Genomic DNA, 72,089 nt, shown 5'->3' on the forward strand with positions numbered 1-72,089 from the left:
AACTAAGGCAGCTTGTCATGTTAAAGAAATGGTAATATAATCATCGAGACAAGATCGAGGGATATTTAATGGTATCAACCAATTGCAACTTGTCTTATATTAGCTACATCGACTTTTCAATTTATTCGAAGTGGAAATCTTTCTGGAGTATCACCTGATCAAGAGACAAACTTCACTATTGAGTTACTACCAGGTACTACATATATTTATATTCATCATTATCAAATGTCTTGATTAGAGTTTCAAGAGTTGAATCAATAGTTACAAGAGTTGTCAGACAAGAGATATGTATGACTCAATATTTTACTTTGGAGAGCACCAATATTATTTTTGAAGAAGAAAAACGACACACTGCGACCATATATACAATATTGGAAGTCGAATCAAGTGACTGTGAAGAATAAATATCTATTACCGAGAATAGAAGACTTATTGATCAATTTCAAGGTATGCAACTGTTTTCGAGTACTGATTTTCGATCAAGATACCATCAGTTAAAGATAGCTAAAGAGAATATTGCAGAGACACCATTTTAAACTCTATACGACCATTATGAGTTTTGGTTATGCCTTTCAAATTAACTATTGCACCTACAATTATTTATGGCATTGATGAACAAAGTCTCTCAACCATTCCTATATCACTTAGTGATTATTTTTATTGACTTACTATTATATTTCACGAAGTACAGATGAGCATGTTAATCACTTGCAGTCAGTATTACAAGTTTTGCGAGATAAATATCTTATTGCAAGGTTGGGTAAGTGTGAGTCTAGCTAGATCATATGGTATTATTGGGACGCATGGTATCAGGTTGAAGAATAGAAATGGTTATACAAAATATTGAAGTATTTGTCAACTGAGAATGATTCTCGATTATGGTTGAATTGATGAAGAAGTTATTACGGAAGAGTTCTCCTCTTATATGGAGTGAAGCAAGTCAAAACAGTTTTAATGAGTTAAAGCATTGATTGACTATGTCATCTATATTGGTTATTTCCATATGTACATGATATTATGTTATTTACAGTAATGCACTACAACATGGATTTGGTTTTCTTCTATTAAAAAAATGGAAAGTTTATTACTTATGCGTCAAGGACAATCACGAGTACATGAAGCTTCTTATTCTATTTCTGATCTGGATTTAACAGTGTGGTTTTCCTTCGAAGATTTGGCATCATTATTTGTATGGAGAACTAAGTCGAATTCTGCTTGATCACGAGAGTTTGAAATATTTGAAGAATAAGAAGGAGTTGAATATAAGGCTAAGACATTGGATGGAGTTTCTTACAGAATATGATTGCACCATCAAATACCAACTTAAGAAGGTGAATTTGCTACAGATACTTTGAGTTACAAGTCAAGCAGAGTGATTACAAATATGCAAATAACATCATTATTAAAGTATTATTGTTGGTCGAAGAGGAAGAAGAAAGTCGTAGAGTTTGTTTCAAGGTGTTTGACATGTCAACAGGTTAAAGCAGAACAATGTGTACCTACAAGGTCACCGATAGCACATTTCTTACCTATAAGATGGCGTTCTTCGTTATATCACTTAGCTGAAAAGCACGCCAGAGATGCAGCACGATTATATGGTATTCTATCTTTTATGTCTAGCAGAGGTCCGCAAATTACTATCTATGGAGACATGATTATATTTTAGTAATATTTTTCACCAACAGAAAGATGCAAAGTCAGAGAGAATTATATAGATGTTAGAAAGAAATGAATTTTGCGGACAAAATTCTTAAAGAGGGGAAGAATTGTGACATCCATGACCCAAAATATGCTTTATTGTACATATTAGCATTTATATTTATTGGAAGTATAGATATATAAATGGATTGCTATAAAATATGGTATTATATTAAAACTATGTTCAGGATAATTAAACTAATTATGTGTACTATAAATGTATATACCGATTAAATAGTTAACTAATAAAACTATATTTTATATATATACGTGAATGTGTTTGTATTAGAACTTTTATTCAATATTTTAATTGTTAATGTATTTAGATATATGTAGCTTGTTTACTTTGATATAGTTATATGTACTTGGCTATAAAGTGGGACACGTGTAGAGAAAATAAGAGGAGGAGCTGGCCATGTCGTCTCATGCATTTGACGTGTGTAGTATATAGGTGATGAATTTATAGGAAGGAGGGGGAGTTTTATCCGAAAAAAAAAGAAGAAGAGGTTTTTCGAAAAAAAAAGAGAAGAAGGAGAGAATGAAAAATTAAAGCATAAACTTAAATTTCATTTTAGATTTAAGCGGTGCAAAAGAAATATTTGTGGATAAGAAAAATGGGAGCATGTGAATTCGACAGATACAAGATTGTAGAATGAGAAGAGGAATTTGGAATTCGGTTAGATTACCTTTAATCAGGTGTGTATAAATCACACTTTTAATTTTACATGTTTTATTTGTTTCCTTGCTAGGTGTTAAACAAAATGAATGATTTGATTATGTGATATGATTCTATTTGATTATGTGTTATTTGATATACATAGTGGAATATGATATGGATATGTGATTGGTGCAATGAATATGATGTTGTAAATGAATTATATGATAGAAATATGTAATTGATGTTTTACATATGGTATTGAAAGTACATGAATCATGTGATTAAAGAGGATCTGTGACAGCCTTGTACTGGATCTGAAAATACAGAGGGACCTATGAGCCCAAATACAGAGGGACCTATGTGTCCAAATATAGAGGGACCTATGAGTCAAAATACAGAGGGACCTATGAGTCCAAATCATAATGGGACCTACGGGTCAATCATAGAGGAATCCCGGGCAGATACCAGGCTTGACTGTTACAGAATAATAAACTGAATAGAGTGGCATATGCATATGCATATGAAATGGTTTGTTTTTAAATTATGTTATATATTGTTTCTGATTATATGTATTGATAAAAGAATATGCTTGATGTTTGTATCATGTGAGATTAAATGTGGAAATTTATATATACTGAGTTGTGGCTCATATAAACCACTAAATTTTTCAGGAATAAGATAACAGTAAAGTTTTGACTGACATGGGTCATAGGAACTCCACGTGTTATCAGGTTCGGCGGCTGACGCATATTGGCAACCTTCTCCTCCTCATCATTTTGCATGTAGATAAATGTATAGTATATAGAGTGGTGAGAGGGTTCCACTACTTTACATGATATTTTGAAATATGTATCAGAAAAGTGTTGGTTTGAACTTATATAATATGGGTGTTCTATGAATTAGACACGTGTATTGATTACTTTTATGATAAGGGATTTATTTATTATAAGAGTATACGTCAGAGGGGTTGAGGTGTCACAGCGACTACCTGACCGTTGACCGTCCCCGACGCTCAGAGACGTGCTGGGACCGACCTCGCCCTCGGGAGAAGGTGAGAGCGCGAGTCCAGCCCGCCTCCCACCAGCCCCGCTACTCCACCGAAAAGCCAACGCGGGACCTGTACAGTCAGCCCGCACGTGTGACCAGTCAAACTCTGGAGCAGCCACGCCTGCCGCTAATACGAGTCTCCCAGGCGGAAAAGTCAGAACGGTCCAGGTTGGGTCTCTGCTGGCACTGTCCCGAGAAATGGGTGATGGGACATGTGTGTAAACAACGCATTCTCTGTTATGCGGATGATGTGGAGGAGTTTGAGGAGAACATTCAAGATGAGAATTTAGCCGAAGAGAAAACTGATAATACTCCCACGATAGTATTCGGTGATGATGTTCCCAATGACATTACCGATGTTCACAATGATGGCGCTCCTCTTGATGTTCCAAACAACGAGTCCCCTGGAGAGTTCGTCAAGAACAAAGGGATTGTCAAGAACGACAATAAGTCACCGCAAGTGCTCGTTGGGGTATATGATGAGAAGATTGGTGAAAAGGAGGAGACATTGCTAGAAGATAAAGAGGAGAATGGTTCTATTGGTGAAGTGAAGGTCATAGTATCATTTAATGTTGCTCGAGAGTCGCCTCATGATGTTCAACATTGTTGGGGTAAGGAAGGAGGTGGTGATTACACTGTTTTCCACGAAAGTGCTTGTGTCTATAAGGATTTGAATGTTGGTGATGTTACAAGTTTGAATCAACGTTCAACATCGCTCGACGTCGATCCAAGGTTGATTCCTCTGCGAAATAACACGCCGTATTTGAGCATTCATGACTGTGTGGCAGAACTTTCCATTTTAGCGTTGAATTTGGACGACCACATTAGTCTAGCTTTGTTGATTTTTTATGGAGGTGAAGAAGGGAGACGTTCAGCTATTCGGTGTGTGTTTGATCCAGGAGGAGTTGCCACGCCGAAGCTTCTGATTTCAACTCTCCTTTTTGCTTCGTGGTTCCCACCTTGAGGACAAGGTGAATTTTAACCGTGGGGGAGTTGATACGAGTATTTCTACTATTATTATTTTGTTAGATATTATAGGGATTTAGCATATCTTCTTTGTTTAGATATTATAAGGATTTAGCATATCTTTTTGTATCCACACATATTATAAATATGTGTGGAGTCTTCCATAATATTCATTCAATCAATATATGAAACTATCGTTATTTTGGCTCAATTGAGTAGCAAACAAGAAACATCTCCTAAGGTTGCCGACGAGGCTAATCTCGCGCTCAACCGCCCCTTTTTGCCGTCCAAGTCACGACCCAACGTTGGGCGCTCGACAACGACGACATCTCGTTTCTTTATTTTGTGTGGAAATCGACGTTAAGGATTTAGGTCCTTAACATAGTGTATACTAATTGGGCTCTAATTTTGAGCTTTTAATGTAGCATAGATTCTTATAGTAGTAGTATATAATTAATGTTCTTTTTAATAGAATTTATGTTAAATTATATAATTATTATTATACTTTAAAGCTAGGTTAATCAAATCCCCCGGTCAATCAAATATGTTTAATTTTGGATTAGGATAATATATTATTGATTTTCATAATCCTAGCAATTATTATTATTTCTTATTATTATTATTATTATTTGATTTAATTTTATTTAAGATACCGTTCTTATTGTCTTTCTTTCGATTCTTCAAAAAGAATAAATTACAAAATCCATTTGCTTTATTAGTTTATTACAATGAATATTGTGATAGATGCAACAACATTCTAACAATTTTAGAAATTTGACTGTTAGGATAAATAATAAAATGAATTATATTTCATGTTTATTTGGATAGAGATAATACTTTCAATTATTCAAATTATAAAATACAGTATAAATAGATGTAATGCATTTAAATTTTGTATGCTAGCTATATATTTAATTCTTAAATGTACTTATATAAATATTTTAACATTAATTTTTTTGAAGATCGGACGTTGCTAAAATATCTTCTTGTAATAATTTGTATTGTGTTCTAACTAACTCACCATCTTTTAACCCTAAACCCTTATATTCATATAATAACTTAATTCTTTATCTTCGATCTCAGCTCACACATATTTTCTTTCTTTGTATTGTATTCTAACTAACTCACACTCTTTGATCATTAGTCACACATCTCTTCTTTGTCATTTATTTTACTTCACTTATATCATAAATTAAAAAGGTATAAAATTGTTTACTGAATTTGAAATGTTTTCATTTATTAGGAAGGAATAAATTATTGATTTATAGTAGGATATGATTTACATTTTTGTTAACCTTTCTATTTGTTCGAATTCTTATATTCTATAGTTTCATTGATATTAGTATTCATTATATGAAAATCTTATGTCTCGTGCATAATACGGGTGTTAATACTAAGTATATCAAATTTCAAGGTTAGTTAGTTGAATGCGGAGGAATTAAATAACAAAATTTTGAAAAAGTTGCAAGTCTCTTTGTAGGCAAATAAAAATATAAAATGTCCACTTCATAAATCATTGGGAGCTCTGAAAAAATAAAGTTTGAGGTTTCCCTAAATTGAAAACAAAACACAGTGTAGTTTCTTGTATTTAAGCATAAAAATAATAGTATCTAAAAAGTAAAAGATTACTTTTTCTAACAATTAATAATTTCAAACAAAAAATTAACAAATTGGACTCTAATTTCACCAAATGGGGAATTAGTTTAGAGCTAAGAGAAATAATTCATAATATATTTGGGTGTGTTTTTGATGAACACTCACCGTCGCTATTAAATAAGCTATGTTTAGTGGAAATTTTAGACCTTCATTATAAGTTTATATAATTAAAATGCCAGTGGCGATTAAGCTATAGAGCTGTCTGTTTCTCATAAATCACGTGGGTCTTATCTTTTTCAGCCAATTTGCAAGCGAAATCACTAACGTCAAAGTATTAAGTACGGAGTACTACTATTCTACTCTGAGACACTTTTCTTTTACGTCCATAAAAATAATTTATTTTTATTTTATGAAAAAGTTTATATTAATTTATTTTTAACATATATTATTACTACCCATCATTAAATACTGACAATAACGTGAATCTGACTATTAATAACACCATTTTAACTATATTTCTCTTATTTTATCTATTATGTATTATTTTTCGTGTTGTCTTAGATATTCTATGGTTATGGAATGGATGTAATAATAGTAATATCATTATTCACTGCCAACTCATATCCCCATGTTGAACCTTTTAAGTTAATTCCGGATAGATCTTATTTAAGTTAATTAACATTCCATATAAGGTGTATGCGAGTAGGCCTACAAATTCGGGTACCCGCGGGTACTCGAATCCGAAATCTCAAAAATATCATACTCAATACCTGATCCGTATGTGAATTCGGGTACCCTGATACCTGATGCGGGTACCCGGGTACCCAACTAATCGAGTGCCCATAAACTCGAAATTATTATATTTCAAATTTATTCTTTTATATAAATTATATTGTGATGAGAATAGAAATTATTAAAAATAACACAATACTACTATTTATTGACTATTATTAAAAGTCTAAACTTCAATTCTAAATTTATAATGCTATAGCTTTCTCTATATAAAATAGACATTAGACAAATAGACTACTTTTAAAATAAAGAAATTTTTGGCATAAATTGAAATATAAAAGAGATTAAAATATTTTTTAAGACATTAAATGACCATGTAAATAAAATGGAGAAAGCATAACTATATATTTTCAAAAGATAACAAATAAGAACATAACTAACGCAGCATGAACATAACCAATGCAACACGAACATAACACGAATGTAAAGAAGTATTAAAGTCGAGATAATAGAATAATAAAATGTCAAAGCAACCTATACTAAATAAAAATATTTATCACAAATACATAATTAATCGGGTATTAGTCATGTACCCTAAATCTGAAAAATTCTAACATTAACTACCCAAACCCTTACCCGATCCCATAGTTTCGGGTTTTGGGTCGGGTATACCCGAAACCCGCTGATTAAATTTACAGGCCTATATGCGAGGTTAATAAATTCGAGATGGAGGCAATTTATCGTCGCATCATGCACCATATCTTATTTAGGAAGCTAATTATAACTATGCTATAAATTGAGATATGAGGTTAACTGGGCTACGTTACTTTAATTAATATTTAAACTATTCAGAATCGTTTTATATCACGCATTAGTGCTCTCCAATCCTTTAATCACAATGTGAACTCGGAATCACTACTATTTTCCGAGAATAGGAGTCATTACAAACTGAAATTAGAAAAATAACATGTTGTTAGTTAGTAGTGCTTTAAATAAGAGCCCTGCAAATAATTTCGTGTCTGTGGCGAATATGAGCAACTGATTTGTTTCCAACCCAAATTCAATAAAGTGTATAAAGCGACAAATAATATAAATCGAAATACTATATCGATCAATAGAATATACACCTGCACCCCATAACCAACATTTTTTTTTATATACATAAGCAAGTATTCTTAAAATCTCAATATACATGTAAATAACGCGAATTTATATAAAAAAACAGAATTGCATTTAAATATGAAAACTATAGAAGGTAAAAAATCCATAATTGACCACCGACAGTAAGAAGGAATCCGCAACGGTGGGTATATGTTGTGTGTCGGAGGAACAAAACCATTGTGGAATTAATGCATTGCAAATCTCCTGTCGGAAGGAACAAATCTCCCCTTGTGACTGTCAATCAATGCTCAACATGGTCGTGCGAGTGAGAATCATAGTACAAAATATTTTAAATTTTATTATTATTATTATTATTATTATTATTATTATTATTATTATTATTATTATTATTATTATTATTATTATGTAGTAATAAAAAAGAATTGATATAGAAAAAAGGGGAGACGACCTCAGCAGCGGAAAGAGGGTATCGCGTTGTGGAGGCCGATGGGTTGCGTGTTCTCTTTCTTTGATGAGAGAGAGATGATCAATGATATCTACATATGGAAAGAGAAGGTGACGCAAACTGGAAAGACGAATTCGGCTTGTGTGGCGGGGGCGGCAGTCAACACGGAGAAAGGTTGAGGCCACCCGCGTAACGCGTTGCGGCCCGTATCTCGTTACTCCGTGACGGAACGGTGACGGGACGCGTTGCAGCGTCTCGTCCCGTCACCGTCTCGCCGGATCGCCACGCGCTCCCGCGACGTGGCGCGCTCCCAGGCCATGCGTGACGCCCACTCGCCGACCCCCCGAGTGGGATTCGTCATGCTGACGCAATAAATCATTTTTTTAAAAATTTCAAAAAAAAATTAAAAAGTGGAAAACGGTAATTTTCTAGCCGTTTTCCAATTTTTATTTTTTATTTTTTATTTTTTTACTCTATAACTACTCCTAATTCATCATCATTTCACACACAACTACATATCTATTCTTCTCAAATCATCTTCATTTCCTCTCCAATTTTCATCTCAAATCATCTCTCTTTTATTCTTCCCCCAAATTTAATCGATCTCATGGATCCATATGAGCAAATGCGTCAAATAATGGAAGAATCACTTGAAGAAGATCGACGCCGGGAGGCGGAGGAAGCCGCCCCACCCCACAGACGCTCCCGGACTTACATCCATCGTAACCGGGAGGAAGCCGCCGCAAGGTTAGTCCGCGACTACTTCTGCGATAACCCGGTGTAGGGAGATACCTACTTCCGTAGCCGTTTCCGCTTGCGGCGACCGCTATTTCTCCACATCGCAAATACATTGGCGGCCCGGGAAGAGTTCTTCCAAGAAAGGTTCGACGCCGTCGACCGTCCCAGCCACACGACGCTGCAGAAATGTGCTGCAGCAATTCGTCAGCTTGCGACTGGACAAACGGCGGATGTGTTCGACGAATACCTCCACATTGGAGACAGCACTGGGAGAATGTGCTTGCTCCAATTTTGCAAAGGCGTCCGGGCAGCCTTCACCGACGAATTGCCCGATGGCATGGAGGGGTCATACACGAGCGGCCACAAAGACACCCACCTCACCGTTATACTCGAGGCCGTCGCCGACTACCGGCTATGGATCTGGCATGCGTACTTCGGGGTCCCCGGCTCGAACAACGACATAAACGTGCTCCACCAATCCGACCTCTTCGCCGAAGTTTTGGATGGTAAAGCGTCGGCCATCAACTTCACCGCTAACAACCGGCGCTATAAAATGAGGTACTATCTTGCCGAAGGCATCTACCTGAAGTGGCCAACCTTCGTGAAGACGTGCACTAGGCCTGTGAACGCAAAGCAGGCGCTTTTTGCGCAGAAGCAGGGGGCTGCTCGGAAGGATGTGGAGCGGGCGTTCGGGGTTCTCCAAGCGTGCTTCAACATGATCAAAGCCCCGGCTCGTACGTGGTTCATGGAGAGCATGGTCGACATCATGTATACGTGCATAATCTTGCACAACATGATTGTCCAAGACAAAGGACCCGAGGTGGAAAATTGGTTCAACCCTGAAGCCCCCGGAAGCTCAACCGCCAGTAGTCCGCCTCGAAGTGGAGTGCATCCGTCTATACAAGAACGGTTGTCTATTCGGGCAAGGACACGTGACTCTTCTCTCACGCCCAACTCCAAGATGATTTAATGAAGCACATTTGGACAAACTTTGGTGGAGGAAATTAAATTATGTATTTTTATTTTTTTTAGGATTTTTAAGTATGTTTTTTTAATTTTTTTCAAATTTTATGTTGTAATGTTATTTTATTTTTTAATGAAGTGTGTTTTTTATTAATTGAATTTGTTGGAAAAAAATAAAAAATGAAATTGAATGAATAATAATTTAAGGGACGGAGAGGGATGGAGTAAAAAAGTACAGTGGAACCCGTGAATAGTAATTTAAGGGACGGTTTAGTGGCAGCGTTATGGATGGCAAGAGAGATACAAAAATGGAGCCGTGACTGACGTACATATCTTATCAATTCTTTATTTGTAATGGCGTTTTTACTTAATTCTACTCTGTTAGTCCCTTTCTATTGAATAGTTTAGAAAATTAATTTTATTAATAAATAATTTTGATAAGATTAAATTATGTGTTTAATTTATTGAATTGTGTTATTTAAATAAATTATCTTACTTATTTCGTGGACCAAATTATGTAATTGGCTTAACTTAAATAAATTATATAATATATTATGAATTTGATAAAAATACTAATTGAAATAATATAAAACGATACACATAATACATAAATCCTAAAAATAAATATTCATATGCCAAATGCTATCTTTAATGTGTTTTAATTTACAAAAGTAATGTAATTTAATGAAATAACTATATATTTAATATTTAAATTTATTAATAAGAAAGTTTCATTATATTTGCATACCTTAACTTTTTAAATATATAAACTTAATTATTAGTTGCATTATCACACCTCTGCCATACTCTAACTTATATAACAACTACTTTATTTGACTATTTCTTAAAATTAAGTATTTCACATTCTAAAATGGACCGTGTATCGCATAGATGTAATACTAATTTTTATTAAAAGAGAAGGAAAAAATGGCATAAAAAAAGTCAAAATAGTGAACAAAAACTTGAAATGATATTATACCTATATGTTGATGCTTGAGAGTATGTTTTTTATACATAAGTACCTATGGACGTAGGTACCAAATTTGTAGTTCATTATTCCATAAAAAAGCATAATTTTGACACAAGGTTTTGATTAATTATGGAACCCCTAATTGCAATAGAAAAATAGAAATTCGACAACATTCACTAATATGGAAAAAAATAAAAGAAAATCTGAATTAACACACTAAGGACTAAGTAATTGGTTAATTTGATTCATACTAAACCTACATTGTTGGTTAACCGATTGAGCACACACCTAAACTAAGGCACCATGACCCCGACTAAATTAGCATTTCACTCGGTGGAGTGACCTCGATCGAGGGTAATGTACTGCTTCAGATTTGACCTATTTTTTAAGATTGGATTTGAACTTCATCTTTCTTCCAAACCTACTAAAGTAAACATCATAATGAGTTATATTAGTAGTTACAAAATGCATCAAAATCCAGGTAAAAACATACAAAATTCTGATTAACATCACACGCTTGTAGTTTAATACTATAGATAAAGTATAGGTTCCACTTGTATTAAAGAAAAGAAATGAAAAGAGAACTATACCATAAAAGGATACATGCAATATGTATAAGTTATATAGAAATGACAAAAATGTAATGACACTTGATACGATTATTATTATTATTATTATTATTATTATTATTATTATTATTATTATTATTATTATTATTATTATTATTATTATTATTATTATTATTATTATTATTATTATTTAGTTAGTTAATTATGGATTTGCATATCTTTTTCATATCTTTTGTCTTGCTCATTAAGTTAATATCCACTATTATAAATAGTGAACATTGTTCTTTAGTTCGATCATTCAAGAAATATCTATTATCCTTCTATTTATTTTCGCTTACTCTCTTTCCTTTCAAACGTGCAAAACGCACAAAACCCTAATTTTGACGCCGGATTGATTGACGGGCAAAAGCTCCCGCGACGTTCGACGCAAAATCTACGAGTTAAGGAACTTCATCCTTAACAATGGGTGCTTTCATCGTGAGCTCTTCCTCCGAATCGTTGTCTACATGTCGTACAGTTACACCGGATATCAACTCCGGCAGGCGGATTACCACCCATGGAAGCAGCCCATATCTCAACCCCTGCTCCATCCAATCAGAGCGTTAGATCAACAACCATCATATCCATATCCACAGGATGGGCGACTCCACCCACAACACTAGCCCTACCAAGCCCGTCAGCCCACTTCCTGGGACCCGCCATGGCTGCGCTTGACCACCGTATATTCGACTTCAGCACATCCAGAGCTGCCGTCGGGCAGAGCACACCAGTTTCCGGTCTATACACAGATGACTAGCGTATCGCACTCGGCGATGTCTCGTCCTCTGATTGGGGATTCAACGACGGGTATCAGTCAGGGTTTCACACAACCGCCTCAGCAAACGTGGGGAGATTCTTATTATGATCCTTCTAGGGCGTTGCAACAAAACCCCATCATGGATGGGCCCAGCGGTCGGACGTTCCTCGACGTAGGACTTGCCTAGGGCGAGAGCTGATGGGAATTTTGCTCGCCAACCAACGAGTTGGGATAATCCTGCGTCACGACAAGGCTATGGTCAGCAGTTTGAACATCCGAGGCAGTTTAAAATGCAACCGGAAGAGAATAGAATAAACGAGAAGTTAGACGTTATGGACGTACAACAACGCTTTTTCACCTACACGGCTTCATCTGCGCCGCTGAAATATTCGGCGCCAGCCTACGTCACGCCGGTGCAAACAACGGCTGAGCACTACTTCCACAATCTGTCGACGCCATCAAAAGACTACCACCAGCAGCTTCCTCCTCCAAAAACCTATCAGCCGCCCCCACCGTCGGCGTTGATTACTGGTCGTGATCGAGTTGAAGAAGGCTTTGCTGATTCTGCCAAGAAGATTCCTGTTTCTTCTGTTGTTTTTGGTGGAGTTGAAAAGGTTGAGAAGATAGAGAAGTACAGTCCGGATTCCGCATGTAAAGAGAAACCGGTTCTCGGTTGCGTCGAGATTCAGTGCGCGCGACAATTGAATGCTTCTCGATTCAAGATTCCCTAAGTTCAGATTGGTTTGGGTAGTTTCATTGTGGACAACGCATCGCTGAAATTATTGAGTAATTCATCTCATGTCAGGGTTGTCGCAAGTATGAATCATCGATCAACATCACTCGACGCCGATGCCCGGTTGATTCCTCCGCAAAATGACACTCTATGCTTGAGCATTCATGGACGCATTGATATAGGGAGACGCTCAACTATTCGGTGTATGTTTGACCCAGGAGGATTCCTCGACACTCATCGTTGCTTCATGGTGCCCATCTTGAGGACAAGGTGGATTTCAACCGTGGGGAAGTTGATACGATTATTATTATTATTATTATTATTATTATTATTATTATTATTATTATTTAGTTAGTTAATTATGGATTTGCATATCTTTTTCATATCTTTTGTCTTGCTCATTAAGTTAGTATTCACTATTATAAATATTGGACATTGTTCTTTAGTTCGATCATTCAAGAAATATCAATTATCATTCTATTTTATTTTCTCTTACTCTCTTTCCTTTCAAACGTGCAAAATGCACAAAACCCTAATTTTGACGCCGGATTGATCGACGGGCAAAAGCTCCCACGACGTTCGACGCAAAATCTACGAGTTAAGGAACTTCATCCTTAACAACACTTAATTCAATTATTTAATAATCAAGTAATGAGCGGTCCATACTTTAGCATCAAAGCTTAAATTTAGTTTCCTAGAACTCAGTTCAGAATCGATACTTACTCTCCCCCTCTGTCCATTATTAGAGTTTCTACAGTGGGGCGCTCTAAAGCCCGCCCTATGCACCGCCACGTCAGCATTTTATCCTCATGCCCTTCCACCTGCAGTGGGGCGCCCTAAGAATTTTCTTCTATTTGAATATTTAAATAACTACAAAAATTGGGAAAAACCTTCATTTCATTTATAAAATTAATACATTTCATTAAAATTGGGAAAAACATTCATTTCGTTTATAAATTAATAATTATATTTTGGTTTGTGAGAGATGGAGAAATGTGCGAGATGAGAGAAATGAGAGATGCGAGAAATGTTCGTATGAAAAATAGAATGACAATCGAGGTTTAAATAGACAAATTTTGAAAAAAAAAACAAAAACGCGTTGCATCGTCCGCACCATCGTCTGCGTCGCGCACAGTGGGCGGACGATGTCGCTGACGATGCCCTATCGTCTGCACTTCGTCCGCGGACTAAGCTTAGGGCGCGGACGACGCATCGTCCGTCGTCCGCGCACCCACAGTGGCGGACGATGGCACGCCCGAGGCATTGGGCGGCCTATCGTCCGCCCCACTGTGGATGCCCTTAGGAGTTCTATTTTTTGGTGGCACGGATTTTAAGAAATGTTAAGAAAAGTGAGTGAAAAAAAGTTAGTGAAATATGAGTCTCACTTTTATATTAGTTTTAAATGAAATGTGAGTAAAATGAATTAGTGGAATGTGAGACCTTATTACCATTTATGATAAAAGTGAACTGAAACTCTCATTTATGGACGAACTAAAATTGAAAAACAGAACACATATTCGTTGACGGAGCAAGCATATAGAAACCTGAAATCCGCATGTAACTAGTACTCCCTCCGTTCCTCTATAGTTGAGTCGTTTTTCCATTTCGGGAAGTTCCTCCATAGTTGAGTCGTTTCTAAAAATGGAAAAAATCAGCATATTTAATGGTGATTTAGCTGGTTTAATTAACACCCCTTATCACAATTAATTAAGTTAATTACACAATTAAAAAAATACTCCCCAACCCTAATTCTCCCTATCACACGCCGCATTCCCCTATCTCTCTTGAACAAAAAACGCTCCCCCTTCTCTCTTCTTCATCTCTTTCATCTGGAAACCATAGATATAAAATCCGGCGCTCCCTCTGAAATTCGAACACCAAATCAAGGTTCCACCCTCCTATTCTCACTCACAACGTCGATTGTACTCTTCTCTCTCATCTCACGCGTCGTCGATTCACAAATTTCACCGACCCCAAACAATGCATCGGTCGCACATCGCCAACGCAGACGATCGGAGACAGCCACGCAGCCCCCTCGCCGATGGAGACGGCTGGATTAACCCTCACATCATTCGTATTCCCGCACCGTCGCGTGGTAGAGGTCGTATTTCGGCCGCTTCTCGGGGAAGAGGTCGTATTCCCGCAGCGTCGCGTGTTAGAGGTCGTATTTTGGCCGGTTCTCGCCGTAGATCTCAAGATGATGAAGGGTTAATTCACCATCTATGGTGGAACGTGTGTCGTTCCTCCATAGGCGAGCCCGCCGGCAGCGTTGGCGACTCTCCCCCGACTGGAGGCGTAATTGGCGGTGAAGGGGGCGCCACCCCGACCAGATACATTGCTGGCGGTGAAGGCGGCGCCTCCTCGAGTGGAGTCCTATCGGGGGGTGAATGCGATGCCACCTCTATGTCGGATGAAGAATTTAAACGGAGATATTGCGTCACCGAGGCTGGCAAGGCGTTGTGGGAGAAATGCAAGGCTGGCGATGAAGGCGATGCCACCTCTATGTCGGATGAAGAGTTTGTAAGGAGATATTGCGTCATTGAGGCTGGAAAGGCGTTGTGGGAGAAATGCATTAATTCCTGATATGGGTGAGATCTTTCTAATGCTTCATTTAACAGAATTGATTTCCAATTGTGATCTATGATCTGTGATTATTGTATTATGGGCTGTTAGTGTATGTCATTATTGATGGTGGTGATTGTGATTGGGGTTGCTGATGATTATGAATTTGTTGGTGATGTTGTGACTTTGGTGGCTGATTGTGATTGGGGTTACTGATGTAGTGAATTTGTTGGTGATATGTGCATTCATGATATGTGCATTCATCCTTTTACTAAACACAAAATGCATCATTGTTGCAGCATTTACATCCTTTTACAAAACACAAAATGCATCATTGTAGCAGCATTTACATCATTTTACAAAACACAGATTGCATCAATTGTTGCATAGTGACAGTCATTTCAAAACACAAAAAATGGCATGATATGTGCATTCATGTTCCTTCAATAAATGCATCATTCATGCACATTGACAGTCTATCCAAAAAAACACCATGTGCTTCTTCTATACATTCATAATCCTAAGGCTTGGGATATTGACTCCAATCCATGGTTGCTCCCCTGGTCTCTCAGATAAGCTACTGCTTCCATAACCAGTTCCACTGTAACTTCTAGATTCAGTGGAAGTTGATTTATCCTCCTTAAAAGTGCTTTCCCCATGTGGGGCAGCTTGTATCTGTTCTGACCCTGGACTGTCATAATTTCCATGTAACAGCCTTGAAGACTTAGGAAAACATTATCCAAAGTCTCTGGTTGTAATTCATGGAATGATTTCTCAACTGCATTCACTAAGTCATCCACATTATTGCATGCAGTCTGAGTTTGTAGTGACTGTATTGCTCTGAACCAACCCAAGTCATTCACATTGGTGTCAGGTGAGTTAGGTGGTTGTTGCACAATTAAGATTGAGAAACCACTTTGTTGTGCAGCTTCTCTGAAAGCTGGGTCATTGTCTTTGATGTGTGGTCTCGCGTTATCTTGTTGTATCTTGAGAACTTTAGTTGCCCCATCTGGCCACTTGGCTATGATGGCAGGTAATATCTGTTCTCAATAATGTGACATGCATAAAATCACCATTTGCACAACATTACACCATTTATTAACAGTGTGGCATGAGAATGTAGGCTCACTGGTATGTAATGGCTTATGTGCATAAATTAAATGCATTAAAGAGATGCAAACATTACCTTATTGATCAAGCATTCCCTCACCACATCTGTTGTGATACTCTCTATGGGTTTTGTCTCCATAGTGTCTGCCTGCTTGTTTTTACTTGACCTCTTGGCTGCAACTTGTTTGGTAAAGGGAAAAATTCCAATTTTTCCATCAAACAACACTTCACCATGAACACCAAACAATGGTCTACAAACTGCACACATGAACATTATTTTGGATATGAACTTCTTATTTTTACATGTTCTATGAGGTTCTTGCTCTCCTGGAGCAAGATAGAATCTCTGAGTTCCTTTAGTCATGTAGAACCACTTTTCATCAATATGTATAGTGTTGTGCATATTCCTGAATCTGATTTTGTTGAGGATTCTGTCAAATTCTAATGATTCAACTGTGAATCTCAGCCGTAACAGCTTGTTTGCAGCTGTTAAGTTGGGTTTAATGGCTGATGTGTGTGGTATAATCAGGCCATCCTTAACCCACCTCCATACTGTTATTTTTGAACAACCTAAACCCACTGCCACACTCAAGAGGTTGCACCTTCTGGAGAAATGCAAACTCTTTAACAGATCAACATCCAGATGCAGCCTTTTGGGGTAATGCCTCACTTTTTTTACACTTACCAGTTGAACTGATGTTCCTCGTTGTTGCTGTTTCTTTGCAGCATTCCACCACCTTGTACAGGTTTGCCGGGAGATTGTAAACTTCAGTTGTGCTTCCTTAAGTGTGCCACGAGGAGGTACACCGCCCACACACCTTCCGATGATGAATTGGACCACTTGGTTCTTGAATTCTGAGGAATACTCTTGGTGCCCCATTTATGAGCATTTAAAAGACTTCAACAGCCAATGAAAGCATTTACTCCATTTGTTGGTTGAGATTTTTAATGTTTGAAGTTGGTGGAAGAGTATTTATAGCAGTGAATGTGAAGTGGCGCCAGTTTCAAATTAATTCCCCCTTAGTAAATTCAATGTACTGTTACAGCTCCTTTTGTTTTCTCTGCTTTGTAAATTGAGTGCAATTAATGTGAAGTGCACTTCCTGTGTAAGTGGCGCCACATTCAATTTAATTCCCCCCCCCTTGTAAATTTAATGTATTGTTACAATACCAATGGATGAATAAAAAAGAATTTGCTTTCTTCTCTACTCTCTGGCATATGTGTTCTCTGCTCTCTCTCTCTCTCTCGAAAATTCATCATTTAATGTTGGGCAGATTTGGTTAATTAACAAAAGAATAAACAATTTATAAATTTGAATTTGTTGTGCAAATAGTGTTTACTTTAAATAAAAAGTTCAAATGAATAATGAAATTCAAATTCAAAAAGTCCAATTACTTTTTCTACTTTATTCTACTTAATCCACTAAACATCATTTTCTTAGACTCCATGCCCAAAAGTTCCGCTTCAACTGTAGAGGAACGGATGGAGTACTAGAACTAGAGAAATATATTCATAACTCAATTGTTCCAATCGAAATACGTCTACCCTACTACAGTCGGGACAAGGGTCCACATATTACGAAGATTTGACTAGACGCGTAGAAATACTAATAAAATCCAAATTGAAAATTCAAATTAGAGATGAGAAATAAATTACAATTACGAAATTTAAAAATCAGTAATAAACACAAAAATAAAAGTCGTCTCCCTCCACTGTGCGACGGCTTTCCCAGTTTCTCTCTCTAGATCGCAGTCTCCATTTCTTCCTCGACGGCGGAATTTCACCGGAAAGCTGCGAATTCTGATAATTCACCCTTGGCAATTTGATTGAGATCTGCGAATTTGAAATACGTCGGATCTGGAGAATTGCTGGATCTGAGAGATGGCGCTTTCCGGCATGAGAGGGTTGTCGGTTTTCATCAGCGACATCCGGAATTGTCAGAATAAAGAGCAGGAGCGCGGAGCTCGGGAACATCCGAACTCGCTTTAAGCACGAAAAGGCAAGTTTTTACGTGTCTGTGAGCTGTTGTGGTGTGTGTAATTGCTGTTTCAGTTTCAAGTCTTTCGGCATTTCACCAATTTCTTCATATGATATCAAATTGTGGCGTTCTGACTAGCTGGAATTCAGGGTTTCTTTTGTCGTGAATGTAGCTTGAACTAATGGGAGTCTCGTTATTGTGCTCTCGGGTGAGGAGGTGTGTTTAGGGGCTTATAGGCTGGATTTAGGGGTCTACGAGCTGTGCACTCAGTGAAGGATAGTTACGCCTGAGTTCATGGAGGTGAAATGTATCTTTTTGGTGATTAAATTATAGTATCTTCAAGGAATTAGCTATAAGACATTGAAAATGTTTGCTGTTTTTCTTACTCCCGAGAGGGGCAGCGTGGCATCCAAAGCCTAGCTTGTATTGCTTCACTAAAGCAGACATGTCGTGAAGATAGTTTTGCAATCCTACTTCATGGAAATGCCTCAAAATGTGTCTGATTGTCTTCTGCAGAGTTAGAAAATCCAATCAAGCTGAATAAGATTCATTGATACAATTTTCAGTAGATGTACGCTTGCATACAGTAGAAACATATGAATTGATTTTCAGTCTCATTTATTTTTCCTACCGAGGAAGTTGTTAATGTGAATTCATATCTCTATACGGCGATGTCCATCATTTTCATGCTACCTTAGTAAGTTGGTGCTCAGAAGTGACTCAAACCTTATATATTTGTTAGTTCATGGAGAGCTGTAATAGCTTTGCTTATCATTTTATTTTGTATTTGTGACCGAACAGGGATTATCACATTATGAGAAGAAGAAATATGTCTGGAAAATGCTTTACATATATATGCTAGGGTATGAGACCATCCACTACGCTGTCTTTATACCGTCCCTTAACTACTATTTGACCACTATTTGAGGGCCCCACTGTCCTTTTTTCTTCCATCCCTTAACTAAGGGACGGAACCTGCAACGCTCCGTCCCTTAATTACTATTCATTCAATTTCATTTTTTATTTTTTTTACAACCCAATTAAATTTAAACAAACACATTTCATTAAAATTAAAACAACATTACAACTTAAACTTAAAAAAAAAAAGAAAAAAAGACATAATTAAAATTCTAAAAAAATAAAAAATGACATAATTTAATCTTCTCCGCCAAAGTTTTCCCAAATGTGCTCAATTAGATCCTTTTGGAGTTGTGTGTCCTTGCCCGAATAGCCAACCGTTCTTGTATAGACGGATGCGCTCCACTTCGCGGCGGACTACTTGCGGTTGAGCTTCCGGGAGATTCGGGGTCGAACCAATTTCCCGCATCGGGTCCTTCGTCTCGGACAATCATGTTGTGCAAGATTATGCACGTATACATGATGTCGACCATGCTCTCCATGAACCAGGAACGAGCCGGGGCTTTGATGATGTTGAAGCGCGCTTGGAGAACCCCGAAGCCCTCTCCACATCCTTGCGCGCAGCCTTCTGCTTCTGCGCAAAAAGAGCCTGCTTTGGGTTCGCAGGCCTGCCGCACGTCTTCACGAAGGTCGGCCACTTCGGATAGATGCCGTCGGCGAGATAGTACCCCATTTTATACAGCCGGTTGTTGGCGACGAAGTTGATGGCCGGCGCTTTACCATCCAAAACTTCGGTAAAGAGATCGGACTGGTGGAGCACGTTTACGTCGTTGTTCGAGCCAGGGACCCCGAAGTACGCGTGCCAGATCCAAAGCGGTAGTCGGCAACGGCCTCGAGTACATCGGTTGGGTGGGTGCCTTTGTGGCCCTAGGACCCCCTCCAAGCCACCGGGCAATTCTTCCATTGCCAGTGCATGCAATCGACACTGCCAAGCATCCCGGGGAATCCGTGCACTTGTTCGTGCAGGTTGAGGAGGAACTGACAATCGTCCGTGCTTGGCCTCCGGAGAAATTCGTCACTGAAGGCTGCCCGGACGCCTCTGCAGAAGTTGAGCAAGCACATGCGCCCAGTGGTGTCTCCGATGTGGAGGTATTCGTCTAATATGTCGGCCGTTTGTCTAGTCGCAAGCTGACGGATGGCTGCAGTACATTTCTGCAGCGTCGTGTGGCTGGGACGGCCAACCGCGTCGAACCCTTCTCGGAAGAACTCTTCCCGGGCCGCCAAAGTATTCGCTATGTGGAGAAATAGCGGTTTACTCATGCGGAAACGGCGACGGAAGTAGGTATCTCCCCAAATCGGGTTATCGCAGAAGTAGTCGCGTACTAACCGTGCGGCGGCTTCCTCCCGGTTCCGATTGATGTACTTCCGGGAGCGTCGTGGGAGTGGCGCGGCTTCCTCCGCCTATCGTCGTCGATCTTCTTCAAGTGATTGTTCCATTAATTGACGCATTTGCTCAAAAGGATATATTTGTTTGAGTTGATTTAAGATGGAAATTGGAGTGATAGAGAGGATTTGAGAGGAATAGATGTGTGTTTGTGTGTGAAATGAGTATGAAATATGATTATTTATAGAGTAAATAAATAAATAAAATTAAAAAAAAGAAAATAAAAAATTAACGGTAACATTACCGTTTGAAATTTTTTTTTTATTAAAATTTGATTTTTTTTAAAAAAAACAAATTTTTTTTAAAAAAATGAATTATTGCGTCATCCGTGACAACGCCCACTCGCGGGCCAGCGAGTGGGCGTCACGCATGCATCGGGGGCGCGCCACGTCGCCCGGGCGCGTGACGGGCCGGCGCGTCCCCTGTCTCGCAGATGCGGGCTACGGGACGGGCTGGGAACGGGCTACGGGATGGGACGAGGGTTGCAACGCATCCCGCGGCAGAACCGTCCCTCCGGGACGGAACGCGAGCCGCGCGCGGGACGCGTAGTGGATGCTCTGATGTTGATTTTGTAATAATATTTTTTAATTTATGTCTAATAAATTTTATAAGTCTTTAAATTTATGATATTTATAAATTTAATTAAAATAAAATAATTTGGATTGTAAACAAAAAAAATCACAACCTAAAAAAAGGTTTTGGAACTCCAGATCTACCGCTTGTTGGAATTGTTCATCGTCGGAATCCATAGTTCCAAGGTTGTAGAAATTGGAAGGAAAGATTGGAGCAAAATGGAAGTAAAATGGAGTTGGAAAAATGGAAATGGGAGTGTGTATATTTATAAAGTAATTTTCGAAACTTAAAAAAAAAAAAAAAATCCCGCGGCCTAGTCGCGAAACGCGGCCCGCTGCAGTGGAGGGCCGCGGCTCCCACGGCTCAGCCGCGGCCGCGGCCGCGGCTCACCCTCGGCTCCCGGCCCTGCGCCCCATTGTGGACACTCTTATAAATAGTTGACGCTACCGTATAGGTTGACATAGGTGTGCACAACGGTCACGAACCGCCGGTTCAGGGTCGTGAACCGGCGGTTCAAGGTTCAGGAAATGCTTGAACCTGAACCGGCCCGCCTAGCTCCCGGCGGTTCTGGTTCAGGTTCAACAAAACGGCGGTTTACGGGGCGGTTCAAAACCGCCGATTTTCGGCTTGAACCGCCGGTTCCGGGCCGGTTCGACGGTTCGTCGACCTTTTTTTTTTTTTGCATTTTTCAACTATTCAATTTTTAATCAAATTACATTACACTTTCAAAGTTGTTTATGTATGAAATGTGAGTAAATAAAATTGAAAAAAAATACGACTAAAGTTGCAATTTTATTGAAATTGCATGTTTACAAGTTACAACAATTACAAATCGAAAACATATGCCGGTCTTGAAGTCTTAAACAAAATTTAAATACAAATGAGACTACTAGTCAACAACTAATTACAAATGACAAGAACGACGTTGAAGTTCTTAAACGTATAAGTGTATTATATATATACTCTTAACCGGCGAAGAAGATCTTTCTACATAACTTAATTAAGGACACCTTTAGCAATTCAACTTTAAATGTTGAGTTTTGTCTAACAATCAACACTTATAGTAGAATTGTCAAAAGTTTCCCTCATTTAGCCGTATAGAGAAATATACTTCATCAACTAGAGTATATACAAATACTTCATCGACTAGAGTATATACAAATACAATTATGTAATTGTATTTGCATATTTTTAAAGTAGGAATTAATGGAAAAAAAAAGAAATAAAAGAAAAAGGACTTGAGCTCAACTTAAATTTAAAATTTAAGTTGAGGTGCCTACGTATCTTAATTGCTCATTTGCATTAGGGAATCAAAGTCCACGTAGTTCTCTTACTTTACTTACCTATTTGGCTTGGCCGGCGGCGGTTGACGGTTGGCCTAAGCTTCATCCCCGGTGAATTCATCTTGTGATCCCTCTTGACGATCATCCCAATCATTTTCTTGTTCTCGGACGTCAGCTTTGGCCCAATCATCAAGTAACATCACGGCTTCCATATTTTTCGTCGAGAGCTTACTTCTTGATTCATCCAACACGCGCGAGCCAACACTAAAAGCGGACTCGACGGCTACGGTGGAAGCCGGAACAGAAAAAATCTCCTTGGCCATTGAAGCAAGGATGAGAAAATCTTTCTCGTGGGTTCCCCACCAATCGAGGACGTCGATTTGGGCGGGAGGAGTAGGACCTTCATCACCAAAGGAAAAGAGTGAATCAAAATATAAATCTAATTCACTGACCATACCTGAGGACCTTCCGCCGGTGCTGTAGTTGTATAGGTCGGCTAGTTGGGATTGCGCGTCGGGGTCATCATAATCGGCTTGAAATGCAAATCCATAGTTATGTTGTGGAGGAGGGGGTCTTCTGACTTGGTGAGTGGTGTTATACTTGGTTTCATATTCGGTGTAGAGAGAGCGCAAGTTAAACTCGAGGTTTTGTTGCACAACTGACCGGTCCGGGAGGTTTATTTGAAAGGTTTCTGAGAGGTCGACTCCAAATTCGTCACTGGTATCGGATTGGATTGCTTGAAGGGGACCAAGATCAATTGAACTCAAATTGTTATAATAAAAATCTAAAATTCTAGAGGTACCTGCTAATTTCCATTTTGGATCCAATACCTTTGTAATCAAAAACACGTTAGGAATCTCACTGAAATACTTAAGCCATTTTTCAATCATATAATACAAAACGCACATTAACTCGGGAGAAGAGGAAGCATTTTTCATTGCAGTTTTAAAACCAAGGGATATGTACATGCAATGCTCCAAAACACGAACAGCAGTGCAATAATAAACACCCGACAATTCAACAGTAGCATTTTTAAAATATTTGAATAATTTAAATAAAGCCAAACTGTTATCCCAACAACTATGCGAAAGATATAAATCACGGTAGGGATTAGTTCTATAAAAATCACATAAAGCATCTTTATGTGTCAAAGTAGAATTCAGACAATCATATGTCGAATTCCATCTATGAGACACATCCATAGTAAAATTCGTGTACCTGACATTCTTTTGATGGCAATATTTCTTCCATGCTTTGCCAATAGGTGGCTTTTGATGGATTAATCTAACTGCATTTCTAATAGGAGAAACATGCTTTTGCCATAATTCAAGCGCATCCTGTACACATAAATTTAAAATATGGCAAATGCATCTTTGATGAAAATACTTACCTCCAATTACCGGTGTACAAGCCGCAATCAAATCGGCGATACTTGCGGTGTTGGCAGTTGCATTATCAAAACCAATAGAAAATATCTTGTTGCATAACTGAAACTCATTCAACACTTGTATAATCAAAGAAGCAATCTCGGGTGCATTGTGTGGAGTTTCAAATTCTCTAAAACCAATTAAACGCTTGTTCAAAGTCCAACTATTGTCCACAAAGTGAACCGTAATACCCATGTATGAATGACGGTTAAAACAATCCGTCCAAACATCTGAGCAAATGTTCACCCTGTGGCCCAAGTTAACTAAATAACGTGATAATTCTACATTTTTCTCCAAGCATTGCCGAACGGTAGATCGTTGCACGGTCATTCTACCTATTCTTTTGATTGCTACATTCAAACCACTTTGCATAGTAACCTCAAAACTTTTGTCATAAAAAACATTAAAGGGCAAATGCTTCATAGCCGCCCATCTAGTCATTGTATCATTAAAATTCTTTTTCTCATATTTAAATAGAGGCGTACCTGACGAACCTGAGCCGGCGGGTTGGAAGTTTAGTTGGCTTTGGGTAGAGGTAGTGCCGCATTCTACCGGATGCTTTGTCACCAAATGGCGACGGAGGGTGCCATATCTACCACCGGCGGACCATTTGTACACTTTATCGCAATAGTTGCAGTAAACATGAAACTCCGAAGTCTCTTCTAGAGAGTTCGGATCGTGAGGATTTGGAATCACCACCGGGACCCTCTTGTAGTGTTTGACAAAAATGTCCGATTTCAAAGCTTTTGCCGGGTTAGTAGCGGGTGGAGGAGGGGGAGGCATCTCCTCATTTCTGCCGGTGCTAGAAGGAATACGAGAATGCGATCTATCCTCGTTGTTGTCCGAGTCCGACGATATAGTAACGTCGAACTCCTCATCTTGTTGGGAACGACCTCCCCTACCCCCACCTTGTTGCATTTCAACAAGTAGCATGGCGGTCCTATGATCTTCTTCCATCTACAAATATTATGTACGTAGAAGTTAAAAGTATGAACGCAAAAAAAAAGTTTAATGAAATTTTAAAATATGAATTGGAAAACAAATTTTTCATTACTTACTTACATGCATTCGGCTGCCAATCGAGAAACCTCTTCCATAACATCTCGACGACTAGGTCGTCGAGATTTTGAGGGACGCGTAGTACTTTGATCTTGGGCTATTCCCTTGCCCCGATCACCACGTCCCGATCCACCACGAGAAGAAGACATATTGATAAATGAAAGTAGTATGGACTTGGAATGAAATATGTATGAAGTATAAAAGAAGTGGTAAATTATGAGCACAACAACAAATATAGTAGTGAGTAGAAAGTGTAGAATTGAAACGTAAACTTGCGCAATTAGAGAGAAAGAGGAGAGAATAGAGAAATGAAGATTGAGAATGAAATTCTTGTTAACACAAGAATGGGGTAAGGATATATGAAAGAGAAGTGAGGTATTTATAGGAGTAAAATTGGATAAAAAAAAATAAAATTTGAAATTTGAAATCGGCCGAACCGCCGGTTTACCGCCGGAACCGGCGGTTCAAGCATAAACCGGCGGTTCGTCCACGGTTTGCGTCAGAAAACCGGCGGTTTATGACCGGTTTTGTAGGCCTAAACACTGCACCTACGACCTAGCCTCTGAAAAGTCACCGGAACCGGCGGAAACCGGGGTTTCTGACCGAAAACCGGAGGTTTCTGACGAAAACCGCCGGTTTCCCGGAAAACCGCCGGTTCCCACCGAAAATCGCCGGTTTACCTAAACCCTACCTGAACCCCTACGAACCCCTAGCCTACTTTACACTGTGCGACCCTTTGAACCGGCGGTTCGAATCGCCGAACCGCCGGTTTTGAACCGCCGGTTCACGGTTCAAGATATTGCCGAACCTGAACCGGCCCTTACGACCCGCCGACCCTTCTGCCGGTTCAACCCGCCGGTTCTGGGCCCGGTTCCGGTTCATGAACCGGCGGTTCCGAACCACCGGTTAACCGGCGGGCCGGGCCGGTTTGTGCATGCCTAGGTTGACATAATAATTTTACTACTCTGCCTCAAAAGTTCTTTATGTTTACCTCATGTATTTTCCTCACTAACTTCTGCTTATACCATCTGGATTCTGATCATAACTGTTAAGGTTGGGAACATTGGTGGGAGAGAATTTGCTGACTGATGTTCAAAAAGTACTTGTAATTGTACACTTCTGAAGGTATTATGTTCGGTGACCTAATAAATGTTGCTGAAAGTTCCTATTTATTTAGATATCTAGCAGTTGCAGACCGCTTGTTAGGAAGAAGGCGGTGCTATGTCTGCTGCGCCTCTTTAGAAAAAATCCTGACGTGGTTAATGTGGATGGCTGGTAAAGCATGTACTTTCAATCTCTGTTAGCCTTGTTGATCAGTAGAATGTATCTAATAGCTGTTCTCTTCCTCATAATTGACAGGTCGGACCGGATGGCACAGCTATTAGATGAACGTGATTTAGGAGTATTGACTTCTTCTATGAGCCTCTTAGTTGCTTTAGTGTCTAACAACCATGAGGCGTACTGGAGTTGTCTACCAAAGTGTGTTAAGACCCTGGAAAGACTTGCTAGAAATCAGGATATTCCACAAGAATACACTTATTATGGTATTCCTTCGCCTTGGCTTCAGGTTTGTGCTTCTCTTGACACTATTTTCTTAGAAAAGGGTGACTGATCAATTTAGGATATCATAATCTTTTCCTGGTTGGATTTTATATATCAGATTTAGATATTCTCTGAATTTTTAGTTTCAAGTAGGAGCAATATGAACTTCTTCATTATTCTATTATCTAACCATTTGCTTCTGTTCGTTCTTGCACTGCAGGTTAAGACGATGAGGGCTCTCCAATATTTTCCAACCGTTGAAGATCCAAATACAAGAAGATCATTGTTTGAGGTCCGATATTCTTTTTTGATCTATGGGCTGTTCTGGTGTGGTTTGGTTTCATATTTCAATTTTGTAGCTGTCAGCATCTCCATCCAGTTTATGTAGTTGTATTAATTTCCATAGATGTATATTGGTGTTTGTGTCAAAATTGAATATGTTTAGAGGAATTATTCGACCTTTTAGAATTAAAGTTTGAAAACGAGGATATGCTTGATCAGTTGTATTTTTATGTTTGTTGACTGGTTTTCTTTGAATATATGGTCAGTAAGAAGACAAGATTATTTAAGCGGTGGGACCCATTGTAAAGCAAATTTAGGATTGCCATTGATAATAAGATTGAGAGAAGAATAAAACAATAGTATAGTAGAAAGTTCAATGGGATTTGGAATTTCGAACAAATAAACCCTATGATTTTTAATTTCAAATGATACTTCTTATATAATTGGGTATTATTGAAAGTTTGTGGCATGTCATGATCTTTCTTATTGGCTATTATCAGGTTCTGCAAAGGATACTAATGGGAACTGATGATGTGAAAAATGTAAACAAGAATAATGCATCACATGCTGTTCTTTTTGAAGCCCTTGCTCTCGTAAGTAATCTCTGTTAAATCTTTTTAGTTTTGAATCAGCAGTCTTCAATATGTTTGTTACTTACTCTTATGTATCGTGTTTGCTGGAGCTTATACTCATTTACCTTTAAAATCTCTATCTGTATTGCTAGTTAACTGTTATTATGAGTCTTGACATGCAATTCATGCCTTGGCTCCATGGAGTTCATGAAGCTTTGATTCCTGTCTCCAGGGGTGCCTAAACCTCGAAAAACTGTACTTTTAAAATGTGTTATATGAATTGTCAATGATTCTTGGACCTAAACTTCTTTATATGCAGGTCATGCATCTTGATGCTGAGAAAGAAATGATGTCTCAGTGTGTTGCACTGCTTGGGAAATTTATTGCCGTTCGTGAACCTAATATAAGATACCTTGGCTTGGTTAGATCTTTGCTCACCATGTTGTTCCCTGTTTTTTGTCTCTTCAACATAAGATTGGTTATTCTTCCTTTAAGGCTAAATCATGTTCTTAAGAATGTACATAATTGCTGGTTCTGATTGCAATGATCTCTGGTTGCTTAATGCAGGAGAACATGACTCGGATGTTGATGGTCACAGATGTGGAGGATATTATTAAAAGATATCAAGCTCAGATCATTGCTACATTGAAGGATCCTGATATCAGGTTGACTATTACTATTTGTATGCCTGTTGAAAACTTAAATAACCACTCAGCATTATAATTATAAACACATAGATTTGCTTTCACCTATATAAGATGCATATGTCATAAGCATGATGACATCTTTCTTTAGCAGTTACAAATTTACAAATGCTAGAGAACTAAAAAATTATTGCATTAGGAATTTTTTTTTCTTGCAAGTATTTATCAGCTTTGATACACGCACATATCTAACCATGCTTTAATTTAACAGTATCAGGAGACGTGCCCTTGATTTGCTGTATGGCATGTGTGATGTTTCAAATGCAAAGGACATAGTTGAAGAATTATTACAAGTGCAAATGACTTACAAGCTTGTAGTGAATCCACTACTAAAAAAAATCTTTATTGGTTGCTAGAACAAACAAGGAAAGTAATTTATGCTTCGCCATCATCTTGTTTCAGTATCTTAGCACAGCAGACTTTGCAATGCGGGAAGAGTTGTCACTTAAAGCTGCAATTCTTGCAGAGAAGTTTGCCCCAGACTTGTCATGGTATGATATCGATACGTAAAAGGCCATACATTTATACGTGAGAACAAATTGCACTTCGGCTGGTGTACAGACAAATAAGCACGCCCATGAGATATTTACTAAATTCTTTTTCCCTAGGATCTATACGACATCATTTATTTTTCTGATAGTCATATGAAGTATTTATGAGTGATCAAGTTAAGCTAAAAGCGAGAGGAATTACTCAAGTTTATTCTTTTTTAATCATTTACAACACATTTGAAATTTATTTCAGATCCATGTACAGTTATGAAACATTTTGTTGTTAAATTATAAAACCTATCCCCAAATTCCTTTAGAAACAAGCAAAAGCTGGTTAACAACTGTGATCGGTTGCTTTGCTAACTGTTCGTATAAAACATCTGGGAGCGTGTATGATATGGTTATGCTTATTTAGGAGTACAATCATACACAAGCCAGTATTACTTGATTGACTTTTATGGTTCAAATAAGATACTAGTACATTTCAGTGTTCTATTCTCCATGCATCAGGTATGCGGATGTGATTCTTCAGCTGATAGACAAGGCAGGTGATTTCGTAAGTGATGACATTTGGTTCCGCGTGGTGCAGTTCGTTACAAATAATGAGGATTTACAGGTAACTGACACAGCTTGGAATGTTATTTCTGTAACTGTTAGTTGCAGTAATCTGATATTGATAAATGAGCTTTCACATAACTCGGTTGTATATTCATGCCTCTATCTTGTCAGCTGTATGCAGCTATGAAAGCCAGAGAGTACCTTGACAAGCATGCCATTCATGAGACGATGGTGAAGGTGTGTAAGACTCATCTCATTGTTGTAATTTTTTACTACGGAGTATTATTTTTAAAAGAAGGCTTGCCAGCAACAAAGATTTATATTGACTTGCATAACAGAATGTTTAAAGATTCCTATACAAGTTCTTTATACATCTAATATTGCCATAAAGTAAACTAGTTGTATATGTGCTGCCGCATATAATTCTTCAGTTGTTTAGAATAATGTCATTACAAATTTACGATGCCCCAACTAGGTGTTGTTGGATAGGCTGATGCCAAATTGCCAATCAGTCAAAAAAGGAGATCGGTTAAATCAAAATGTATAATAGAAGTCTAGTATATTTTGGTTTTTTGGATTCATGCATGTCTAGAATCTCTAGTGAGCCAATTTCGTCGTAACACTTCATTTAAACGATTTTATGATATCATAGGTCAGTGCATATATCCTTGGAGAATATAGTCATCTTCTAGGCAGACGTCCAGGATGGAGTCCAAGGGAAATTTTCAACATTATACATGAGAAACTACCCACTGTTTCGTAATGGCCTACCCTTGTATACCTCTTTATATGTCCTAGTTTCTGTATTATGTCTAACTAAATCATATACGACCAGGACACCAACAATTTCTATCCTTCTTTCCACGTATGCAAAGATTTTAATGCACACTCAACCACCTGACGAGGAGCTACAGAAGCAAATCTGGGAAATTTTCAGAAAGTAATTACATGAAACAACTACTGCCTCCGTCCCACATTAACTGTCACATTTACTTTTTTGCACTAGTTTTGTAAAAATGATAATAAATAGTTAAAGTCGAGAAATAGTAAAATAAGAGAGAGAATAAGGTAGAGAAGAGTATTCTTTATATTATTCTCTCTCTTACTTTACTATTTTTCCACTTTAACTATTTATTATCATTTTTACAAAACGAGTGCAGAAAAGTAAATGTGACAGTTAATGCGGGACAGAGGTAGTATTATTTATCTAGTTAGTTTTTATTTCATGTTTTTATGTTCTGGTTTTCCGTTGAGGTTGAAGATTGTATGTTCCAGGTATGAGAGTTGTATTGATGCTGAAATACAGCAACGGGCAGTTGAATATCTAGCTTTGAGCATGAAAGGTGCAGCTCTAATGGATATACTTGCTGAAATGCCAAAGTTCCCTGAAAGACAGGTTGGAATTTGGATATTGACTTAGTATTAGTTATTTATCTATTATGTCGCATGATCAGTTGCTACTGTAACATATCTTTATTTACTAAGAATTCTGACGGTGACAATCTTTGGTTATAGTCATCATTGATAAGAAAAGCTGAAGATTCTGAGGCTGATACAGCTGAGCAAAGTGCAATTAAATTGCGGGCACAGCAGCAGACCTCTAATGCATTGGTACTTACTGATCAACGCCCTGCTAATGGGACACAACCTGCACCCCAGCTTGGTCTTGTGAAGGTTCCTACCACGACTAGCACGGTGAGATATCCTCCCATAGATTCTCACTGCACATCACTTTTCTTGAAGATCTTAAATGTTAACTTTTGAATATGTATCCAATAAGCAATTACGTGGGCAGGATGAAAGCACATCTGGACAAGGACTAGCACATGAAAATGGGACTGTTGCGGTAGTAGATCCTCAACCTCATAGTGGACCATCTCCTGACCTCCTTGGAGATCTTTTAGGGCCACTGGCTATTGAAGGCCCACCAGGTACTGCTCCTCAATCTGATCCAAGTGTAGCTTCCGGTTTGGAAGGCGGTCCAAATCAAGATGCTTTAGCCCTTGCACCTGTTGAAGACCAGACTAGTACAATTCAGGTATCATTTTCTTCTTCTTCTTATGTATAGATCCTCGTTTCATATTGTATATGCATCCTGGGAAAATTAGCATGTAAGAATCTTGTTTGATATTTGTACGTGCTTTGTTCGGTTATATCTTGTAGGGCAATGTTGCTGCAAAAGAACTTTACTGTTACCTACTTCTCTCTGCAGCTTATACTTTGTTCTTACTTTTCCCTTGATGCTTGCAGCCAATTGGTGATATTGGGGAGAAATTCCGTGCATTATGCCTGAAGGATAGTGGTGTTCTGTATGAGGATGTCAATATCCAGGTGCACCTTCATTTCCCTATTCAGTGTCACAAGGCATATTCTTCAGTATCAAGTTATATAAGATTAAAAATTTTGTTTCCTGATTACTGAGTTACTTCAACCTTTGTTGTGTTGCAGATTGGCATAAAAGCTGATTGGCGGGGTCATCATGGTCGATTTATTCTCTTCTTGGGAAATAAAAATACTGCTCCATTAGTGTCAGTACAAGCCTTGATATTGCCCCCATCACATCTAAAGACACAGCTCTCACTAGTACCGGAGACAATCCCCCCAAGGGCGCAGGTAGAATCAATAAGATTTCTTTTCCTGGATTTTGCTCTGGTCCTGTATTGGTTACAATGGTGAAAGTAATACATTCTCTCCCCCCCACAGGTTCAATGTCCACTTGAAGTAGTCAACCTCCAACCAAGCAGAGATTCAGCCGTGCTGGTCTTCTCTTACAAGTTTGGAACCAATGTGGTACTATCTCAAAACTAAGCATACGACGAAAAACAAATCGAGGACCAAGAGTGATTACTGTTTTTTCTCATCAAACTTAACAAATGCATGAACAGGTCAATGTAAAACTTCGCCTTCCCGCTGTCTTGAACATGTTTCTTCAGCCAATTATAGTTTCCCCTGAAGAATTTTTCCCACAATGGAGATCTCTCTCAGGACCTCCACTGAAGCTGCAAGAAGTTGTTTGTGCCTTTTGAATGAAGTTAATCCTTTCCCTATCACTCGGTCACTCCTATATTAGATCTACTTGTGCCCTTACCTTCTTTCGGTTCACTCACCAGGTTAGAGGTGTAAGACCAATGGTGCTTGCAGAAATGGCGAACTTATTTAGCAGTTTGCACCTGACAGTTTGCCCTGGCCTTGTAGGCGCTTCGTTTCAATAAGTTACCCTTTTGCTTTTATATTGAACACTACTTGATGTTTTATTTTTCATCCAGGATCCCAATGCTAATAATTTAGTTGTGAGCACAACATTCTACTCTGAAAGCACTCGAGCAATGCTATGCTTGGTATGCTTTTAGTACTTCATTTACAATGCTGCGCTGCTTTCTAAATATTAGCATGCATATTTCATTGAAATAGAAAATTTATGTTCCAGGTCTTTCAGCTGATATCGAAGAGTTAACCCTAAATCTGTGATAATTTCTTAATGACTGACATCATATTTATTCCTATATTTATCATCAGATAAGAATAGAAACAGATCCAGCAGACAGAACACAGCTGCGTATGAACGTTGCATCAGGAGATCCAACACTGACATTCGAGTATGCATATCTACCTTTTAAGTTCATTGCACCCCACTATCACTTGAGATTATCTGGTGATTAATATTGAGTTTCATCATATTTTCAGATTGAAGGAGTTCGTTAAGGAACAATTAATCAGCATCCCTGTTCCTTCCGGAGCACCTGCACCTATGCCGCCTCAAGCACAGCCGATAACTCCACCCACTCCATCCTCAGATCCTGGAGCTATTCTTGCTGGTTTGCTTTGAGTGGGGTAACATTCATACACAATGTTATGTACAACCGTGTAACCAATGTCCATAAAACACAGTTGTCGCGTCATCCCCTCCTCGCCAGTTGGGATGCTTTGAATGATATGATGCAAGGGCTGGCGGAGTCGAGGGTGCTTTAGAGTTGGAATACGTCGGAGGCTTTTAAGTTTTAATATTCTTTCGCACAACTAGATTTGTGCTTTAGCGAGGTGTGAGGGGGGGGGGGGGGGGTCTATATTCTTGTTTCTTTCATTTTTTTCGTCTTGTCTTTTCACGATCCCCTTATTTTGTAGTCAGGTTTTACACCATTGATTTCTGCTATTCGAATTATATATTTAAGGGAACTGCTTGAGGTTTAACATTTAAATATTTTGTTTGTCTATGGATGCGTAGAATTGGCGATTAATGATGCTGCCAAGTGGACTTTTTGTGTTGGGTTTTCTTCTAAATTGTACTCCCTCCGTCCCGGGCTACTCGCTCCTTTCCTTTTCGGCACGGAGATTAAGGAATGAGTGTATAGGAAAGTAAAAAATGACGGCGGTAGGTGAAAATTTTTACTAAAAATGAAAAGAGTGCAAGTAACTTGGGACGCCCAAAAAGGAAATAAGTGCGAGTAGCTTGGGACGGAGGGAGTAGTAAAATGCAATGAAAATCAATGTTCAAGAAATTTTTTTTTTTTATGTTGGGTTTATGCTCTTATCACGGTTTGACGGAAACGAAATGAGAAACAACAAAATTTCTCTATCCCTCACCAACTGGCTTGACAAAATAATCTTTTACCATTTCCTTTTAAAGATTTGACCTTTACTTGAATTACAACACCAAGTCAGTGCAATGAAATTCTTCTCAATCTCCGATTCGTTACACTTACAGAAGTGGTACAACAAAATCCGCAATGCCCTGGATTCAATCAGCATTTGGGACCCAAATCAGCCCAATACTCCTCTTCACTATTGTAGTCGGATACAATTTGGAAGAAAATAAGAGGAAAGAAAAAGATAAAGAGAGAAAAGAGGGATGACAAAAATGGGAAAGAAAAACAATGGCCTCCAGCGTGAATAGAAAAGAATAAAAAGGGTATAAAAGATTCAAAATAGTAAAAAAAATACCTAATATAATATTATACCCATACGTAGATCCTTGTGAAGATATATTTTAAACATAGATATTTGTGACGTTCGAATGTGCAAACGTTGGTATCAATTTTATAGTTCACTCTCACTTTAATATGCAAAACATGACATTTTCGACCTATGTTTTCCCATCGTGTTGATGATGGTGAAAATTCATTTTTATTCTTAAATATGATAGTTGTCAATGACGGTTTTTAGCAGAAAATTAAAGTGATATTTTATGACTATGTAAGGCACATATTTTGGTATATCGTAAATGAATAATGCATACTACAATGTTGGCGTACAAACGATAGTAAACATCATGTTATAATTTTAAAAAAATATTAAATCTAAAATTTATTTTAATGGTTTTAGAATCATTGACGGACTATATATCCGTGGCTAATATTAAATTTTATCTCTTTTTTTATTTTTATTGAATTACATGGAGTATTATTTACTGATATATGCCTCAGTAAAGCGTTTACGGATATGGTCGACCCTGATTAAATTTTAATTAATTCATATTTCATTTTACATTGCATTTAAGTAACAAAAGATATTAAACTGCATTGATATGGACGTTACAAATACAAATTAAATAATCCTACTCATGTAAAATGAAACAAAATAAATACTAAATGTTTTTAGTAGGGTTAATTGGATTCGGATATATACTCCACAAATTCTCCATTTACGAGATTATTTTGCTAAGTTGGTAACAAATTTATATTTCAATAATCTTATTTTTCACGTTTTATCGAAAATTTATAATTGAATATCCAATCATAACACAATTATCACGATTCTGGAGTTAATTATTTTATAATATTACGATATTAGATTATTGGGATATTACTTTTTCATTTTTATCATCTTATTAAATTACCCGAAAATACAACATCAAGTTTATCTAGTAGTATATGAAAACTGGAGCCCTATAGAAAATTTGAAATGAATTTAGTACAGCTCTGATTTAGTAAAATACTCATTCATCGGCCTGTCATTTTGCCATACTAATTTATTAGCAAAATAACATTAGTTCATTTTTCATGATTATTTACAATATCCAACTTATGTTACTATATTTGCTGCAAAATAGTCAAAAATATTAATGGCTCTCCGATTACTCATAATAACAAACGCCAAACGGTATTCATAAATTCGAGGCTATAAAAAAATAAAAACAAAAACAAAAACTAAGAGCATATATATGTAAATAATTCCATTATAAAGAAATACCCTTTATAATTCTAATGCAAATCTAAAACGATTTAAAATATCCTGATTAATCCAAATTATTCCACGTTTAATACGATTTTTTTGAACCTGAAAATCCCCCAACCATAAAAATAGAAAATTAGAAAGTCAATTTCGGAATATCGTTAAATTAAAAATAAATACATGAATAAAAATAAATCTCCTGCGTAATTAAACGCGTATAAAACAAACAGCCGTTTCTTAATTCTCTGCATCTGAACCCCCCCCCCCCCCCCCAAAAAAAAAAACCCTCAAAATCTTCTTCTTCCTCTACACACATCTGTAAGTGTTTGTGCGTGTTTTTTTTGCATGCATGAATCGTTAAACACTAAACCTTTAATCTATTCTTTTTTTAAAAAAAATCTGTTTAATGATGTTTTTTCAGGTGGGAAAATGGATGTTAGCGGCGGCGTTCGGGCGGAGGCAGAACACGGCGGTTCGTTAGTTGCTGCGGCGATGATAGAGGTACAGGTGGAGAACGGCGGCGGGTTTAGGGAAAAGAGGAAGAGAGGGCGCCCGAGAAAACAGCTGGGAGGAGGAATCCAGCCGGAATTTAGGGTGGCGGCGGAAGATTCCGGGGGCCCACAAAAGCGCGGTAGAGGCCGCCCTAAGGGCTCCGGTAAATGGCAAACCTTGGCCGCCTCTTTAGGTAATTTCATAATTTTGCTCATTTTTCACTATAGATTAATTTGTTTCATTGCGCATATGTATTGACCACCGATACGGGAATTGTAGAGATCCAATCTATAAATATAATCTTCGCTTAGTAATTAGTAGTATGTGAATTTTCTTCATTGCTTCTAAATTATGTGTATTTTGTTTTTATACTATGAAGACATAAATGGTGGAAACGGTGGAAGCAATTTCTCACCTTACGTAATCGACATTGAGGCAGGAGAGGTATGTATTGTACTAGTAAACACTAAATTAATAATTCATTATAAGAGTATTATTTTAAAAATATATAGGTTGGTTGATGATGTTGGATTGACGCAGAACATTGTTGAAAGGATTAGGTCATTTTCGGAGAGGACTTGTGATTCAATGTGCATTATGTCAGCTTCGGGTACAATCTCCACTGCCCAAATCTTTCTGCCCGCTTCCCGAGGCCGCATTTTAAACTTAAAATGCCAGGTATGAATCTCATGACATAATGTTCATGTACTACCTCTCTCCCACAATAAGTTACGTTCGTTGTAGACACGAATTTAGCAGGATATGTGACTTAGTTTTATGATAAAATGAGAGTGGAGGGAGTTAGTGGAATGCCAAACCTATTTCCCATTTATAGTAAAAGTGAAATGTGACTCTTATTTGCGGCAAATTTTATTGTGGTACGGGGGAAGTATATGTATATTGGTGTTTGATGTTTGTGAATGGTGCAGGCCAATTTTAGTATTATTCGACTAAACGGATCGCATACATATGCTGAAAAAGGAGGTGCAAAAATCTGCCTTTTGAGCGTACACCTGGCGGATCCCCATAATAACTTTTATGGCGGCGCAGTTGCCAGCTCACTTATTGCTGCCGGCCCCACTCAGGTAACAACTACTCCCTCCCTCTGTCCCACCACAAGTGGGGCGTATTCTTTTTTGGGTGACCCATTACAAGTGAGACATTTTCTTTTATGGCAAAAAAAACAACATTCAATCTCTCTCTCATAGGAGTACTTTTTTTTTATCATTACTACTTTATGCTCTGCTCATTTAACCACTAAACGTCACTACCTAAAAACTTGTTTTCAAAAGAAATGCGTCACTTATGGTGGGACTGATGGTATCTATCTTATCTCTACCTATGTATGCTAGTAAGTAATAGTAGTAAATGAATTGAGTCCCTGGTTGGTTTTTCCAGATTATAGTTGCTACATTTAGGCAAAACTTGAGGCAGCAAGCAAGAGTGAGGCCACCAAACAACAACATTACTACTACTTCAAATGAGAATGGGAATGAGAATGAGAATAGTAATGGTAATGGCACAATTGAAGTTGGAGTTGGAGCAGAGAATGAGGAAGGGGGGGCTATGGCTATCATCAACGTCTCTGCGCCTGACTTGAAATCTTTTCAACCTCCATCTGATGTTTGACCTTTTTTTCTTCTTTTACTACAACATTATTCATTTTTCTGACTCTAATTGTTGTATGTTTATTCCGTGTTTGAATTTTTGGGTTTTAGCTACACTTGATTCCAATCATTTTACTCTCAAAGATTGGTTTTAAACTATGAGTTCAAGAATTTCCTTCATACTATTATAGTAATGGTTTGTTATAAGTCAAACTTCGAAACATAATAAATTGAAATCAGATGGGAGGTTAGTGAAATCAGAGATTCAGAATTTTCGGTATATAGGAAATTAGTTTCTTTTGTTTTTGGTAATAGGATTGTTGTATATTTTTCATTTCCGAGATTCCCAATTTGTAAAATAATATTTCACTGAAACTTGATTAGTAATCTACTCTTAATACCCGGGTATAACAAACAAATGAATAGAGACATAGAGTATCTTAAGTCAAAGCCTACACCTAGGTTTCGAATTCTAAAGATATTTATTGGGGGACGATAGATTTGTTATTTGTACACAAATTAAGAAATAAATGAAAATAATTTATCCCACTTTTTAAGCCATGCAATGATCTCGTATCCTACCACAATCGGGCCACAAAATTTCCGCTACAAATTTTGATGCAACACAAATTTTCATTTCATCATGTTTACTATTGTAACAAAATAACATAATTTAAATTTCTAATACTCCATAGTTAACTATAAAACGGAATTCAGATTCCAAATCAGTGAGAGCGTGCCCAATTTTTTGATGAAATCTTGTTGGAGGCGGTCGTGAGTTTGGTCTTCAGGAAGAGAAGCATGTCGATTTAGATATTATCGGAATTGAGGCGGTCCACATGGAGATGGGTTACAGCTTCTTTACATGCCCAATCAATTGTGTTGTCTCATATATCTTTTTTTATCGTACTTATTATGTAATATATGCATGGTTGATATTACATGCACGATTAATCTTTCACTATTGCTCAATTTGCTTCGAGTATACTGAAGTCCACTTAACGTACTTATGTGCCGCCTCCTGTCAAATAGTAGCCCATACTGTATTTTCGAAGATTGGTCGTTAATTCGATAGTTGGTGTCATGCCATCGCATACGCAGTTAAATATAGGTGATTAGTTCAAGAAGTTGACGTCGTTGTTCAACCCAATCATGCCAAAGAATGAAGAAGCATTCCGTATTATGGAAAAACATAGAAGAACAATGAAGAAAGTAGGTGATGAAAAACATAGAAGAACAATGAAGAAAGTAGGTGAAGAACAATGAAGAAAGTAGAGTCTCATTATTCACAAATCCACTCTTAAAGACCGAACCACCGAACCATATCAAATTAGGGTTTTTAGATCTAGTTTTTTATGGATGAGAGACACAAATTTATCAATTATTTTCTCCTTCATCACGAGCCTATTTTAATTCATCCGAAGGTAAATAAGTCATGCTAACATGTTACGAAGATTTAACTTCATTCCAGTAGGTTTTTACTTCATACCAGTAGGTTTTTACTTCATTCCAGTAGGATTATTACTTCATTCCAGTACGTAAATGCGGTTTCGCCGTCGCGTGCCGTTCTTTCTCTCTACAATATCTATCACCACTGCCACAACGCTGATATGGTGTAATAAACACATGGAATGATGTAATAAATTATTGGAATGGAGTATGTGTAGAAGCATTCGAAGTCCTACTGGAATGAAGTAAAAACCTTATCTAATGAAGTAATAACGTTTCTGAATGAAGTAATAAACGCACTTGAATAAATTGCATTTTTTAATGTAAATAAAGTAAAAACCCAGGTCAATGAATTCAAATGAAACATATGTTGAATCATTTCAAAACCTACTGGAAGAAAGTAAAAACATGTTGTAGTTTCAAGGGATTACGTACGGAATGAAGTAATAAACCTATACAATGAAGTAAAATGAGCTTGTAATGAAGACCGAAAAATTTACACAGCAACACATCTCATCAAAAAAAGCTAGATCTAATGGCCTAGATTTGGTCTCTAGTTCGGTCTTTAAAATTGGTTCGACATTGATCACAACTCTATATATATATATATATATATAGATATAGAGGATTGTGATCAATATATATATATATATATATATAGGGATGTATTCATTTCTTTTTCATATATTTCCTCCTTTTTCCTTCTTAATATCAGCCATTAGATTAGAGAAATGGACGGTCAAGATCAACATTGGGTAATTAATCCCGTGTTGCATTATTTGTCCTATTTTGTGCATTATGAGGGTACAATAGTAATCTAATAATGGCTGGAAACCGCTACGAATAGTGCACCACATGGTCACGAGTAATGCATATAATTGCCTATATAATGCACAATATGTGAACTGCAATGCATACGAACAAGATGTGTTGTGTTATGATGTTTGACACACGTTTCTTGTTTCCCCTAAGGGTTTAATAAGCTTAGGGGCTAGGGTATAGTACGTAGACATGTATGTAATCTTCACATGGTAACGAGTAATGGATATATTTGACTATATAATGCACAATTTGTGAACTGCAATGCATACGAACAAGATGTGTTGTGTTATGATGTTTGACACACGTTTCTTGTTTCCCCTAAGGGTTTAATAAGCTTAGGGGCTAGGGTATAGTACGTACGCATTAATAACAAATTATAAAACGATACGAATAATTCACCAAATTGTCACGAGTAATGGATGTTATTAACTATATAATGTACAATATGTGAACTGCAATGCATACGAATAAGATGTACCATGTTATGATGTTTGACACACGTTTCTTGTTTCCCCTAAGGGTTTAATAAGCTTAGGGGCTAGGGTATAGTACGTATACATTACTAAATGCACGTATGTAATCTTCAATCCGTTGATTAACCCATATACACAATACCTCTAATAATGCATAATATACTGAGATAATGACAATTAACAGCTACATAATGCACTACCTAAACCAAATAATGCACATACGTATATTCCAATAACAACAATTTGTTAGTAATGTCTACGTACTATACCCTAGCCCCTAAGCTTATTAAACCCTTAGGGGAAACAAGAAACGTGTGTCAAACATCATAACATGGTAAATCTTATTCGTATGCATTGCAGTTCACATATTGTGCATTATATAGTTAATAACATCCATTACTCGTGACAATTTGGTGAATTATTCGTATCGTTTTATAATTTGTTATTAATGCGTACGTACTATACCCTAGCCCCTAAGCTTATTAAACCCTTAGGGGAAACAAGAAACGTGTGTCAAACATCATAACACAGCACATCTTGTTCGTATGCATTGCAGTTCACAAATTGTGCATTATATAGTCAATTATATCCATTACTCGTTACCATGTGCAGATTACATACGTGTCCACGTACTATACCCTAGCCCCTAAGCTTATTAAACCCTTAGGGGAAACAAGAAACGTGTGTCCAAACATCATAACATGGTACATCTTATTCGTATGTATTGCAGTTCACATATTGTGCATTATATAGTCAATTATATGCATTACTCGTGACCATGTGGTGCATTATTCGCAGATACCAAAATTTGACAGTTACTTTTCCGTCAAATGTCAATAATAACCCTGTAATGCATACAACCACCTTCTATAATGCAACACGGAACCTGTTTTATAGAATCAATCTGATCCGTTGATGCCTTAGATCTAATGCGTAATATTAAGAAGGAAAAAGGATCTAAGATGTGAAAAGGAGAATAACGCTCCCCTATATATATATATATATTATGGATGTATTCATTTCTTTTTCCCATATTTTTTCCTATTTCCTTCTTCATCTCAGCCGTTGATTTCCTACATCCTATGGCCTAAATTAGTGGTTTTTAACCATTAAATTTAATTATATTAAAAACCGAAAAGGGCAAATTTGGTAAACAATATTTTTGTTGGTTATCGCAACTTCCTTAATTTACTCCGTTGAAGATTTTCGTGCCACACACTCCAGACGTGAATATCTCCCTACTCCCTCTCTGCAATTGAATTCACGTTTAATTCCTGGTATCTTGTCGACAACCAACAGAGAGAGAGATGATTCAATTAATCAAGAATGAGGAGGTGCTCTTGCGACTACAGGTACCTCTTCCTGGAAAATTTCATGATTTCAGTAGTTGAGGATCTCTGCGTTTTTTTCAGCGAACTTGTATATAATTCATTCTCTCCCTTCTCCATCACATCACCATTTCTGTCGCCCGTTGAGAAGATCAATTTCGCAGCGTCGACGTCTTTGAATCAAACTTGGACAGAATTAGTTTTTTCAACAAACTGTTTGTTGCCGGCTTGGAATCACCCGTCGACGTCTTTCGATTAATAATGGAAGAAGGTAATCCAGCGGTTTCCGGTCATGTTTATTGTTCGGAGGTTGTAAATTATTTTTAGATCAGTCGCCGATCCCAAACGTTGTTTAGCAGGAAATTCATCTGGGGTTGCAGCGATTCAGCCATGAGACTCTCTCGCTGAGGAAATCATCGTGGATCGTCTAATTGTCGTCGAGCGATAAAACTATGTCGTTTGATTTTTTGCCGGTGGAGAGGTTGGTGAAATCGGAGTCCTAGAGCGACGGGAGAGAGGTGAGGTAGAGCAAAATGCGGCGGTAGAAGAGGTTGCGCCGGTGAGTTTAATGGTTCAACTCGGGGACTTTGAAGTGCTGGTGAACGTGAACTCGGTCGTCGATCCACATAATGTACACATAATGTACATATTGTATAGTGTAATGCGTAGTTTAGTTTCTGTAATGCATTATTTGTGATATGTAATGAACATTTATACTGACGAGTTTAATTTAAGTTGTGTCGTGTTTCAATGTTTGGCGCACGTTTCTTGTTTTCCCTAAGGGTTTAACAAGCCTAGGGGCTAGGGTGTAGTATGTTCTAAGTCTAGAAAACGTTGTCCAAATACACGAGCTGCAGTAATTCGTCCGGGGTTGAACATAATGTATATTTTGTATAGTATAATGCGTAGTTTAGATTTTATAATGCATTATTTGTGATATGTAATGAACATTTATCCTGACCCGTTTAATTTAAGTTGTGCCGTGTGTCGTTGTTTGGCGAACGTTTCTTGTTTTCCCTAAGGGTTTGACAAGCCTAGGGGCTAGGGTGTAGTATGTTCTAAGTCTAAAAAACGTTGTCTATATACACGAGCTGGATTAATTCGTCTGGGGTTGCACATGCATAACGCGTAGGTATATTTTAAAACAGATATACATAATGTACATATTGTGTAGTATAATGCGTAGTTTAGTTTCTGTAATGCATTAGTTGTGGTATGTAATGAACATTTATCCGTACCCGTTTAATTTAGGTTGTGCCGTGTTTCGATGTTTTACGCACTTTTCTTATTTTCCCTAAGGGTTTAACAAGCCTAGGGGCTAGGGTGTAGTATGTTCTAAGTCTAAAAAACGTTGTCCAAATACACGAGCTGCAGTAATTCATCTCGGGTTGCACATGCATAGCGCGTAGGTATTTTTTAAAATAGACATACATAATGTACATTTTAGTATAGTATAATGCGTAGTTTAGTTTCTGTAATGCATTATTTGTAATATGGAATGAATATTTATCCCGACCCGTTTAATTTAAGTTGTGCTGTGTTTCGAAGTTTGGCGCACGTTTCTAGTTTTTCCTAAGGGTTCAACAAGCCTAGGGGCTAGGGTCTAGTATGTACAACATCAACCACGTGATGCATAAAACAAGATAAATAATGCATTCAAATAGCCAAATAATGTACAGAACTACTCAAGTAATGAACATACAAATATTGCATTCATTCTTAGACTCATGTACAACAACAATCTAATGATGCATAAAACATGATAAATAATGCATAGAAATAGCTAAATAATGTACAAATATTGCATTCACTCTTAGACTCATGTACAAGTTCCATGACGGCTTCCTTTTGCCGTGGAGTTAAACTCTTTATACAATTCAGAAACTCGGTGGGGTTCGTCGACAATACAGATGGTCGACGTTCCTACCCCTTGGTTTCCTATCCTCCGTCTCTTCCGGAGCTGTACTAGTCCCGGCCTCTGATAATCGCTCCCGGAATTTCTGGGCAATTCCTACTGGCAGTATATCATCGACCGCCTCGTCGATGTCCAATCTTAGCTGCTTTGATGTTGTACAACATACAAAATAATAACATACAATTAGTTACATAATGTACAAACTGAATAAAATAATGTGGACAGTTATACTGCATTCACTTATATACTCTTGTACAGAAGCATCAAAATAATGCCTGAAAACTGACACATAATGCATTTTAATAATCAAATAATGTTCAGAATAAATCAACAAATGCACCATGAATATTGCAATCACCCATTGTCCCATGTCCAATAACAGTCACATAAAGCATAAACCATGATAAATAATACGCTAAAATAACTAAATAATGTACAGATCCGGTCAAGTAATGAACATACAAATATTCCATTCACTCTTTGACCCATGTACAACAGCAGTCACATGCTGCATAAAACAGGATAAATAATGCATTCAAATAGCCAAATAATGTACATAATCACTCAACTAATGAACATATAAAAATATTCCATTCACTCTTAGACTCATGTACAACAGCAGTCAAATAATGCATAAAACAGGATAAATAATGCATAGAAATAGCTACATAATGTATAGATTCAGGCTAGTTATGAACATAAAAATATTCCATTCACTTTTTAACCCATGTACAACAGCAGACACTTGATGCATGAAACAAGTATATAATGCATAGAAATAGTTAAATAATGCACAACATCAACCTAATAATGCATAACATTAACCCTGTAATGTACATTTAGAAAATAAACATTCAGCCTTCACTCATACTACAATAATGTACCACACCAACCAAATAATGCAACAATACAACAGAAATAATTGACTCAGATTGCAAGAACAAGACCTCAATCATCAAACAGTAGTTATTATGCAGCAAATTTTGAAATATGCCAAAACAGGGTCCTGCAATAATCTGGTCAATAATGTCCCACAGCAAACAAATAATGCATGCACTCAATGCGAACCAATCGTTTCATACTCGCCAAATTCACGGTATAATTTGTGGGCTGACAGTAATGCACTTTATATCAACGAATACACAGTTCAAATGCAATAAAGTGGACAAACAATGTAAAACAACGAACAAATAATGCATCAAACACGGGGAAAATGTTAAATCCACATTGCAACATGGAAATGAATAACAATGCATAATATCAACATGTGATGGTTGGGATTTGAAAGGACGGCCTCTTTTCGTCATTCCATATCTGCAAGACAACCCAAAAATCGAAAACCGATTAGCTTATCGACCAAAATCAGTACATTTTCATCAACCAAAACGACCAAAAAAATAGGTATACCTCAAAAATCAACTGCAAAAGTCAAACGCCATTTACAGGAACATCGACGACATCATTAAGATTTCAACCACAATATTCGCACAGAAAACCAAATATAATTCCAAAATCAACTAAATACTTCATTAATGTAAAAAAACCCTAAATCAAATTTCATGAGCATTATTTCAAATAAACACTAACAAATGTGAATCGTCTACTATATCGCCTCCTAGAAGTCGACAATCGACGAATAGGAGTATTTATAACTAAAAATCCGGACTTTAGAGGCACACCGTTTTGGTTAAGAGAAACCGAATCGATGACCGACGGCGCGCGCGAACTTAGAACACAACTTTCTGAGTCTGTATCGGCTATTGATTGAGCTTTTCATGATGAGAATCGATGGTGAAGGTGGTTTTTCTCGGTGTTGAGGGGCGGCTAGGGTTTCAAGGGTTTTGAATTAGGGGAGAAAGGTTTGATCGTGGGTTGATGGGATGTAGTGAGTAGATGAAAGGTCTCCCACTTAATTATCGGAACTTCTGTTTTGGAACGCATTCCAGCCATTATTGGATTACTGTTGTACCCTCATAATGCACAAAATAGGACCAATAATGTAACACGGGATTAATTACACAATTTTGATCTTGACCGTCTATTTCTCTAATCTAATGGCTGATATTAAGAAGGAAATAGACACTAAGAGGGCAATAGGAGAATAATGCTCCCCTATATATGTATGTGTATATATATATATATATATATATATATATAGGAATATGCAGGCCACAGGATTTATTGTAATGATAACAAATGATGCCATTGCCAACGCAAATGTGGTCTCTTCCTTTTCTACTAAGAGACATCATTTGCTAAAAATATCAGTGATGATTTTTGTAGCAAAACGGTTGTAGTAACCATAATAGACCACGCTTGTTTATTGTATCCCCTCTGTCCCATTTCATGTGATTTTTTTTCGCACGTGTTTTGAGAAAATCGTACTAATAAATAATTAAAATAGGTGAGAATTAAAGTAAGAGAGAGAATAATGTAAATGAAACTCTCATCTACAATATTCTCGCTTGCTTAACTTTCTCTCCACTTTAACTATTTATTAAAGTATGATTTTTCCAAAACACATGCGAAAAAAAATGTGTCGTATGAAATAGGACGGGTGAATAATGTCACATGAAGTGGAGGGATATGGTGGATCACGGCCATTAACGAGGCCGACGGATGGAAGGACAGAACCACAGTGGAAGACATGGAGCTAGCTGTTAGGGCTAGTCTAAAAAGGGCTGGAAATTTCTCTACTTAGGAGACCTCTCCAAGTATATTTTTTATACCCCTAATTTCCTCATTCGTCATTGTATGTTCGATGTAAGAATTGATCGGAGATTGCAACGAATTGAGAAGAACAAGAAGACAATCGAGAATGAGGGATTGGACTCTATAAATTGTATTGAGAGAATTGGGGAAGAATATGAGAGGATTACACTTCGCTAAATTGAATGAGCTAACCTAACTAATTCCTCATTTTAACTACTGTTAACAAAAACAACAAATCTAACAGCTAGTAAAATCCTACGGCTAGGATTTAATCTCTCTTGATCTTGAAAATGGACGGTTGCTGAACCTCCCAGCTGATGTGAGCTGAATTCCTTCGCATTCCTTCCATCTCACTTATTCTTTGCATTCAGTTATTGCAACTAAGCAATTAACCTCTACAAATCTCCACCTTCATTGCTTAGATGAAATCACCCAGCATCACGGCCTGCTCAAACCAACCAACTTTAAACAAAGCTCGAACTTCTCTTTAGGTAATGGTTTAGTCAGCATGTCGGCCGGGTTATCTGCAGTTTGGACCTTGGACAACTTCACTGTTCCTTTTTCCACCTCTCCCCTTACAGAATGTAGCCGCACGTCAATGTGCTTACTGCGTTCATGGAAGACTTGGTGTCTTGCCAAACTCAAGGAACCATTATTCACACCCTATGGCAACAACCCCCTGCTCCACCCCGAAGTCTGCAGTCAGGGACGGAGACACCAGCAGCCAAGCCACCGCTCCAGCGGGGGCTTGGACGCTGCCGGACCCAGACCCTCCCCCTTTGTAGACACCCCGCCTAATTTCCGCCCCGGCGCCTCGGATGGCCAGAATTTGAAGACTACCCCTGAATTTGTGTGACTGTAACGGCGCCTCTGTATCTGTGCGCGAAGAAGACTCAATTGGACTTTTAAGTGGGTTATTAATTTTATTATGGTGTGGACTTTTGGTCTTGTGGGCTTTTATATTTTTTGATTCATAAATTTGTAAAATAATGAAAGGAAATAAAAAAGCCCAAGTACAACAGCTCTCCTACGTAAAATACTAGGGGTGGATCGGTATGGTATACCGTACCGAAAGTGTCATACCGCATACCGTACCGAAAGTAGCGGTATGACAAAATTCCATATCGATACCTTACCGAATTTTCGGTATACCGAAGTCCGGTATGATAATTTTTAATACCATTATCATATCGTTATTGCGGTATACCATACCGTATTACGGTATACCGTACGGCATACGTAATAACATTATACCTGTTATAAAAAAATCTATTATAATTTTTTATCCAAAATATAAAAAATAACATTTCCAAGTGTTTAACTATTTGAAAAAAGTCCAAAAAAATAAATAAAACTTCAATAATCTAAAACAACCAAACCTATATCCAAAATATTTAAAATAACATTTCAAGTGATCAACACTATCTTCATTTCTCGCAACCTTGTTGTCTTCATACTCACAATGTCACAAGAAATCTTTGAAGATGTCATCCTGCATTTGACAATCTTTATTAATGGTCGAGCATAATCACAATGGTAAATACTATGAAACAACCAAACCAAAATAAATATATAAAGTGTGAACTCCATGTATCGACACCACCTGATTAACTATGAGGATGAAATGATTAAACTTAAACTTGATGAAACCATCATAAGCTAACTACAAATATTATGTGCCAAATGAAAGTAAAGTAAAATAATGGCAACACAGAAATATATTAAATGTTTTAAATTTTTATATATTACACCGAAGATTCGGTATATCGTGGTATACCACATGTACGGTATATACCGAAGATTCGGTATACCATGGTATACCGCGGTATAGGATATTTGATACCGTTGCCGTACCGAAAACTTTCGGTGCGGTACCATACCGTACCGAAAACTATGGTATACCAAAAACCGATATTTTTGGTATTTCTTCGGTACGATAAGTCTGGTATTTAATATGTCGGTATTTTTTCCCACCCCTACAAAATACATCTAATCTGCATTCACAATCACCGCATAAGAACAATATACAGTAGTACTGGTATTTATAATTGTTAGGCCATCCGCATCGCGTCTCGATGCGGTCTCGGTCTTCTTCTCAAAGAGACGAGACCACATCGAGACAACGATGCAATCCTCCATCTCGTCTCGGTCTCGTCCCTTGTCCCGTCCTGAAGGGAGAGCTGGCGCTCCAGCTCGCCACGCGCCAGCACCACGTGGCGAGTGCTGGCGCTAGACGTGACGCCCACTCCCAGGCCCGCGAGTGGGCGGCGTCATGCTGACGCAATAAATAATTTTTTTTAAAAAATTCAATTTTCAGAAAAAACGGCAATATTACCGTTGAACGGTAAAAAAATTTATTCTTTATTCTTTTTCTTTTTTATTCTATAAATACTGCTCTTTCATTCTCATTCTACATACAAACACTCATCTATTCTTCTCAAATCTCTCTTTCCTCTCCAATTTCTGTCAAAATGTCCGGCGAAGGAAACTCTGGCGGCTCCAGCGGCTATGACTTGAACACGTTTGGTGACTGGGGGGCATGTACAATGTCTTGGGTGCTTCTGGTTCTGGTTCCGGTTCGTCGACACCGGGCACCCAAGGTTCGTCGACGCCGGCGGCGTACCCAACACCATATTTTGATGTGGATGCATACTCCCGTCCCTCCGCCCCGAGGTATGGGCAATCGCATGGATTATCCCAAATTAGGGAGAATTTTCTGGATGAACCCACTCCGGAAGGAGCACGAGGCAGGGGAAGCTCCGGGGGTCGCGTATTCGACGCCGAGGAAGAGGAGGACGAGGAGAAGGAGGATGTAGGCCGTCATCCATACAACCGCAAGGATACGATGACTCTGTTCAACGCTTGGGTCAGCGTCTCGTACGATCCCATCGTCTGGAATCAACAAACCCACAAATGGTTTTAGGAAAAGGTCACTGATGCCTACAACGAGAATAAGCCAAAGGGGGCCGCCGCCGCACCTTGAAGATGTTCCGCAGTCATTTTGACCGAGTCGACAGAGATGTCAAAAAATTTTGCGGGATCTACAAGAATGAAGCGGCGAATTACCAAAGCAGAGCAAGTGGTGCCGACATTCTGAGAGCGGCTTTGCGAGTTGATAAGGCCTATTTCATGCATCAATTTAGGGGTAAAAAGTACACTACGGTTTATCACGCAAAAGCAAGTGTTAATTGTACATGAATGTCGCTTGACCAAGGCAACAAGGCCAAACTGATCAAGCAAGTACAACAGGCGAAAAAGGCCAAAAAAATCAGGGGAGTTGATCAAGGGGAGTAATCAAGCAGTTAAGGAGGGGACCACTGGCTTCCAGAGGAAGGACACGTGAGGCTAATGAGCTGGATGGTGCGCATCATTCTGTTAGCAAGGACGACATTCTAGAAGGGGACACGTGCTGATACATGAGACGCAAGGACGGAGCTGAGTCATCAATCTGTTATTGAAAAGCGTCGTCATGCTAGAAGGAAAGCACGTAGCAATTGATGAGTCATCCACTCACAGCGTGAGCGAATATCCTTTGCCAAGATCGTTATCCAGCTGGAGATTGCGTGAAGTGCCTATAAATAGAGAATGTTCCACCATAGTTAGGGAGTTCCTTTGATAGTCCTTCTTTTAGTTTAGTTTTAGTTTTAGTTTAGCTCAGTTCCAAAGATAGTTTCGATAGAGAAGTTTTTAGTTAGAAAGGGCGACCGAATGAAGCACTACAGAATTCTCGATATCTGCCGGCGTAATCTCAAGTTTTTTGCCGAGGACCTCTCGGTTTTACTTGCTTTCGTATTCTCCCAAATGTTAGCTTAGTTTAATTCGCATGTTCGCTGTATTGTTCTGAGTTCTTAGTATAAAAAATCGAGTTGTTTTGTTTTTGTTCTCGCGTTTACTGTTTTCAAGTTCAGTTTAGCTTTTCACTCTTTGACCAAGTGTTCAATCGTGTTGAGTGGCAAGATGCTTCATGTTTTCCGTAGCGTGCTTAGCTAGTTGAGTTCTTATTTTCAGCCTGTCATTACTTGATCCAGTAGTAATCGAAGACTTGATCCAGTAGATAGTTTACTTTTTGCCTAGTGTAAACTCAGTAGTTAAAACTCCCAAAATTAAAGCGTGGCTGCAGCCGAACCCTATTCACTACGCACACACTTGATACACCCGCTTCTCTGTGGGATCGACCCCGAACTTGCCGCTTTACTGTTAAAGCAGTGCAAACTTGGGAGTTATATAAATTACATTGGTTGGCTAGCGAGAGCGTGAACGACTTGATCAAGTGGAAACGACATTTGCTAACTAATCCATCCGGTTCAGTTATCTTCCATATAGCTTGATCCAATCCTAAATCCGCGCTCGCTCTCGTCCGGGCCCTTCCACGAGTCTTTAAAGACGACAACAATAAAGAATTCAAACATGTCGATGTTTGGGAGTCAGTCAAAGTCGTAGAAAGGTAGGCTGGCGGTGTCCAATCCAGCATGAGCTCGGACTCGAAACGCACAAAGCACACGACGAGTGGTCAATACTCGTCTAGTGAGGGCGGGTCAGGCAACGCCTCACAAGAGGTTGAGGGCACGGCCACCGATGCAGGGGGATCCTCCGTTCACGCTGTCGGCCGCAAGGGACCAAGGCGGCGAAGGTGGCTAGAGGGAGGAGGGGCCGAGGTGAATCAAGCCAGGCGAGTTGGGCTCGAGCTCGAACACCCTAATGTCCATGTACTTGGTCGCCACGATGGCTGACACTTCCCGCATGACGCCTCCCCAATATCAAGCCCATCTTGCCGGAATTGAGTATATGGCAAGACAAATTGGTATTCGTCCTCCAAGTAGCTTGAGTGCACCGCCACCGCCTTCGGGGGATGATTCGTTGGCTGAATACTTTTTATAATTTATATAAAATTGTTTTATATTATGTATTTTAATTTTTTTTAGGATTTTAATTATGTGTTTTTTTATTTTTTTAGGATTTAAATTGTAAATTTATTTTATTTAATGAAGTGTGTTTTTATTAATTAAATTTGTTGGAAATAAAAATAAAAAATGAAATTGAATGAATAGTTAAGGGATGCGATGGTTAAGAGTGACTCAACTTATTTTAACACAAGTGATACCCGCAAGTATACGTGGCTAGTGTAGCAATCAGTAAGCAAGAGTATCGTATCCCACAGAGACAATTTTGTATCAACTTAACTACCACGAACAAAAAATCAACTACTATCTAGACAATCAAGTGAAGTTTGGTTTGTTCTAACAACTAATAAAGCATATACTAAGCAAATAACAGTTAAGAACAAGAGAACACGGTATAATAATGATATTAAAGATAATATGGAGAAATTGTAGAACTCAAGGATCCGATGCACAATTCCAAGCTCTTATCCAATTGATTCACCTTACCTTTTGGTGTCTCTAGAGTTACTAAGTCAACCACGATTTTAGATTAAACCCCCTCCCGAGGTGAGAAACCTGCAGATTAGATGCTAGAATTGAAGTCCCCTTCTAATCCTAAACCCTCTAACTCCCAAAAGTTCGATTAGGTTAGTGACCTCACTCAAAACCTCAACTCTCCCGAGTTCTATTGTATTAAGGTGTGAATTATTCTTCTTTCCGGATTAACTATTTCATCTCCCGATTAATCTAATTAATCCTACACAATCAAGTGGTGATCAAGCAATTGAACGGAATAAACCCAAGAATAATTAAATAACTACAAGAGCAAGGCAAGAACAAAATCAATCGGATAAAAACTATGAAATTAGTGCATCATCACCAGGAATTCTACAAGAGATGCTTAGCTACTCATGTTTATGAAGAAAACCATGTTCAACACAAAGAAATCCAACAAATACATGAAATATAGATACTAAGTACTCCTGTGAGATCAATCGATGGAATGAAGCTTCAATCTTTCGATGTGGAGTCTTCAATCTTCAAATCTCTCTCTCCAAGGTGTTCTTGAGGGTGTGAGTGAGTGTGGTAGGCGGTAGGTGGCGTGTATCTTCGAACCCTAGGCTTTTTTTTCCCTCTTAATCCCTTCAAAAATTGCGTTTTCAGCTTTCAGACGCGTCAGACAAAAGTACCTGGCCGGGTAGAATTATTGCACTGGAAATTAACCCGGCCGGGTCTCCATTTTAGGCTCGTTGCTGGACTCAGTCTCTACCCGGCCGGGTCGTATTATTGCACTGTAAATCCACCCGGCCGGGTCCCTCTTTTCGTGCCTCTGCTGCCTCTGAACACTTTATGCCCCATTTTCTCCTCTTTTCAGCTATCTTTCCTAGAACACTCAACAAAACACATAAAACTCCAAAGGTATAATAATCGGTTAGATGAAGACAATTTCGAGTGATAAAATTGACATTTAGCACTTCAACATACCAATTACACCTATGAAAATATGAGTTTGTCAACTCCCCCAAACTTAAAACCTTATTTGTCCTCAAATAATCAAGAAGAATATCGCAAAAAGAATAAACTCATACAAGAGGTGAAATTGGGCTTTGCTTCAGATTCATATTTAAAACAACGGCATGGAATCCTGCAAAATCAATCAAACATTACCTTGAGCTACTGGCTCGTGTATCACTTGGTCTCAATGCCCTTGCAGGTTTATGAAGTGTAATATATATATATATATATATATATATATATATATTATGTCTCACTCACTCTCAAGTGTATAGGAATTCAATAATAATCTCTCAAATCAAAATACAAGCAGTGTTTACCATAGGCTTGCTCAAAATCAAGCATCTCATCTACTAGATTGTGAATGTGAGTTTGAGATCAGAGAGGACTTTATTAAGGTTGTAACGTGGCTCTTTGGACGGTAGGGAATATTTTGGCTCAAGTGACTAAAAGAATAGGAAGCACAAGTATCCCCCAACTTACAGTTACCAACAAAAAAACCAATTCCCAAAACGCATCTCAGAAAAGTACGACTAGTGTCAAACTTCTTCCTACCATCCCGTCCCCCTTTATTTAGGAACCCAACCAATGACCCTCTAGACTTCGTCTAGCTTATACCTCCATTTTTTTTATTTTCTAACATCTTTTCTCTTCCCTTTTCTTCTTTTTTTTTTATTTTTTTTTATTTTTTTTATTTTTATTTTTTACATAACCTATTATCATGATTATGCACTTTTCACAAGTAAGCCCACTAATTTTCCTTCTACCTTATCTCTCCAACTCTTTTCACAAAATATAAATTAGAATTCACCAAGAGTGTATGGATATTCCCCCCCCCTTTTTTTATGTGTTAGCTTCCAAAGAAAAAGGCTTTAAAGGCTCAAAGTGGCTAGCTAGGGAAAAATATTTTGAATAAGGTCATAGATTTGGATATATAACGTGGCTTAAGAAGGATGGCCTAACGTCATCTCCTAAACTCACATTCACTATGTAGACTTAATATGATCGGGAGCAAGTTCTAGAAACAACAACAAGTATTTGATAATATCACACTGAAATAAAGGTTCGGCTCAAATCTCACTGGGTATCGGCATTGAACAAGCAAACAAGCAATTCACTCAAAAGCAAATCATAACCAATAACGCATATCCCCACCATTTTCACAAAGCATTTTCACAAGAAATCGTCATAAGCGCCCAAAATAAACACCTCATAGTATGAATAATTATGCGATTAGTACATGCCCATATTTAAGTCCCACAGGAGAGACGTACACAAATCAAATAGAAAAACAAAATAAAAATAAAATAAAAAAACTAAAGCACAAAAGAGTTCAACAATCATCCACGGAGATAGCGGGGAAGGAAGGGGAGCACCACCAATCCACGTCAGACTCCCCCAAACTTATTCAATACGAAGGAATGAATAAGTTTGAAAAGAAGTGGATGGGGTGGGATACCTCTAGTCGGAAGGTGGAGGAAATCTCGCGTAGTAAGCACGGTAGAAGGCCTGCTCCTCCACCCACCTAGCGTCACCTTGAGCTTGTAGGTGGTCTATCTGCTCCCCAAAGGCGTCTAGTCGGGCCTCCTGCTGGGTCCTCCAGATTTGGTTCTCCTCACACAACTGTTGTCATTCAAGACGTATGCCTCGAATCCCTTCAACTATCTCCGCCAATTGGTTGTCCCTAGATGGTCGTCCAACCGGACGTCTCCTCTTGGCTGGCTGGACTCGGCCTCCTCTTCATCTTCTTCCGTGGTTGGATTATTTTCCTGAACGGGTAGGGGCTCGTCGGGTATCTCTGGGCGTGGGAAGTGATGTGTGCCCACACGCATTGGCCGCTGACCTGTAAATCCTTTGCCCTGTGGGGGGTCACTTGCAATTCTCGCCATATGATCCTCGGAGTTCATCCTCCTGTTGGCCTGATAGGTCCACCCTCTAACCGCGGTTAGCTGAGGGGAGGGGAATCTGAAGAATGTATTCGGGTCTAGAACAAAGTACCCGACGCCCCTGCTGTCCACAGTGATCATGCCTGATTTCTTTAGAATGTCCCAATCGATTGACATGCTCCCCGAATCTGGGTGGCGCTCCTCTATGTCAACTTCAAAATGGAGGGCCAAGCGGGTGATCACACCTCCACAGCATAATTTGCCACTTTTCTTCTTCGCATGTCTCTCCAAGTGTTTGATCATATAGTATCCAGTATTGATCCTTCGATGGGCCAACATGCCCCATAGCATGAAAAGTATATCGGCAGAAATGCTACCCAAATCCTTGTGTGCGAACGGGAAACAAACCAAGGCCTTGGCCATGTACTTCAACACTGGGTTCCGAATGGAGTTGATTTTGGCACGGGAGGGGATAAAAGTAGGGCCCTGGCTAGACGTAGCCTCATCTAATGTAATGCGATCCCAGAAGTTGTTTTTGTCATAATCTTGAGGCTCTTCAGTATACCCTTCCTCATTGTCATCGAGTAGAGCAAAGATAGAATTGAACTCCGCCAATGTGAGAGTGTGGGCGACATTGTCCAAGCGGAAGGTGATGGAGACCAATACTCTGTTGACGTACTTCACTTGGAAAGTGGATAGGAACTCCAAGGTTAAGGCCTTGTACGATCCATAGCGGTGTGCAAATAGGAAGTTAAGGTGGCCCGCTTCCCTGAGTGTTTCCCATATCGGTGAGTAGGTCAACCACCGGGTACCGGGACGGCATACTATGCAATAGTGCCAATGCTGCCCATTTGTTCTTCTCATCTCTGCTTCTTAAGGTCACATTCAAAGCCCGGGGATTAGCAAAGTTGGCCATCTGAGATTGTACCTGAAATAAACCACAAAAAGAAGCCAACTCCCCCAAACTTTAGTCCACAATCAAAGATTTATAGACAAAACAAGGTGAAATTAGGAAGATAGACTCAATTCCTGAGATCAAAAGCTATAGCATCAAATCAGGGAGATAGACTCAATCCCTATACCTTTCATCAAAGCACCCAACAAACCAATTCCGATCTCAATTATACTGATATCTCAATCATATAGGGCAAACAATAAGATGAAGTTTAGAAAGATAGACTCAATTTCTAAAACTCAAATAAAACACTTAACACGAATTAGGGATTTAGACTCAATCCCTATGCAATTCAATCAGAAAAGGAAGCTAGACGCAATTCCTATACCAAGCTCACATAATCAATTTATAACTCAAATCAAGCATATTGGCATATTTCACATTTCAAGCACCATACTTCTCAAATTAAACTCATATGTTCCATAATCTTCAAAACCCATCTCAATGTCTAGCAATAATTCTATGAACTAGGAGGGTGGAAGAGAGAAAACATACCTTGAGTGTTTAGAAGGAGAAAAATGTTGAAATTCTTGTGCTCTTTGTGTTATTGACCAAAATCCACAAATTAAACAGTGAAACTCTTCCAAATCACAAGTATAAGGGTTGGGTGGAGGAAATTGTGGGTGGGATTGAGAGAATATTGTGGTATGAGAGGAGGTTGAGAGAGACTCGGACCTGGGGTTGAGAGAGAGAGCAGCGGCTGGTATGGAAGGAGGAGAAAAAGAATTCGTACCTTAAATAGACCTAGGGCTCGCGCATACGGACCCGGCCGGGTCAAATTTTTGAACTGGAAATTAACCCGGCCGGGTTGTAATTTTTGACCCCTTCCTGACTTCAGACGATTTGCAAACCGGACCCGGCCGGGTTGCAATTTTTGAACTAAATATTAGCCCGGCCGGGTTGCAATTTTTGGGAGGTTTCTGCCGCCTAATGCTTCTTTTCCTTTCCAAGCCCTGCACCAAACTCAAACACCACAAGTCCCAATTCCAAAATTCCAAGAGGAAGCCACTACGACTGAGAGTTAGAAAGATTTAATACTAGATGAAGGAGGAAACAAACACACCAAAGAAAAAGGAACAAAAAGGAAACAAGCCAAACAATAAACCATAAACCTACTAGGGGTTGCCTCCCCTATAGCGCAACTTTTTAACGTCGCATGCTCGACGTTTTGCAAGCTCATTGGGAGTGTTCCAAGGTGAGCACGAACACCTCCTCCTTTTGCTCATAGCTATAGAACTTCTTCAAGTTTTGGCCATTGGCCGTGAAAATTCTTTCATCATCTCCTTGAAGCTCTATGGCTCCATTCTTCATCACCGTTTTCACCTTGAACGGTCCGGACCACTTGGACTTGAGTTTTCCGGGGAAGAGTTTCATTCGAGCATTGAAGAGTAGCACGGAGTCCCCCGGGAAGAACTCCCTCTTCTCGATCATCTTGTCATGATAGTTTTTGAGAAGCTCCTTATAGATGGAAGAGTTCTCAAATGCCTCATTTCTAAACTCGTCGAGAAGGTTAAGGTGGAGTTGTCTCTCCTTCCCCGCCTTGTAGTAATCGGCATTGAATTGCTTCACCGCCCAATAAGACTTATGTTCTAGTTCCACGGGAAGATGGCAAGATTTTCCAAACACCAATTGATATGGTGACATGCCAATCGGCGTCTTGTACGCCGTCCTATATGCCCAAAGAGCATCATCGAGCTTCATAGACCAATCTTTCCTATTAGCATTCACCGTCTTCTCAAGTATCCCCTTTATCTCTCTATTAGCTAGTTCCGTTTGACCATTTGCTTGAGGGTGGTAGGGGGTAGTAATTCGGTGCTTGACACCAAATTTTTGTAACACGAGCTCGAGCCACCTATTCTTGAAGTGGGACCCTCCATCACTAATCAAAGCTCTAGGATCCCCGAATCTTGTGAAGATGTTCTTTTGCACAAAGCTAATCACGACCTTGGAGGAATTGGCGTGGGTGGGGATAGCCTCTACCCACCTTGAGACATAGTCAATCGCCAAGAGTATGTATTGATGCCCGGATGAAGGTGGAAAGGGACCCATAAAGTCGATCCCCCATACATCAAAAAGCTCCACCTCCACAATAGTAGTCATAGGCATCTCTTTCTTCTTTGACACTCCCCCGGTCCTTTGACATTCATTGCAATGAAGCACAAATGTTTGACAATCTCCATAGATACTCGGCCAATAAAGACCGCATTGAAGCACTTTCATCGCCGTTCGGTTGGCTCCAAAATGTCCTCCACTAGGACTAGAGTGGCATTTCCTCATCACAAGTTCCCATTCATCTTCGGGAATACATCTTCTTATCACCATGTCGGCACACAGCCTAAACAAGAACGGCTCGTCCCAAAAGTAGAACTTGACGTCGTGGAAGAACTTCTTCTTTTGATATGACTTGTACTCTTCGGGGACGACTCTTGCCACCAAAAAGTTCACAATATCAGCGTACCACAGAGATGAGCCTTGAGCAAAGAAGAGAAGCTCGTCGAGAAATTCTTCATTGATGGGCACCTTCAGATTTTCACCTTCAAAACAGTGCTCCAATCTTGATAAGTGGTCAGTCACCACATTCTCGCATCCCTTCCGGTCCCGGATCTCTAAATCAAATTCCTGCAGTAGAAGGACCCATCTTATCAACCTCGGCTTGGCATCCACCTTGGCAAAGAGGTGGCGGATGGCGGCATGGTCTGTGAACACAATAGTCTTTGCCCCGATGAGATAGGGACGGAACTTGTCGAACGAGTATACAACCGCCAACATCTCCTTTTCTGTAGTAGTATAATTTGCCTGTGCCGGATCCAGTGTCTGGCTTGCATAGTAGATCACCCTGAATAGCTTGTCTATTTTCTGCCCCAAAGCTGATCCCACAGCTATATCACTAGCATCACACATTATCTCGAACGGCTGTGACCAATCCGGTGAGATGAGCACGGGTGCACTCACAAGCGCCTTCTTCAATGTCTCGAATGCCTGCACACATTCAAGAGAAAATTTGAACTTTACATCCTTGGCAAGTAAATGACATAAATGCCTTGCTATCTTAGAGAAATCCTTAATAAAACGCCTGTAAAACCCGGCATGTCCAAGAAAACTCCTCACAGCCTTCTCATTGGATGGTGGTGGCAACTGCTCAATCGCCACTATCTTGGCCCTGTCTACCTCGAGTCCTCCTGCAGAGATCTTGTGCCCGAGCACAATACCGTCCCTCACCATAAAATGGCACTTCTCCCAGTTGAGCACCAAGTTTGTTTCTTCACACCTCTGCAAAACACGGGTTAGATTTTCTAAACAATGATCAAAGGAGCTACCATAGACGGAGAAGTCGTCCATAAATACTTCCATAATATCTTCCACCATGTCGTGAAAGATGGACATCATACACCTCTGAAAGGTGGCTGGGGCATTGCAAAGGCCAAATGACATTCTCCTGAAAGCATAAACACCATAAGGACAAATAAAAGCAGATTTATATTGATCCTCTGGGGCAATCAAGATCTGATTATATCCGGAGTAGCCATCTAGAAAGCAATAATACTCATACCCCGCCAACCTATCTAACATCTGGTCAATGAATGGGAGAGGAAAATGGTCTTTCCTAGTCGCGGCATTGAGGGCTCTATAATCTATGCATACTCTCCATCCGGTCACCAACCTAGTGGCTATCATTTCATCATCTCCCCCTTTCACTACCGTCATTCCCCCTTTCTTAGCTACCACTTGGGTAGGACTTACCCAATCACTGTCCGATATAGCATAGACAATCCCGACATCTAACCACTTCAACACCTCCTTCCTAACAACCTCTTGCATTATTGGGTTAAGTCTCCTTTGGTTTTGAGATTTGGGTTTAGACCCCTCTTCTAGGAGAATTCTATGCATACAAACCGTAGGACTTATCCCCTTAAGGTCCGAGATAGACCACCCAATTGCACCCCTGTGCTTCCTAAGCACTCTCAGCAATTTATCAAGTTCGTTAGTGTTGAGTGAGGATGATACAATTATCGGATAAGTAGCATTCTCCCCGAGAAATGCATACTTAAGGTGTGATGGCAACGTCTTAAGCTCCTCTTCCTTCTCCTCTTTATTCTCCTTTTTCTTCTCCTCCTCATTTGGATCCCTTAATGGCTGGAATTTCTGTTGAAACCTTGGGACTTCCTCAGCCGAGTTAAGAGCTCCTACAAAATTCAATAATTCATCATTAGGCTCAATAACATCAGTATAATAAGGAGAAAAGATAGATTGCGATAGGCATCGCTCCAATTGGTCTTGTGGAGAGATGGTTCGGGACATCCCTCTCACACAGTCATCGACCACTTCAACCATGTTGCAGTGCTCCACTCTCTTTGCATCCTCGTCATCATGTCTTTGCATCGCATTGTAGATAGAGAATGTGATGCTTTCATCATTAAGTCGGAGTGTGAGCTCTCTCTTCTGCACATCAATCATTGCCTTCCCTGTAGCGAGGAAAGGTCTTCCCAGGATAAGAGGGACATGCCGGTCTTCCTCCATATCAAGCACCACAAAATCCACGGGGAATATGAAGTCATTGACTTTGATGAGTATATCTTCAACAATCCCCCTAGGATACGACACAGATCGGTCGGCCATCTGGAGTGTAATGGTAGTGGGCCTCAGTGTCCCAATCTTCAACTTCTGAAAGAATGAGAACGTCATGAGGTTAATGCTCGCTCCCAAATCACATATAGCCTTGCCCACTTGGTTATCCCCCACGATGCATGATATAGTGAAACTTCCAGGGTCTTTCATCTTAGCGGGCAACTTCTTCTGGATAATAGCACTGCAGCTCTCTGTCAGATTGACGGTCTCGTGCTCCATCCACCTCCGCTTCTTGGAGATCACTTCCTTCAAAAATTTTGCATAGTTAGGCATTTGCTGTAACGCCTCTACCAACGGAATGTTGATGTGCACTTTTCTGAATATGTCAAGAAACCTAGAGATTTTCTTCTTCTGCACGCGCTGTGGAAATGGGATCTTAACCTCAGCAGGGGGTGCAGGTATCACGGTACTCGCCTTAGGAGGCGGCACCTCTTAATCTGCTTCTTCTTCATCCACCACCTCTTCTACAATTGTCTCCTCTTGAGAGGTTCCCTCATTCTCTGCAGGCATAGTTGGGCCTTCATAGCTCTTTCCACTTCTAAGATTAATGGCTTTGCAATCCTTACAGTCTTTAGGATTTACAACTGTTTGTGAAGGAAATTGGCCCGGTTGATGCTGAATACCCACTGCCTGTGAAATCTGGCTCATCTGGTTATCGATGCTCTTCATGTGAATATTCAGATCATTCACATTAGCTTCAACCTGCACTAGCCTTTTGTTGGAGTCCTTCATGCACTCTCCCGTTTGCTTCATAAAGGCCATTAACACATCTTTCAGCTCATCCTTCTTCGGTTCTATGATTTGGCCATTTGATACCTGGAATCCGGGTGGTGGTTGCAGGGCATTATTTGGGTTCCCGTAGGACAAGTTGGGATGCACCTTGTTCCCATAGTGGTTGTAATTGCCTCCTCCTTGGTTGGGGCGGTAATTGTTGAAATTTCTGTTGTTGCCACCTTGATGAACGTAGTTTACATCTTCGACTCCTTGTTGCATCTCAGTCCCAACCTGACTTGTTCCCGTATACCCAAGCCTGTCAGTTAGGAATTCCAGCTGCTTGGATATTATATCCATCCTATCATTATCGGAGGTAGATGCCACCCTATAAGATTTGCTTCTGTAGTTTCTCCATCCATCATCATTTGAAGCCACCCTCTCAATCACTTCAAGCGCTTCAGCTTCTCCCAACTTCAAGAGAGATCCTCCGGCGCTCATGTTCAGTTCACGCATTGCCTCCAGTGTGCCTCCCCTGTAGAAGGTTAAGATTTGTTGCCCCGGGGTTAGCCCGTGGTTGGGGCATCTTCTCATCAGCTGCTTGAACCTTTTCCAAGCCTCCATGATATTCTCCTGAGGGTGCATCTTGTATTGAATGACTTCTGCTTGGCGTTTGAGTGCCTCGCTAGGTGGATAGTATTTCTCCAAGAATAGCTCCACCATTGCATCCCATGTGGGCACAGAGTTAGGACCCATACTGTCATACCAATCCCTTGCCTCGTCTTTCAAAGAGAATGGGAATAATCGGAGGCGGACTTGCTCATCTGTGACCCCATTCGCCTTCACTGTGTTGCTGATCTGTATGAACTTGGTGAGGTGCTTGTTGGCATCTTCTGAACCTGTCCCACCAAATGCGTTTGCTTCTGCTCTGTCTATCAACCCCGGTCTCAATTCAAAGTTGTTGGCCGCTATCCCCGCGTTGTTGACTGGTGGATTAGTGACCTGTCTGTAGGCAAACTGATTCTGTACGGGCACTGGCCTCGCGTTCTGCTCATTAAATTGCCTCTGCATGGCAGCCAGCTGCAGACGGAGTTCACGAATGGTAGGATCCTCATTGTTGTTCTCCCCGTCGTTCTCCATTAGAATTGGAGAATGAGGCTCGTACTGGATAGGTGATGGAGGTGGAGATGGACTGGGTGATGGAGTTCTCAGGATAGGAGAAGGTAGACGCCTGTGAGCGGGTGAAGAAACCCGAATCCTTTGGTTTAACCTTCTCTGCGCGTTCCTCCTTCTGTTGGATGCTTCGATCTCGGGATTGATAGGCTCTAGAGGTGGACCTTTAGAACGCGTGTGCATACACCCTGAACAAGGAAACACATCTATTAGAAAACTCAAAATAAAAATTAAAAATAAAGCAAGTAAAATCTAGATTAGTAATCTCAATTATTATCACGATATTAAGCTATAATGACACACAATTGTCCCCGGCAATGGTGCCAAAAACTTGACTCAACTTATTTTAACACAAGTGATACCCGCAAGTGTACGGGGCTAGTGTAGCAATCAGTAAGCAAGAGTTTCGTATCCCACAGAGAAAATTTTGTATCAACTTAACTACCACGAACAAAAAATCAACTACTATCTAGACAATCAAGTGAAGTTTGGTTTGTTCTAACAACTAATAAAGCATATACTAAGCAAATAACAGTTAAGAGCAAGAGAACACGGTATAATAATGATATTAAAGATAATATGGAGAAATTGTAGAACTCAAGGATCCGATGCACAATTCCAAGCTCTTATCCAATTGATTCACCTTACCTTTTGGTGTCTCTAGAGTTACTAAGTCAACCACGATTATAGATTAAACCCCCTCCCGATGTGAGAAACCTGTAGATTAGGTGCTAGAATTGAAGTCCCCTTCTAATCCTAAACCCTCTAACTCCCAAAAGTTCGATTAGGTTAGTGACCTCACTCAAAACCTCAACTCTCCCGAGTTCTATTGTATTAAGGTGTGAATATTCTTCTTTTATGATTAACTATTTCATCTCCCGATTAATCTAATTAATCCTACACAATCAAGTGGCGATCAAGCAATTGAACGGAATAAACCCAAGAATAATTAAATAACTACAAGAGCAAGGCAAGAACAAAATCAATCGGATAAAAACTATGAAATTAGTGTATCATCACCAGGAATTCTACAAGAGATGCTTAGCTACTCATGTTTATGAAGAAAACCATGTTCAACACAAAGAAATCCAACAAATACATGAAATATAGATACTAAGTACTCCTGTGAGATCAATCTATGGAATAAAGCTTCAATCTTTCGATGTGGAGTCTTCAATCTTCAAATCTCTCTCTCCAAGGTGTTCTTGAGGGTGTGAGTGAATGTGGTAGGCGTTAGGTGGCGTGTATCTTCGAACCCTAGGCTTTTTTTTCCTCTTAATCCCTTCAAAAATCGCATTTTCAGCTTTCAGACGCGTCAGACAAAAGTACCCGGCCGGGTAGAATTATTGCACTGGAAATTAACCCGGGCGGGTCTCCATTTTAGGCTCGTTGCTGGACTCAGTCTCTACCCGGCCGGGTCGTATTATTGCACTGTACATCCACCCGGCCGGGTCCCTCTTTTCGTGCCTCTGCTGCCTCTGAACACTTTATGCCCCATTTTCTCCTCTTTTCAGCTATCTTTCCTAGAACACTCAACAAAACACATAAAACTCCAAAGGTATAATAATCGGTTAGATGAAGACAATTCCGAGTGATAAAATTGACATTTAGCACTTCAACATACCAATTACACCTATGAAAATATGAGTTTGTCAAAGAGATGGAGGGATGCATGTGCTGTCTCTTAGTTAAGAGATGAGGTGAAAAGTTTAGTGGGGCCCATGAATAGTGAAGAGATGAGATGGTTAAGAGACGGGGATGCGGATGGCCTTAAACACTATAATTTGAGATTTGATTATAAAATTATGTAATAGTGCTCGAGTAGTTTCTTCTTTCTTGTGCTGGCAGTAGTTATTCATAATTTTATTCATTATGCATCGATATTTTCTTTAAAAATCAAGGAGAATTCATTAAATTTTAAATTTATATGTTCTCATAATTGTTAGGTTCTTGTTACTTATTCAAGAGATGAATAATTATTTCCCAAAAACGAATACAAAATTGCTTGCTTGCATAAGTTGTCTTAGTAAAAAAATTCTTTGCTAGCACTAAATGTATGACTCTTCCCAATAAACTTAAAAACTTTTATTAGTGATATACTGTCTCCGTCCCAAGGAAGATGATCCATTCCTTGGACGACACAAAATTTTATGTTGCTTTATTTTGTGTGTTAAGTGCAGAGAGTAAAGTAAGAGCGAGATAATAAAGTAGAGATAAAGGTGTTTCCATATTTAGTAATATGTCATAGTGGTTGGGACAAACTAAAAAGGAAAGTTGGTCATCTTCAGTGGGATGGAGGGAATAGTCGATAAACTCAAGTTTTCCAATACCCAAGATTTTGTTTACTACCACAAGATATAAGGTTTCAAGAATTGACGGCTCATCGAAAACAATTATCATCTACAGTCTCATAAAAATTGTAAATATATTATATATAAATTTAATATTTTAATATTATTATTACGTTTTTTAAAATTCAGTACCAGCTTATTTAGAAGTCTAGTTCCGTCCCTGTCTGTAGTAATACCCCTTAACCAAAAGCTTTCCTTCACAGCTGATGTTAAGGCAATATACTCAGCTTCGGTCATTGATAGGGCCACCACATTCTGCATGCTCAACTTCCAGCTTACAGCCGCACCATACATAGTAAAAATGTACCCAGACTGTGACTTTCGAGTATCCACATTTCGTGCAAAATCACTATCACAAAATCCCACCAAAGCATCCTCTCCATTGTAAGAGCTGCTCTTAAACAAGATACCAAGGTCTCCAACTCTTTTTACATACCTTAGAATCCATCTGAGAGCCAACTAATGATCCTTTCCATGATTGCTAATGTATTTGCTTGTTGAACTAATTGTTTGGGCTGTGTCTGGCCTAGTCCCAATCATGGCATACATCACACTCTCCACAATGTTAGCATAGGAAATGCTCTGCATTTCTAGCATTTCTTCCTTGCTTTTTGGTGCCTGCTCCATGGATAATCTGAAGTGCTGAGCTATAGGTATTGCAGTTAATTTTGTTGTCTCCATTCTGAATCTTTTTATGACTCTGGAAACATAGTCTCTTTGGTTCAGCCAAATCTCCTTTTCTTTATCTGTTTCTCACAATGTTCATGCATAGAATTCGTTTAGCTCCACCTAAGTCCTTCATTTCAAAAGCCAAGTTCATGTTATCCTTGACTCTCTGAACTTCTGCCTTTGAAGCCCCTGCCACCAACATATCATCTACGTATAGTAGCAAATAAGCAACTGCCACTCCCTTTTTCCTTTTTATGTAGACACACTCATCATAGCTAGATCTTACAAAACCATTCTTGAGCACATAATCATCAAATTTCTTGTGCCACTCTCTACTGGCTTGCTTCAACCCATATATACTTTTCTTAAATAGGCACACCTTGTTTTCCATTCCTGTTTTCACAAAACCCTATGGCTGACACATAAAGATTATTTCCTCTTGATCCTCATGCAAGAATGCCGTTTTAACATCCAATTTTTCTAATTCCCAGTCCAATTTAGCAACCACAACCAACAAAATCTTTATTCAAGTATGCTTAACAACTGGGGAGAATACCTCATTATAGTCCAATCCATGTTCTTGTGTGAATCCCCGGCCACCAGCCTTGCCTTGAACCTGATGTGTTCATTATCTGTAGACTCAATCTTCTTTTTGAAGAGCCATTTGCAGCTTACAAGCTTTCTGCCCTCCACCTTGTCCACCAGAATCCATTTACCATTCTTGATGAGAAAGTCTATTTCATCAATCATTCTCATCAAAAATTGCCTTCAGCCACTTATCTCTTTCTCTGCAATTCATTGCTTCTTTATAAGATCCAGGCTCTGAGAATTCAATCTCTTCAACTACACATAGTGCAAAATATAACATGTCTGCATCTGCAAATCTGGCTGGAGACTTTACATTCTGCCTTCTGACTCTATCTCGTGCCAGTTGATAGTCACTGATTTCTGGTTATGGAGGATCATCTTCTGTCTCCTCATCATCTGAGCTCATCACTACAACATCTTCAGATTCAACCTGCTTCATACTCTGACTTTCCAACTCCACATCAATACTTTTCTGTGAATGCTGGACCTTTTCTTCAGAATTTTTGAAAGGCATATCCTCATCCACACAAGTAACATCTCTGCTCACAATCACTTTGCGATTCCCTGGCACTATGCACCAAAGTCTATAGCCCTTCACACCTTGTTGATCACCCAACATCACACACTTCTGAGCTCTTGCATCTAGCTTGGTCTGCTTGAGATATGCAAAAGCTTTGCAGCCAAAAGCCCTCAACTGAGTGTAGTCACCATAACTGCCATACCACCTCAAATTTGGTGTATCACCACCTATGCTAGAAGATGGGCATTTGTTGATCAGCTTTACTGCAGTAGCAACAGCCTCAACCCAAAATCTCTTCTCCATACCAGAAGCAATCAACATGCATCTACTCTCTCCATGATTGTTCTGTTGCCCCTCTCTGCAACTCTATTTTGTTGGGGATTCAAGGGAACAGTCATGTGCCTCTTAATTCCCTTGCTTGACCAAAATAGCTCCAACTCCTTTGATAGAAACTCTAGACCATTATCAGTCCTCAAGCACTTCATTATACAACCTTTTTCTTTCTCAACAATAGCAGACCAATCTTTGAATTTAGAGAAAGCTTCTGACTTTTCTTTGAGAATAAAAACCCAAAATTTTCTAGAGTAGTCATCTATTATTGTCATGTAATACCTCCCCCACCAGCAGATACAACTTGAGAAGGCCCCAACAAATCACTGTGCACATAATCTAGAGGTACCATAGAGGTATGTTTACCTTTCTGATATGACTGCTTTTTGGCCTTTCCAAGGATGCATTCTTCACAAGGATGGCCTCATCTATCATCACTGCCAGATATTACTTCTCTTCTCATCAATTCTTTGATGCTTCCTTCTGCAGGGTGCCCCAACCTCAGATGCTAGACCCCAATAGAATCTGCTTTCACAGTGTTCACTTGATCATCAGGTTTGATTGCCAATCTACAGAGATAGTACATACTTCCATTCTTGTTCCCCTTCAGCATTACTGTTCCATCTTTCTTGATTTCCATAACTCCACTAGATGAATGGAAAGAACACCCTTTCCTCTCTAGCAATCCCAGGGATATCAAGTTTCTTTTCACTTCAGGAATGTATCTAACATCACTGAGGATTGCAGTTGAATAATCATCCAACCTGAATCTGATTTTACCAATCCCCTGAATTCGGCAGACTTGGTTATTGCCCAACACCACCGAGCCATTAGCTTCTGTGATTTCTTCTAACAAATCTAGCCTCGGGCATATGTGGAAGCTGCAATCCGAGTCCAGAATCCATGACTCCTCACATAATTTCTCCATCACATTCAAGGCATGTAGAACCATTTTCTTGAGCCTGCTTCTTCTTTCATGCGAAGCAATCTTTCTTTAAGTGACCCGGTTTCTTGCACCAATGACAAGATCGGGTTTCCCTCTGATCACTATTTCCCGGCTTTGGAGTTTCCTTCTCCTTCTTGAATGGCTTTTTGCCCTTAAACTTCTTGATATTAAGACTTTCTGGGGTCGATTCATGAGCTTTTTCACCATTTCTTTGAAGCTCCTTTGCTCTAAGGGCTGACTGGACCTCTAACAGAGTGACAGTCCCTTCCCTCCCGAACAAGATCGCGTCCCTCATCTGATCATACACCTTTGGCAAAACATTCAAAAGTAGAATAGTCTTATCCTCATCCTCGAGCTTAACATCGATATTCTCGAGATCATCAACTGCTTTGTTGAAATTTTCCAGCTGCTCCAATACACTTCTATCTTCGGTGAATCGATACGAATATAGTCGTTGGTTCATGAAAAGACGATTGGCAAGTGACTTAGTCATATACAATTCCTCACACCTCTAAAGAATTCCCAACACTGTGGTCTCCTTTGACACCTCTCGTTGCACCTTGTCACCGAGGATCAATACCACCACGATGTGTGCCTTAGCGAGAACCTCAGCTCGCTTGGCCTTCGCCTTCTCATCAAGAATTGACGGCTCATCGAAAACAATTATCATCTACAGTCTCATAAAAATTGTAAATATATTATATATAAATTTAATATTATAATTACGTTTTTTAAAATTTAGTACCTGCTTATTTTGAAGTCTAGTTCCGTCCCTGTCTGTAGTAATACCCCTTAACCAAAAGCTTTCCTTCACCGCTGATGTTAAGGCAATATACTCAGCTTCGGTCATTGATAGGGCCACCACATTCTGCATGCTCAACTTCCAGCTTACAGCCGCACCATACATAGTAAAAATGTACCCAGACTGTGACTTTCGAGTATCCACATTTCCTGCAAAATCACTAGAACAAAATCCCACCAAAGCATCATCTCCATTATAAGAGCTGCTCTTAAACAAGATACCAAGGTCTCCAACTCTTTTTACATACCTTAGAATCCATCTGAGAGCCAACTAATGATCCTTTCCATGATTGCTTATGTATTTGCTTGTTGAACTAATTGTTTGGGCTATGTCTGGCCTAGTCCCAATCATGGCATACATCACACTCCCCACAATGTTAGCATAGGAAATGCTCTGCATTTCTAGCATTTCTTCCTTGCTTTTTGGTGCCTGCTCCATGGATAATCTGAAGTGCTGAGCTATAGGTATTGCAGTTGATTTTGTTGTCTCCATTCTGAATCTTTTTATGACTCTGGAAACATAGTCTCTTTGGTTCAGCCAAATCTCCTTTCTTTATCTGTTTCTCACAATGTTCATGCATAGAATTCGTTTAGCTCCACCTAAGTCCTTCATTTCAAAAGCCAAGTTCATGTCATCCTTGACTCTCTGAACTTCTGCCTTTGAAGCCCCTGCCACCAACATATCATCTACGTATAGTAGCAAATAAGCAACTGCCACTCCCTTTTTCCTTTTTATGTAGACACACTCATCATAGCTAGATCTTACAAAACCATTCTTGAGCACATAATCATCAAATTTCTTGTGCCACTGTCTACTGGCTTGCTTCAACCCATATATACTTTTCTTAAGTAGGCACACCTTGTTTTCCATTCCTGTTTTCACAAAACCCTTTGGCTGACACATAAAGATGATTTCCTCTTGATCCTCATGCAAGAATACCGTTTTAACATCCAATTTTTCTAATTCCCAGTCCAATTTAGCAACCACAACCAACAAAATCCTTATTCAAGTATGCTTAACAACTGGGGAGAATACCTCATTATAGTCCAATCCATGTTCTTGTGTGAATCCCCGGCCACCAGCCTTGCCTTGAACCTGATGTGTTCATTATCTGTTGACTCAATCTTCTTTTTGAAGAGCCATTTGCAGCTTACAAGCTTTCTGCCCTCCACCTTGAATCCATGTACCATTCTTGATGAGAAAGTCTATTTCATCAATCATTCTCATCAAGAATTGCCTTCAGCCACTTATCTCTTTCTCTGCAATTCATTGCTTCTTTATAAGATCCAGGCTCTGAGAATTCAATCTCTTCAACTACACATAGTGCAAAATATAACATGTCTGCAACTGCAAATCTGGGTGGAGACTTTACATTCTGCCTTCTGACTCTATCTCGTGCCAGTTGATAGTCACTGATTTCTGGTTATGGAGGATCATCTTATGTCTCCTCATCATCTGAGCTCATCACTACAACATCTTCAGATTCAACCTGCTTCATACTCTGACTTTCCAACTCCACATCAATACTTTTCTGTGAATGCTGGACCTTTTCTTCAGAATTTTTGAAAGGCATATCCTCCTCCACACAAGTAACATCTCTGCTCACAATCACTTTGCGATTCCCTGGCACTATGAACCAAAGTCTATAGCCCTTCACACCTTGTTGATCACCCAACATCACACACTTCTGAGCTCTTTCATCCAGCTTGGTCTGCTTGAGATATGCAAAAGCTTTGCAGCCAAAAGCCCTCAACTGAGTGTAGTCACCATAACTGCCATACCACCTCAAATTTGGTGTATCACCACCTATGCTAGAAGATGGGCATTTGTTGATCAGCTTTACTGCAGTAGCAACAGCCTCAACCCAAAATCTCTTCTCCATACCAGAAGCAATCAACATGCATCTACTCTCTCCATGATTGTTCTGTTGCCCCTCTCTGCAACTCTATTTTGTTGGGGATTCAAGGGAACAGTCATGTGCCTCTTAATTCCCTTGCTTGACCAAAATAGCTCCAACTCCTTTGATAGAAACTCTAGACAATTATCAGTCCTCAAGCACTTCATTATACAACCTTTTTCTTTCTCAACAATAGCAGACCAATCTTTGAATTTAGAGAAAGCTTCTGACTTTTCTTTGAGAATAAAAACCCAAAATTTTCTAGAGTAGTCATCTATTATTGTCATGTAATACCTCCCCCACCAGCAGATACAACTTGAGAAGGCCCCAACAAATCACTGTGCACATAATCTAGAGGTACCATAGAGGTATGTTTACCTTTCTGATATGACTGCTTTTTGGCCTTTCCAAGGATGCATTCTTCACAAGGATGGCCTCATCTATCATCACTGCCAGATATTACTTCTCTTCTCATCAATTCTTTGATGCTTCCTTCTGCAGGGTGCCCCAACCTCAGATGCTAGACCCCAATAGAATCTGCTTTCACAGTGTTCACTTGATCATCAGGTTTGATTGCCAATCTACAGAGATAGTACATACTTCCATTCTTGTTCCCCTTCAGCATTACTGTTCCATCTTTCTTGATTTCCAAACTCCACTAGATGAATGGAAAGAACACCCTTTCCTCTCTAGCAATCCCAAGGATATCAAGTTTCTTTTCACTTCAGGAATGTATCTAACATCACTGAGGATTGCAGTTGAATAATCATCCAACCTGAATCTGATTTTACCAATCCCCTGAATTCGGCAGACTTGGTTATTGCCCAACACCACCGAGCCATTAGCTTCTGTGATTTCTTCTAACAAATCTAGCCTCGGGCATATGTGGAAGCTGCAATCCGAGTCCAGAATCCATGACTCCTCACATAATTTCTCCATCACATTCAAGGCATGTAGAACCATTTTCTTGAGCCTGCTTCTTCTTTCATGCGAAGCAATCTTTCTTTAAGTGACCCGGTTTCTTGCACCAATGACAAGATCGGGTTTCCCTCTGATCACTATTTCCCGGCTTTGGAGTTTCCTTCTCCTTCTTGAATGGCTTTTTGCCCTTAAACTTCTTGATATTAAGACTTTCTGGGGTCGATTCATGAGCTTTTTCACCATTTCTTTGAAGCTCTTTTGCTCTAAGGGCTGACTGGACCTCCAACAGAGTGACAGTCCCTTCCCTCCCGAGCAAGATCGCGTCCCTCATCTGATCATACACCTTTGGCTAAACATTCAAAAGTAGAATAGTCTTATCCTCATCCTCGAGCTTAACATCGATATTCTCGAGATCATCAACTGCTTTGTTGAAATTTTCCAGCTGCTCCAATACACTTCTATCTTCGGTGAATCGATACGAATATAGTCGTTGGTTCATGAAAAGACGATTGGCAAGCGACTTAGTCATATACAATTCCTCACACCTCTAAAGAATTCCCAACACTGTGGTCTCCTTTGACACCTCTCGTTGCACCTTGTCACCGAGGATCAATACCACCACGATGTGTGCCTTAGCGAGAACCTCAGCTCGCTTGGCCTTCGCCTTCTCATCAAGAATTGACGGCTCATCGAAAACAATTATCATCTACAGTCTCATAAAAATTGTAAATATATTATATATAAATTTAATATTTTAATATTATAATTACGTTTTTTAAAATTTAGTACCTGTTTATTTTGAAGTCTAGTTCCGTCCCTGTCTGTAGTAATACCCCTTAACCAAAAGCTTTCCTTCACCGCTGATGTTAAGGCAATA

At 39.1% G+C, this 72,089-nt stretch overlaps 3 protein-coding genes across 3 annotated transcripts; 2 read left to right on the forward strand and 1 right to left on the reverse strand.

Moving 5' to 3' along the window:
- Positions 1–16,107: 16,107 nt before the first annotated feature.
- Positions 16,108–17,585, reverse strand: LOC121773969. The gene is made up of 2 exons (XM_042170883.1): positions 16,782–17,585; positions 16,108–16,635 (listed from the first exon to the last, which is right to left on the reverse strand). Exons 1-2 carry the CDS (start codon positions 17,583–17,585, stop codon positions 16,108–16,110), a joined length of 1,332 nt encoding a protein of 443 aa, XP_042026817.1.
- A 1,074-nt stretch (positions 17,586–18,659) lies between these two features.
- LOC121788691 (AP-2 complex subunit alpha-1-like) lies at positions 18,660–33,680 on the forward strand. Its single transcript, XM_042187309.1, has 24 exons — positions 18,660–18,704; positions 26,505–26,602; positions 26,687–26,894; positions 27,090–27,161; positions 27,652–27,744; positions 28,043–28,144; positions 28,291–28,388; positions 28,639–28,741; positions 28,830–28,918; positions 29,429–29,534; positions 29,648–29,713; positions 30,129–30,235; positions 30,312–30,416; positions 30,752–30,872; positions 30,992–31,171; positions 31,272–31,514; positions 31,727–31,807; positions 31,925–32,089; positions 32,180–32,266; positions 32,362–32,507; positions 32,587–32,667; positions 32,743–32,814; positions 32,993–33,072; positions 33,161–33,680. The coding sequence occupies exons 3-20, from the start codon at positions 26,697–26,699 to the stop codon at positions 32,500–32,502; spliced, it is 2,157 nt and encodes a 718-aa protein (XP_042043243.1). The 5' UTR covers positions 18,660–18,704; positions 26,505–26,602; positions 26,687–26,696; the 3' UTR covers positions 32,503–32,507; positions 32,587–32,667; positions 32,743–32,814; positions 32,993–33,072; positions 33,161–33,680.
- Positions 33,681–36,086: 2,406 nt separating this feature from the next.
- LOC121780666 (AT-hook motif nuclear-localized protein 9-like) lies at positions 36,087–37,848 on the forward strand. Its single transcript, XM_042178287.1, has 5 exons — positions 36,087–36,329; positions 36,516–36,580; positions 36,677–36,814; positions 37,066–37,221; positions 37,535–37,848. The coding sequence occupies exons 1-5, from the start codon at positions 36,137–36,139 to the stop codon at positions 37,763–37,765; spliced, it is 783 nt and encodes a 260-aa protein (XP_042034221.1). The 5' UTR covers positions 36,087–36,136; the 3' UTR covers positions 37,766–37,848.
- The last annotated feature ends 34,241 nt before the right edge of the window (positions 37,849–72,089 follow it).

This window comes from Salvia splendens, chromosome 2, assembly GCF_004379255.2.
Source record: "Salvia splendens isolate huo1 chromosome 2, SspV2, whole genome shotgun sequence".
In the NCBI taxonomy this organism is placed as follows: Eukaryota; Viridiplantae; Streptophyta; class Magnoliopsida; order Lamiales; family Lamiaceae; genus Salvia; species Salvia splendens.

Excerpts from the sequence above, each read along its gene's own strand:
- LOC121773969 (XM_042170883.1), bottom strand. The coding sequence starts at position 17,585 with ATGGGGCACCAAGAGTATTCCTCAGAATTCAAGAACCAAGTGGTCCAA. Across the intron at positions 16,636-16,781 it reads GGGAATGCTTGATCAATAAG|ATATTACCTGCCATCATAGC; the intron begins GTAATGTTTGCA and ends TATTGAGAACAG.
- LOC121788691 (XM_042187309.1), top strand. The coding sequence starts at position 26,697 with ATGGCACAGCTATTAGATGAACGTGATTTAGGAGTATTGACTTCTTCT. Across the intron at positions 26,895-27,089 it reads TTCCTTCGCCTTGGCTTCAG|GTTAAGACGATGAGGGCTCT; the intron begins GTTTGTGCTTCT and ends CTTGCACTGCAG. Across the intron at positions 28,742-28,829 it reads TGCAAATGACTTACAAGCTT|TATCTTAGCACAGCAGACTT; the intron begins GTAGTGAATCCA and ends ATCTTGTTTCAG.
- LOC121780666 (XM_042178287.1), top strand. The coding sequence starts at position 36,137 with ATGATAGAGGTACAGGTGGAGAACGGCGGCGGGTTTAGGGAAAAGAGG. Across the intron at positions 36,581-36,676 it reads TCGACATTGAGGCAGGAGAG|AACATTGTTGAAAGGATTAG; the intron begins GTATGTATTGTA and ends GGATTGACGCAG. Across the intron at positions 37,222-37,534 it reads TTGCTGCCGGCCCCACTCAG|ATTATAGTTGCTACATTTAG; the intron begins GTAACAACTACT and ends TGGTTTTTCCAG.